This window comes from Chenopodium album, chromosome 15, assembly GCF_948465745.1.
Source record: "Chenopodium album chromosome 15, dcCheAlbu1.1, whole genome shotgun sequence".
NCBI lineage: Eukaryota > Viridiplantae > Streptophyta > Magnoliopsida > Caryophyllales > Amaranthaceae > Chenopodium > Chenopodium album.
The window spans coordinates 25,468,908-25,540,996 of record NC_137848.1 but is presented as its reverse complement, the minus strand read 5'-3'; positions in this window follow the sequence as shown (position 1 = coordinate 25,540,996).

Here is a 72,089-nt window from a genome sequence, read left to right as displayed (position 1 = left end):
GATGTTCAATTTCAACCGGGAGATGGCATGACTTGCCGTAGACTAGGCGGTATGGAGTGGTACCTATGGGGGTCTTAAAAGCCGTTCGATAGGCCCAAAGAGCATCATCCAACTTATCCGACCAATCCTTTCGATTTCTCGCAATCGTCTTTTTAAGGATAAGTTTGATTTGACGGGTAGAGACTTCCACTTGGCTGCTCGATTGGGGATGATATGGGAGGCCGAATCTTTGATGGACCCCATGCTTTCTCAACATCTTTTGAAAGGCATGGTGAATAAAATGAGAACCGTTGTCGCTTATCACCGCCTTTGGTACCCCAAATCTTAGAAAGATTATCTTCTTAAACAACTTCATAACCACCTTAGGGTCATTAGTTGGGGAGGCAATGGCCTCAACCCACTTAGACACGTAATCGACCGCCACAAGAATATATTGATTTCCGAAAGATGAGGGGAATGGTCCCATAAAATCAATACCCAACACATCAAACACTTCCAACTCAAGTATGTCTTGTTGAGGCAGTTCATTTCTCTTGGAGATGTTCCCAACTCTTTGACATCGGTCACATGTCTTGACAAAGCTCCATGAATCCTTAAAGAGATGTGGCCACCATAATCCGCATTGAAGGACCTTAGTGGCGGTGTTAGAGACACCCATATGGCCCCCGCTTGGATCCGAACGGCACATTTTCAAAACACTAGGCACTTCTTTGTTTGGCACACAACGTCTAAGTAAGCCATCGACCCCACGCTTGTATAAGATGGTATCATCCCACACATAATGCCTTGCCTCTCTCTTGAGCTTCTTTCTTTGATTCTTAGAAAAGGAAGGAGGAGACTCCCCACATGCAAGAAAGTTCACTAAATCGACAAACCATGGGAGCTCCTTTTCTTCAATAGCATACAAGAAATCATCAAGCATCCTATCCTCAATTGGAGAACCATCATCATGAGTTTGAGAATCTTCCAAATGAGAACGATGATCCGCCACAACATTTTCCGCTCCTCTTTTATCCCTAATCTCAATGTCAAAGGTTTGGAGATCAAGAAACCACCGAATCAACCTTGGCTTGGACTCTTTCTTGGCAAAAAGATACTTGAGAGCCGCATGATCCGTGAAGACAATGGTTTTGGAACCCAATAGATAACAACAGAACTTCTCAAAAGCATGAACTGTAGCCAAGAATTCCTTATCCTTTGTAATGTAATTTCGTTGAGCTCCATTTAGAGTCTTAGACATATAATAGATTACATGAAGTTTCTTGTCCACTCTTTGACCCAAGACACCTCCTATTGCCGAATCACTTGCATCACACATCAACTTAAATTGTAAATCCCATCTTGGAGCTTGAACAATAGGAGTAGAGATTAGAGCTTTCTTCAACTTAATGAATGCCTCCAAACACTTATCATCAAACACAAACTCGGCATCTTTTTGAAGAAGATCATTAAGGGGCTTTGAAATGAGCGAGAAATCCTTGATGAATCTTCTATAAAACCCGGCATGCCCTAAGAAAGATCTCACTCCCTTTACGTTCACTAGAGGTGGAAGCTTTTCCTCCACCATGAAGTGACATTTCTCCCAATTCAAGACCAAATTCACCTTCTCACACCTTCCAAGACATTTTTCAAGGTTTTCAAGGCATGCCTCAAATGAAATAAAGAGTCCAATCTAGCCACCTTTCGGGGTCAATTGGCTTCTCGGAGCATAGCCTCTATGCTTCCACATTAGAATCATATATTGGGAGGTGTACTCAAGTAACAATCGATACAAATGAACTTAGTTAAGTCAACTTTTGTTTCATTTAGGAAAGATTCACTTTCAATCAACTAACAACGTGCACTTTGCAAGAAGATTAAAGAACAATCAAGCATGTAAAGACTTTAATCACAATCAACTTGAATCCCAACACTAAAAACATGAACAAATTCCAAATACATCATCCCCACACCCTTGGCCAAATAACTACTCACTATCCATGGCAATCATCAAGTCAATCATGAAATTAACAAGCAAAAGCATGATTAATGAGTAATTAACAAAGTAAAAGCAATCTAAAACAAAATCATATAGAAAGTAAAGAGAAATGAGTAAGGAAATGTTCATTCATTAAAGTTGAAGTTCGAAAAAGAGATTGATTAAGCTTCTTCATCAAAATTCTAGCTCAACAATGGAGGAATCCACACTTTCTCTCTCTAAAATGCCAAAACTAATGGTGTTTCTCTCTCTACTAAGTTCTAAGATTAATTGGAAATTAAGAGATAAATTACAAAATTCAAGATGAAGTCTATTTATAGTGCATTACATGTCCAGAAATAAAGACTCAAGGAGAGCCCTCTCCTCACATGTCACGCCCTCTCATGGCCGCGTACGGAAATGCTTAACACAGCAAGCCGCGCCCGCGGGTGGAAGGTGAATAGGCCTCTCCAGCTGAGGAGAGGCCGCGGCCTGGGAACAGGGGAAAATGGGCCTTGAAATGCTGCACCCGCGTCTGTTGAGGAGGAGTGACCTCCCTCCTAGATACACTAGCATCATAAAGGCCGTTAGTTTGAAAGACATTATGTTGGTGAGAGGCAAACATACCTTGCATGCTAAGTTGCATGCTCTCCATTTGACCTCTCATCGTCGCTATCTCTTGTTGAAAATTGGGTTGTTGTTGTTGTTGTTGTTGTTGTCTTCTTCTTCTTATTCCTTCTTAATGTTGTTGCTTTTGAATCGGAGGCACCTCCTCCACCTCATCCTCTTCTTCACCATCAATCTTAATCTCCTCATCCAACTCATTTACCTCATCCATATCCACCTCCATCCCGTCAATGGGGAGAACACCGGAGTCTTTTTTCACCCACTAAGGGTGATTAACAATGATGCTTGCAGACGACTAGTAAACTCCAAATCCTCTCTACTTTATTCCCTTTGATGAATTGCATTGTTTTGATTTGCTTATCGTCAAACCAAATGTCACTTCCATTAGCTTTTCCTACTATGGTGCAAGAATGCAACTTGTCCTCATGACCCAACTTCTCTGCCAACCTAGAGACCATAGCTCCACAATGGATTTCCCCCGTCTTTGTTCCCGAAATAACAGCATCTATGCACTTAGTGAAGATATACCCCAAGTTAACTCTATGTCTAAAATCCGGCCTAGAGGCATGCCACAAGATTAAGATCTTTTCTAGTGTTATCTTCCCCAAATCTTGCTTGTTAAAGACCATATACCCAAGAATACGGTGAAGTAGTCTAAGAGCCGGGTGCATGATCTCACTAGCCAATGACCACTTAGCATCAAAGCTATTTTTCCGGGATATACACTTCCACCAATGAACGGGGTAGTAATCGGGTAATTGCTTATATTTCGGGAGGAAAATGTTGGCATCGGGATTGAGGTCAAGGTATTCATTGAATTGTCGGAGGGACATGGTTTCTTTTTTATTGAAGAGTTGAAATGAGATGGAGATGTTGTTTCCGGTGGCATAGGTTTCGAAGGAGGCGAAAAACTCCAAGGTTGGCTCATGGTAGGTTTGATAGGCTTTCGTTACAAAGGAGTTTAGCCTTAGATTGTTGAAGAAGAACTAACAATCTTCATCAATGCCCGATTTTGTTGTTGTGGGTTGATGATAGTGTTTGGTGGGGAGGATTTTTCGTTATTGTAATGCGTTGTATTTGGTTTTGTGATATTTGTTGGTGAATTTAGTTAGAGGCAAAGGTCTTGGTGGTTGTTCAACATTTTGGGGGGTTTGTGAGGATGAAGCTTGGGGCTCTTTTCCACCCTTTCTCTTCTTTGAACCCATACCGAGCACCATTTTCACCTTTTCAAACAATCAAGAACACTACTCCAAATTCACCCAATAATCCACTACAACACAAACTTCCACAATCCAAATACTTCTCAAACACCAAAAAACACAAATTAACCACAAATATCCACAAGAAATTCCAAATATCAACTCACAAACAACAAACAATCAAGAGTTAATCAATAAAACCAACAAAAATCACCAATTCATGCATCAAATATCACCAATGAAAATTACAAGAACAACCATGTAGATCATCAAATATATGCTAAAAAATTCAATAAAAACAAGGGAGGAGATGATTATACCAAGTATGTGAGCCAAAAATCAACTCCAACTAGCCCAAAGAACCAAATTTTCAAGCAAGCTTCAAGCACCTTCAATGGAGTTTTGCGAGAAATTCGGACTAATGTGTGTGGGAAATGGTGAAGATGATGAATGTTTTGGGTAAAATTACCCAAGACAGGTGGCCCTATCATAAGCTGACACGTGTCAGCCTCTTGGAGGCCCAAATGGATCTCTCACCTAATGACACGTGTCACGCCAAACAAATGTGAGAAAAGGCTGCCTTTTTGGCCCAAATCCCGAGAAAGCCGTATTACGGCGCAACCCACCAAATTAGGTCAAGATGACCTAAGAAAGGTCACTTTTTCCAATAACCCTATAAATAGGAGATTTCCCCCATTTATGGGGTAGGTACATTTATTACAACAACCCTACATTCTCTTACATCAGAGAAAACACCTGATCTTGGAATCCGAGAAGATCTCACTCTACTTTTCCGCACCTTTTCGTATTCTCCAACACATTCTAACTTGACTGTCGGAGGCAGAGCTCTAACCACCCGGAGTCTCCGTTATTTTGCAGGTACAGGCGTCACCAGACTAGTCTTCGAGTTGTAACTCTCCCGAGGGACAAAAAAACCCAAAACATTTGGCGCCGTCCGTGGGGAGATCACCTCAAATATGGTTTAAGAGTCTGTACCGCCACAAGACCCCAGCCGTTTTCTAGTCAATGGGGAGGTCTTTTATGGACCATGAAGACTACCATAATGTGGACATCAAAACATATGTGGCCACAGATGGGTCACTCATTGCTAAACACATCCGTTCCAGAGACAAGCTGGAAATAGTAAACAATGAAGCCGGTCCCAGCAAGTCAGCTGGACCACCGCCTGATAATAACAAGGCAGCAAGAGGCCAGGCTCTAGTAACCCAAGACGAACTCGTGAAATTCATGACAAGTTTCAAGGGTGAGATCAAGGACCTGATTGAAAAAAGGATGGCTAGCAAGGGTCAGTTGGCTAAAAAATCTCCTGAAGTTGCAAGGAGGAAATCAGTTAGAGACAGGCATCCTACTCCACATCCAAAGTACAATGATGCTTCTTCCCCAGACGAGCACAAGGAAGGTCATCCGAGCTGTTCAGCCAGATGGCAGCAATAAAACCTCCATTGATGCTCGACATGTCATTGAGCAAAATCGGAATCAGCAGCTATCCGAGTCAGCTTCTACGTCAAGCTTTCAAGACAGCTTCAAGAATACATCCGCAAGGAATACTCAGTCCTTACAGAAGAGCCATACAGGCGATAAGTCCGTCCATTCTGGCCCTCGGATGATTTGAAGCGTCCCGTATGTGCCTCAAATGGCATACGGGCCATATACCCCTCATTTCATGCAGCCAGCCCTCTTTAGAGGACAGGCAGCATATAATGTCCAACCTTTGGACTAACAGCTCCGTCTACTCAAACATGGTGAGTAAACTTTTGCGTTCACCAAGGAGATAACTGAGGCGGCACGATCGGCCAAGGTTAAGAATATGTTGGTTGGTGCTTATGATGGTACCTCCAACCTTGAGGACTACCTCATGGCTTACTCCAACCTTCTGCACATGCAGGGGTTGGAGGATGCTATGTGGTGCAGATGTTTCCTGGCTACCTTGAAGGGGATAGCCCAACAATGGTTCGGCAACCTACCAGCCGGATGTATAGATAGCTTCAAGAGGCTTGCCTTCCTGTTTGCCTCCAACTTCTCGATGAATATCCCTGCCAAGAAAACAAGTCTCGACTTGAGCACTATTCGGCAGGGGGAGAGAGAGGGACTCCGCTCCTACGTCAGGCGGTTCAATCTGGTGAGAATCCAGATTCAAGGACTATCTGACGAAGTTGCCTATACATAATTCTTTAAGGGTCTAAAGGACGGGTAAACTTTTAAGTGTGACCTTGTCAGAAAGAGGGTTTTCACCCTTCAAGAGGCGTTGATAGAGGCGGAGAGCTTCATACAACCAACCGACCTCTACACGTCCAGCAATTAGTCATAACCCAAGAAGTCTAACAAACAAAAGGAGAGTCGGTCAGCTTAGTCGGCTCCCAAGGCTGATCAGAGCAAAAAGAGAAAAGAAGTCTGGGTGGTTGAAGATTCTAATCAAGCGTCCCAGAAGAAAAAGAAGGAATTCAAGCCGTACGCCCTAAGGTACGAGTTTAATAAAGACTGCTACTCCATCCTCATGGAGATACGGGACCGGGTGACTATTGAGATGCCCGCAACCATGAAAGGTTCTCCCAAAAATCGGAACAAGAATCACTAGTAGAAAAATCTAATAGGGAAGCCCTAAATTGGAAGCGGTTATTCAATTCCCCTTCCAAAAACCCTCCCAAAAAAAACAACTTAAGATTTGAAAAAGGAAGCGGTTTGAACCGAACCGCTTCCATAAATCAAAAGGGCAAACCGCTTCTTCTTTAAAAAAAAAATTGGCGTCGTATCTTAAAACACAAAAACCCTTGAATTTTTTCGGCTCCTTCCTCTCATTTCATTCCAATTTCTCATTTCACTCCACTCAAGCTCTCATACTTTCGTTCCCCTGTCATTTCACTCTACTCAAGACGTAGGGGCGAAGTCCTTCTCTCTGTCCTTGTCGTGTGGTGCTCAAGTAGAGACTTGTTTTCTTGGTAGGGACGTTCATCGAGAAGTTGGAAACAAGCAGGAAGGCAAGCCTCCTAAAGCTATCAATGCATCCGACTGGAAGGTTGCCAAACCATTGTTCGGCTATGCCCTTCAAGGTAGCCGGGAAGAATCGACACCACATATAATCTTCTAATCCCTGCATATTCATAAGGTTGGTGTAGGCCATGAGGTGATCCTTAGGATTAACATCAAACGCATCAAGAAAAGCGCGTTAATCGGATAAACCACCTAAATTAGTTACTAGCTTACACGTGTTTGTGCATTGTTACTTGTTTATCATTGTAAAATGCATGGGCCATTCACAAATAGTGAATGGATGAATGGAGTATATATTCTCTCACAGATTTTATAAAATGGCAACTAGTGGTGCCCGATTAGGATAGAAAATACGGACTGTGTTCCGTCATGTATTTTTGTAAATTTAAATACGGTCCGCGAAACATTGAGTATTTTTGTACCTTATTATTTAGACTAGTCCTAATCGTAGATACTAGTATTCACATTATTTTGGTCATGTCTTGAAGACGGAGGTTCTTGGAAGACGAAGCCATTGTTTGGGGTATTTTCACCCATGATAAGTGGACCAATGAGGTGGTGCCACTTGTCAGAGGCTGGCAGGTCACCCTTGACCAATCTCCAGCTGACACGTGGCCTCTCCAGATACTCCCTTAGAATTGCGGCCTTCAAGGGCCCAATTCCCCAAAAATCCGCTATTTGGCGGCGCAGCCCATCAGTCCTAGGTTAAAATAACCTAGGAATGGGCACTTTTCCCAAAGACCCTATAAATAGGGAGATATTCCCCTAAAATGGGGGACATGGATAAATTCACAATCATTTATTACACCCTACTTTCTCTCTCATCAGAGAACTCCTGAGCTTGGAATCCAAGTAGATCCCCACCTTAAATTCCGCGCTTTTTACTCTCCTTCAAGTTACTAACTTGAGCGTTGGAGGCGGAGCACCACCCAACCGGTGTCTTCGTTGATTTTGCAGGTACAGAAGCCAGCAGGACCAGTCTTCGAGTTGTAACTCTCCCAAGGGACAAAAACACCCAAAACATTTGGCGCCGTTTGTGGGGAGAGTACCTCAAGATGGTTCAAAATTCTATACCAATTCTCAATTCTACCTCTCTACGTCCAGGTACTCAGACGGGTAACCCGAAAGACCTGCAACCGGTTATTCAGCCGGTAGGGTTTGAAATCCCTCAGCCTCCACCTCAGCCTCAGCCAGAGGTATTCACAGAGGAGGAGGAAGAAGAAGAAGACAATGATGTGAAGACCTATATGACTAAAGATGGTTCTCTCATCTCTAAATCCATCCGTTCCAGAGACCAGCTGGAACGAAATCTGGATCAGGTGGGCCCAAGCAGCCGGCCCACTGGGAGGTCAGACGGGGAAACCCAGAAGACTAGAGGAGAAGCTCCAGTCACCCGGAACGAGCTCATGAAATTCATGAACTCCTTCAAGGGTGAAATCAAGGAGATGATAAAAAACATGGAGGCTCTTCCAAGAGTCAGCCGGCTAAAAAGACTCCCAATGATGGGTAGAAGAAGAAGCCGGTCAAGGACAGGCAGCCAACTCCCCATCCAAAGGAGAAGGCAGCCGCAACACTTGACTGGTCTAAGATTCTGATGCCTTGGCGACCCCAGCCGGAGGCTAAAAAGACGTCCACCTTCGATGCTAGAGAAGTCATCAATCGAAGGAGGCAGCAGCAGTCTGAGTCAACTTCTACCTCAAGCTTTCCAGACAGCTTTAAGGAAGCTTCTTCAAGGAACTCTATGTCCTTGCATGAGAGTCGGGCAGGCGGTAAATCCGTCAACACCGAACCTCAGCTGATGATATGGTCTATGCCATACGCACCCCAGGCGCAGTATGGGCTATATGGCCTCCAGTTCATGCAGCCACCTCCATTCGGAGGTTAGGCGACATATACTAATGTCCAGCCACTGGACTGGCAGCTCCGGCTGATGAGGCTAGGCGAACAACCGTCTGCCTTTGCAGCCAATATAACCGAGGCGGCTCAGCCGGCCAAGGTTAAAAACATTTTTGTTGGTGCTTATCACGGCACCACCAACCCTGAAGATCACCTGATGGCATACACCAACCTAATGTGTTTACAAGGTTGAGACGATGCCACCTGGTGCCGTTGTTTTCCGGCTACATTGAAGGGCATTGCCCAGCAATGGTTTGGCAACTTGCCAGCCGGATCTGTTGACTGCTTCAAGAAGCTAGCCTTCTTGTTTGCCACCAACTTCTCAATGAACATCCTTGCTAAGAAAACAAGTTTAGACTTGAGCACCATTAAGCAGGGAGAGAGAGAAGGGCTACGCTCATATGTCAGACGGTTCAACCTGGTCAGAATTCAGATCCAGGGGCTGTCTGACGAGGTAGCATTCACAGACTTTTTCAAGGGTCTGAGAGACGTGTCGACTTTTAAGTTCGACCTTGTCAGAAAAGGGGCATTTACGCTACAGGCGGCCCTGAGGGAGGCGGAAAGCTATGTAAAAGAAACCGACCTCTGTACGCCTGATAGCCACTCAGACTCCAAGAAGTCTGACAAGCAAAAAGAGCCGGTCTGCTCAGCCGGCGAAGAAAAAAAAAGAGAGCAAGAAAAGAAAAGAAGTTTGGGCGGTCAGTGATTCTGAGCAGCCGTCCTAGATGAAGAAGAACGAGTTTAAACCGCACGTTCCCCAGTACGAGTTTAACAAAGATTGTAACTCCATCCTCATGGAGGTACAGGACCGGCTGTCCATTGGGAAGCCGAATCCAATGAAGAGTTACGTCCAGTCTCGGAACAAAAACAAATATTGCCAATTCCATGAGGAGGTTGGCCATGACACCAACGATTGCTTCAGTTTACAGCGGACGTTGGACCGTCTGGCTGACAAAGGGCATCTGAAGTCCTATATTTCTAAGTCCCCAACCGGGACGAAGAAGAAGAACAAGGGTCAGTCCTCTAAGGCTACCCCCCAGCCTGCTAGTAGTTCGGATTTTCTTGTGGTGGCCCTACCATCCAGGGCACCAAAAGCCATCTTCGAAAGATGGATAAGGATGATGAGGAGCAGGCGTCTGCCAGCTCCACTTTTCCAGATGTCCTCATTACTAAGAAGGACAGGGGCAGCGTCCGCCGCCCGCATGACGACCCGGTTGTTATTGAATGCAAGGTCGCCAACCAGTTAGTTGGGCGCATCCTTATTGACACCGGCAGCTCGTCAGACATCATCAGCCTCCGATGCTTGCAGAAGCTGAAATACAACTCCAGCAGCATGCATCCGGTCACCCACCCTTTGGTTGGTTTTGGGGGTGGGATGGTCTATCCAGCCGGAAGAATTGACTTACCCATCCGGTTGGGTGAGAAGGGCCAGGGACGACATATTGTCGTCAGATTCTTGGTCGTTGAGGAGTTGACTGCCTACAACATCATTCTTGGGAGGCCAACCCTCAACGAAGCTAAGGCTGTAATCATCCCTTCTCTAATGCTCATCAAGTATGAGAGGGATGATGGTTTTGTTGGTTCCCTGAACGGGGATCAGAAGACGGCCAGGGAGTGTTACCTCTCAGCCGTCAAAGATATTGTGGCCGCGGACGGCCAATGGAAGGAACCAATAGACCTTGACAACGTCAAGGATGCTCCTTCACCTCCACCAGCAGCCGGAAAAAAGAGAAAAGCTGCAGAGCTGGTGGTGGTGAAGAAAGAAAGGAAATAGCAATCACTGACCGGTGAACGGTCAGAGGAGCTCCGTCCCCAACCGGCTGGTGAAAGTATTGATCTTGTTCTGGACGACAGCTGTCCAGAGCGAACTATTAAGGTTGGGACGGTTGCTAATGCTGTTCTGGGTGCAGACTTGCACCTTCTGCTGAAAGAATTCAAAGATGTGTTTGCCTTTGAAGTGGAAGAGATGCTAGGAATCAGCCCGGATCTCGCTGTGACCACGGTGAGGAAAGAAGTCAGGCGGCAGCTGCCAAAGTAAAAAAGCTGTTAGATGCCTGGTTCATTCGGCCTTGTAATTTCCCCGACTGGGTGGCAAACGTTGTGCTTGTAAAGAAGCCGAATGGTACTTTGCGGATGTGTGTAGATTACACAGATCTCAACAAGGCATGCCCAAAGGATAGTTATCCACTTCCAAAAATTGACAGCCTGATCGATTCAACAGCCGGCCATGCCTTGATGAGTTTTATGGATGCCTACTCCGGCTTCCATCAGATACCTCTGTGAAAAGATCAAGAAAAGACGGCCTTCGTCACTGATCAGGGGTTATTCTGTTATACTGTGATGCCGTTTGGCTTGAAGAATGCGCCGGCTACGTTCCAACGAATGATTAATACAGTCTTCATTAATCAAATTGGGAGGAATGTAGAGGCGTACATTGATGACATGATAGTGAAATCCAAGCAGCAGGCGGATCACCTTGCTGATCTCCGAGAAACCTTCACCACACTCAGGCGGTATAAGGTTATGTTAAATCCTAAGAAATGCGTCTTTGGTGTTGAGTCTGGGAAGTTTCTCGGATTCCTGATTGATCAAAGGGGGATAGAGGCCAACCGTGAGAAGATACAAGCGGTAATTGACATGAAGTCACCCCGCACTGTCAAGGAAGTTCAGGGACTCACCGATTGCCTGGCCGCCTTGGGGAGGTTCCTCAGCCGGTCAGGTGACAAATGCCTTTACTTCTTCCAAGCAATCAGGAAGAAGACTAGATTTGAATGGGGGGATGATGCTGAGGCGGCATTCCAAAAATTGAAAGAACACTTGCACTCTTTGCCAAGGCTTGTCAGTCCTTTTCCAAGAGAGAAGTTGTACATGTACCTAGCCGTCTCAGACCATGCTCTCAGTGTCGTTCTCCTTGCTGAACGAGACGGTACACAGCTCCCGGTATATTTCATAAGCCATGTGTTAAAAAATGCTGAACTCCGGCAGAATGTTGAAATGGGCTATTGAAATGCAAAGTCTTGAAATCTCTTACGAACCAAGGAAAGCAGTGAAAGGTCAGGCGTTTGCCGACTTCATTGTTGAAATGACCCGTCCGGTCCTCTCGGATAATGTTGATCAGGTTTGGAAGGTGTATGTAGATGGGAGCTCTACAAAGAACGGCTGTGGTGCAAGCATTGTTTGTGAATCTCCAGAAGGAGATAGATATGAGTATGCACTACGGTTCAAGTTTCAGGCCTCGAATAATGAGGCGGAGTATGAAGTCCTGCTAGCCGGAATCCGCATGTGTAAGGCAGCAGGGGCAACAAAGATTGACGCCCATTCTGATTCTCAGTTGGTTGTTAGCCAGTTTGAGGGCACTTATGAAGCGACCCATCCGGCAATGATCAAATATCTTCAGGCTGTCAAAGATGAGGTCGGGACCCTTGAGGAATTCTGATTGAATCAAGTGCCCCGGTCAGATAACCACCCGGCGGATGCACTGTCAAAATTGACATCATCCGCCTGCCATGATACGCCTCGGTCAGTCTTTTGGGAAGTTCTTGAAAAAAGAATTATTTATGAAGAGCCCACTGGAATTCTGGATCGATGTTCTACTTGGATGGATGTCATCCGGGCGTATCTTGCAGACGGCACGCTCCCTGATTCACCTCAGGAAGCAGCCGTCATGAAAAAGAGAGCAGCAAACTTCGAGTTGAGTTACGGAGAACTCTTCAAGGCTGGATTTCTCAAGCCCTTGTTGAAATGTGTTACCCCAAAAAAGGGGAAAGAGGTACTCGAAGAGCTGCATGCAGGATTTTACGCCTCCCACATAGGCGGCAAGTCCCTAGCCGTCAGAGCCAGGCGGCATTATTTTTGGCCTACCCTTGAGGCAGACGCCAAGGAATTTGTGAAGAAATGTGATAAATGCCAGAGGTTTGGCAAGCTAATACATCACCCGGCTACTGATCTGACGGCAATCCACAGCCCAGTCCCGTTTGCTAAGTGGGGCATGGACATATTGGGTCCTTATACGCCTGCTCCAGGCGGAAGCGCTATATTTTGGTGGCTGTGGATTACTTCAGCAAATGGGTGGAGGCAGAGGCAGTCCAGAATATCAAGACAAAGGATGTCATCTCTTTCATATGGAAGAATATTATCACCCGGTTTGGGGTACCTATGTCTATGGTATTTGACAACGGCCCTCAGTTTGAGACGCCTAAGCTCAAGATTTGGTTAGGAGATCAGGGTATCTCAAGTGACTTTACCTCAGTCGGCCGTCCTCAAGCAAATGGTCAGGTTGAGGCATTCAACAAACTCATCTCAGACGACATTAAAAAGAAAATTGAAAGAGCCGGTGGTCTTTGGGCTGAAGAGTTAATTCATGTTCTTTGGGTCATCCGGACAACTGCCAAGGGGTCAACCGGAGAAACCCCGTTTCTCATGGTATACGGGGCTGAAGCCGTTTTACCCATTGAACACTATGAGCCTACGCTCAGATTGATGCTCTATGATGAAGAGGCAAATTGGGAGGCCATGCGGCTGGCATTGGACTCCCTCCCGGAACGCAGGGGCAATGCTGCCCTGCGACATGAGATATACCGTCTGAGAATGATGCGAGCCTACAACAAAAGAGTGCACAAACTTCCTTTGAAAGTGGACGATTTTGTGTTACGGAAAATGGAGGCAACCGGTAGGGCCAATGAGCTTGGAAAGCTAACTCCTAATTGGGAAGGCCCCTACCGGATCTATGAAGAAGTTAGGGATGGCACATACCGCCTGGAAACCCTAGACGGTAGACGCCTTCCTAGAACTTGGAATGTAGACAACTTAAAAAAGTACTACTTCTGAGTATTGTAAAATTTTTTGTAACAAGAAGTATTAATGAGAAATGCTTTTGTTCCATTTATTGTCTGTTTTATCCGACTGGGCTTACCCATACTGATGTTGAAAAGTTCAGTAGCAAATTTAATATGTGAATAACTTGAGGCTAATGGCCAGATAACTAAGTTTGATACTTAGTGTATGAAATCAAAAGTCCATAAAGACAAGAGGCTAACAGCCGGATTCTTAAGCTAAGCACAAAACCGTTTAGTGGCTATCAGCCGGTCTACAACAAGACCTGAGGCCAAGGGCCAGATGGTTGTCCATTTTCACAAATTCGTCTATTCCAATATGGATATAGGCGTCCGGCGACACCCCTCCGGGTGCAATCGTCGCAGAGAACAGCCACCTTGCTTGTTCTACATACCCATGCAGGCGGCAAAGATTGAGTGGTTAAAACAACCAACTCATAGCTGTCTGACTGTGTTATTTCTACTAAGTAATATTTGGTTGTAAATGCTCCGGCTGCCTACCAGTATCAGCCGGAGTTGAAAGGAATGGTGTCCTTCGAACAAGTGTACTATTCCGTTAGCGGGTTCAGAATAATTAGAAAGCTAATATATTCAGTAAGGTCAAGTGATCGGAATGCCTGGGTGGAGGCCGCTTCCGATCAGTAATATTAATGGATAATTAATGTTACAGCTTAATCTTGACTGAACCCTTCGGGTCACACCCAAGCATTCAACAAACCGAAACGACGAATTAATTCTGAAGGAATTAATGAGTCAACCGATTAATATTTATTTAGACGTCGGAAATTCGAGCTTAGAGCGTCGAAACCGAGCGTCGAAAGTCGAGTCGAAAAATAGTGAAAGACGAGACGAGAAATAGTAATAAATCAACAAAAGACCAAAATACCCCTAGCATCGGAATGCCCTAGCAAACCGAGTGCTAAGGGCGTATGGCCTAGCATGGTGGCTAGCATGCGCACCAAGCCGAGCCTAGGCTGGCTGGTGCGTGCTAGCGCACTCATGCTAGCATCGCAAGGCTAGGCGCTGCCTAGTGCGTGCTAGCATGCTAGGCGCTGCCTTGTGCGCGCAATGGCTAACAAGCCATGCCGCAACAAGCTGCTGGAGCTAGCACGCTAGGCGCGCCAGCTCGCAACAGCTAGCAGCAGCATGGCTAGGCCATTGCTTGCTGCCTAGCAGCGCTGGCCAAGGCACAAGGCCAGCAGCAGCAGCCCGCACAAGCATGCTGGGTGTGCTGGCCAGCAGCAGTAGCAGCCCGCATGCAAGTGCTGGGCTTGCTGGGCTTGCTGGGCGTGGCTGCCACGGGCAACAGCACATGGCAGCCCACCTTGGCTGCCGTGGTGCCCAAGGGTGGGTGCCATGTGGCTTGTAGTCCTTGAGTGTGTGGGGAGTGAGGTGGCCGGTTATGGGAGAGGGAGTGGGGAGCAAGTTTGGTCCCCCCCTTCTCCTAATGGTCCTCACCTAACCACTCACATGAGCTTGCCACTTGTTGATTTATTACTAGCTTGATTATTGATTTTATTTTAGCTTTAAAATAAAATGGAAAAATCATACTATCCCACATTGATGGGAGAGTAAATGATACTCCCATCATTTCCTATAAATACCCAAGTATGGGCATTGGGAAAGATGCTTGAGTAAGAGTTGGAAAAGGCATCACAATTAGTGAAAACCTTTGAACTCAATATTATTACTCGGGTTTTGTTGGTTGGGTCTTGCTAACCCCAAGACATTGGACCTAGTCGGTTTTGTTGGTGCGGGTGGACTTCGTTGGAGGTCTCCGTGCGAGCGGGACTTGAAGCTTTCAAGTAAGAGCTCATTTGGAGCGAAGCACACATCAAAGGTAATTAGCTTATCTTAATCTTGTGATTAATTTAATTATGTTTATGGTTTTATTTATTGCGAGTGCGGTCTTGGTTTTGGGTTTGTTTCCGCGGTGAGTCGGACTCACCAAACCCCAACAGCGGTATCGGAGCCTCGCTCGTTTATTTTAAAATCATAATATTTTCAAGGTGTCATTATGCCTTATTTTTTCTAGTTTTAAGTTGCTAATTATATTAGTAACTCGTTTTTCAAATTTTACCTCGTATTAGAGCTATCTTCAGATCCCGAACCCAGATTTCGACCCAAAAATAGTGAATTTTGGGTGGAAAAGGTGTTCTGGAAATGGTTTTACCCATGTAGGGCTCGGTTTTTAGCCAGAAAACGAACAGAAATGCATTTTTCGAGGGATTTTTCGTTTTGACGAAAAATTTTAAGTCTTTCTAACCTTGAAAATTGATTGCATATTTATGGTGGTTATGTAAATGGTTCTTTCCTTATTTTATATGCATTTTTAGACCACTTTAAGCATGATTACTTGGTAGTAATTGGTGCTTGAAAGTTTGGTTTTATTTTTCACATAATTGCAAATTAATTGCATTGAGAGTGAAATAGTTGTTCTTTGATGCTTCCAAGTATTAAAGATTCAATATTTACTTATGATAAGTGATTGAAACTTTGAGTTACTAAATTCCATGAATTTTGGTTAAACTTTGTTGATTTAATCATTTTTTAGTTGATTGGAATCATAAAGTTTAAAACTTGTGATAGAAATTGGTTTATCTTCATATTGGAAGATATAATTTTTCATGGAGTCACAAGTATTAAAGTTGGAGTCTTTATTGAACTTATGTTCATTTTTCCAACTCCCTTTTATTTTGTCAAAATCTCAAGATTAATTTAAAGTGATTAAATTAATAGTGAGAAAAGCCCTAATTTATTTTGGTACACCAAGTTAAACCAATTTTATTAAAGAATGATTCTTGGTAATAAATTTGGTTAATTGCTTTGGATGAATTATTTAAGTTCGACTTGTTATTTTTCATTTTTCCTCAAAATTGATTCTAAAATTAATTTAGAATTGATTTATAATGCCACACACAAAATTCGATAATTTTCGAAGCATTAGCACGCAACACGAGGCCTAAGAGCCCCGAGCTAGCTCTCGGCCAGCTGGGCTGCTCACGCAACCCATATGTGGCTGCCGAGGCTGCTGGGTGCTTCGTTCTTAGGTGCGTGGTGCTGTGCGTCTGTGTGTGCGAGGAAGGGCGTGGGCTGCTGCTCGCTGCCAGCCACATAGCGCGCCAGCCAGCAGCAAGCAGCAGCATGGCGCAGCAGCAGCATAGTGCTGTGCGCGCTGTGCGTGCTGCTACGCTTGGCTTGGCTGGGCGTGGCGTGTGCGAGCACAAGCAGCCCATGGGGCATGCTTGGTGTTGCGGGGGTGCGAATGGGTGTGTTACGAGCTTGTTGTACGGTACGTACGATCCCATAATTGGCACAATAACCCCGGGTTGTTAAGGCGATGTTATTTTAAAGTTAATTTTAGCATTGCTTAATATGTAAACAAGGGTAATTTTGGGTTCCAAGTCTTAGTGCTAGGCACTTAGACATTATGGAATACGTAATTTTGCTTATCTTGTCGTTTTAATTATTTTAATTATTTTGTTTATTTAATTAAAATTTTAGAGGCTAGGCCTCGGGTTTTTGAGCGACATTTGCAAAATTAATTTTGACAATTATTTGGGTTCACCGGCTTAATTAATTGGATTAGTTAAGATTGGATGCGGAATTTAGTGGGAGCGTCTCTTAGTCATTACCATAACCGGTTAAAACAACTTTGACTAGTTTAATTAGGCGTGTTAATTGAATTAACCACCTAGATTAATTACTGGTTCTCGCGTGGTTTTATGCATTGTTACTTGTTTGATCGTTGTAAAATGCATGGGCCATTCACAGATAGTGAATGGATGAATGGAATGTAAAATTCTCTCACAGGTTTTATGAAATGGCAACTAGTGGGGCCCGATTAGGATAGAAAATACGGACTGTGATCCGTGATGTATTTTTGTAAATCTAAATACGGTCTGCGAACCGTTGAGTATTTTTGTACCTTAATATTTAGATTAGTCCTAATCGTAGATACTAGCAATTATATTATTTGGTCAAGTCTTGAAGACGGGGTTCTTAGAAGACGAAGCCATAAAGTTGCAAAAGAAGACCTTTTGAAGACTTGAAGATCTCAAGGGGTCATGCTAATTGCCAAGTGCATCTCTATTTATGTTTTCGATATATATTTATGTTTATATATTTGAATTATATGTTAGATGCATGGTTAGGATTTCGAATGTTGAGATGATTAATTAAGTTCACTTAAATCAACCAACATAGAAACCCTAGGTCCCTTAAAATTGAGTAAAACTTGCCATTCCAAAACACACTTACCAACCGAACGAGGGTAGTGATGGGCTACGCCAAAGCGAGGCATCACTACTTCTCCAAGGAACGTAAGGCATACTAGGTATGCAAGTGGTTTTGGTTATACTCAACGATATGAGTGATGGAGTCCTAACATGTCGTGGCAAAGTGAATAAATTGTTTAGAGAGCATTGGATGCGACGATTTATTCAACCAAGAGTGGCTTGGAGCCATTAGCAAAGCGTTGCTTACCTTAGGAGATTGAGTGTTAAGACAAGCCAAAGCATGCTTAACCACTCTTTGTTTCTTTGGATCTTGGAATCGACTTATTCTCACCAAAATTGGGGACAATCTTTAATGTGTGAATAAGACGTTTTAAATAAGTTTGATTAAAATGCATGATTTCAATCTTATTTAAGTATAATGAATGGTTTTTCATTTTAAATTCTTTCAATTGTAGAATCATGTCTTCAAATAACTTGAACAACCAATTCTCGTTACGCTCAATTCTCGACAAGGAGAAACTGAGTGGGCCAAATTTTCTTGATTGGCAAAGGAATTTGCGAATTGTTCTCATGCAAGAGCAAAAGGAATATGTCCTTGATGAGGAAATGCCCGAGACTCCCAATGAGGAGGTAACTCAAGCTGCCCTAAATCGATGGCAAAGTGCCAATCGAGATGTCAAATGTATCATGTTGGCCACAATGTCTCCTGAGCTTCAAAAGACTTTCTTTGAAAAGGAGACGGCTTTTGAGATCATTTCTGAATTGCAGAATATGTTCCAAGAGCAGGCCCGAACTGAAAGGTTTGAAACCCACAGGAAGATCCTTGAGAGCAAGCTCAAGAAAGGAGAGCCAGTCAGCCCACATGTACTCAAAATGATTGGATTGTTTGAAAACATGGGAAGGCTTGATGCGGGGTATTCAACCAAGATGGCAATTGACATCATTCTCCACTCGCTGCACAAAGGCTATGATCAGTTCAAGATGAACTATAATATGCACAGCATGGAGAAAACCCTCACCGAGCTTCATGGTATGTTGAAGCAAGCTGAGCAAACGCTCAAGGATGAAGGAAAGCATGATATGCTCATGATTAAAAAGGGCAAGCCGTTTAAATTTTCGGGCAAGAAGAAGAAAGGCTTTAAGGGGAAAGGTAAGAAGAAAACTTTTCCGCCTAAGTCTAAAGCTACCAAGGATAAGAGGGTAGCGTCTTCTAAATCTGATTCCGAATGTTTCTACTGTAAGAAGAAGGGACATTGGAAGAGAGATTGCCTCAAGTTCAAGGAAGATAAGAAGAACGGAACCGTTGCTTCTGAATCAGGTATATTCGTTATAGACTTTAACTTCACTAGCTTAACATCATGGGTATTAGATACCGGATGTGGCTCACACCTTTGTTCCAATTCTCAGGGACTAAGGAACGCTAGAAGGCTAGAGAAGGGAGAGATTGAACTCCGGGTCGGCAATGGAGCCAGAATTGGTGCCGTATCCGTAGGAACTCTCAGTTTGTCTTTGCCCACCGGGCTAGTTTTGGAACTCAATAATGTTTATTATGTTCCTAACATTACCAAAAACATTATTTCAATTTCGGCGTTGGACGCCAAAGGTTTTGAATTTCGAGTAAAGAACAAAGAATGTTCATTTTATCTCGATAATGTTTTATATGGTATTGCACATTCTGAAAATGGTCTTTATGTGCTTTCATTAGACAAACAAATTTATAATGTGAATAATGATACCAAAAGAGCTAAGACCATGGAGTCAAATCAGACTTACTTGTGGCATTGTCGTCTTGGCCACATTAACATCAAACGCATCAAGAAACTTCTACAAGAAGGTGTTCTTGACTCTTTCGATTTAGAATCGTTTGAGAATTGCGAAGGATGTCTATTAGGCAAGATGATTAAACAGCCATTCTCCAAGTTGGGAGAAAGGGCAAGTGACTTATTGGGTCTTATACATACCGATGTATGTGGACCAATGAGCTCAACCACAAGAAATGGACATCGATATTTCATCACTTTCACAAACGACTATAGTAGATATGGCTATGTCTACCTCATGTCGCACAAATCTGAATCATTTGAAAAGTTCAAAGAATTTCAGAGTGAAGTTGAAAATCAGCTTGGCAAGAAAATCAAAGCCCTTCGATCGGATCGAGGTGGTGAATACTTGAGCCAAGAATTCGATGACCATCTGAAAGAAAAGGGTATACTTTCAGAATTGACACCTCCAGGAACTCCACAATGGAACGGAGTATCCGAAAGGAGAAATCGGACCTTGTTAGACATGGTACGATCAACAATGGGTCTTAGTGATCTTCCTATCTCTTTCTGGGGACACGCACTTCTAACTGCGGCACTAACACTGAACCGTGCTCCATCAAAAGCTGTAGAAAAGACTCCATATGAATTATGGACGAAGAAACCTCCTAGGTTATCTTTTCTAAAGATATGGGGATGCGAAGCATATGTCAAGAAATTGATCTCTGACAAACTTCATCCCAAATCTGACAAGGTTTACTTTGTGGGCTACCCAAAAGAAACCAAAGGGTATTACTTCTACAACAAATCGGAGAACAAAGTGTTTGTTGCTCGCGATGGTGTCTTTTTGGAGAAGGAGCACCTTTCCAAAATGACAAGTGGGAGGAAAATCGAACTCGACGAAGTTCGTGAGGATGAGCAACAAAATCATAATGACAGTCAAAGTGCTCAAACAGCATCTGTTGACGCAGGTCAAAATGATCAAAATGTGCAAAGTCAAACCGGCAATGCAAATGCTCAATCCATTACCCTACGTAGGTCTCTGAGGCCGAGATCTCAACCTGATAGATATCTTGGTTTAGTATTAACCGAGAATCAGGACATCCTGATTATGGATGGAGATGAACCAGCAACCTACAAGCAAGCGATGGCAAGCACCGACTCTGCTAAATGGCAAGAGGCCATGAGATCTGAAATGGATTCCATGTTTGAAAATCAAGTCTGGGACTTGGTTGACTTACCCGAAGGTTATACACCGATCGGATGTAAGTGGATTTTCAAGTTGAAAACCGACAAAGATGGAAATGTATTCATTTACAAAGCTAGATTGGTGGCAAAAGGTTACAGACAAGTTCATGGTATTGATTACGATGAAACCTTTTCACCAGTTGCAATGCTTAAATCCGTTCGGATCCTCCTAGCGATTGCTGCATATTACGACTATGAAATATGGCAGATGGACGTCAAAACCGCCTTCCTTAACGGTTATTTGGAAGAAACTGTGTATATGACACAGCCTGAAGGTTTTGTCGACCAAAACAATGCTGGGAAAGTTTGTAAGCTTAAGAAGTCCATTTATGGATTAAAGCAAGCAAGCAGAAGTTGGAATCTGCGTTTCGATGAAGCCATCAGTAAGTTTGGTTTTATCAAGAATCCAGATGAATCTTGTGTTTACAAGAAGGTCAGTGGGAGTGACATCGCCTTCCTAGTCTTATATGTCGATGACATATTGCTCATTGGAAACAGCATTCCGTTGTTAGAGTCTGTAAAGGCCTGGCTTGGAAAGTGCTTCTCAATGAAAGACTTGGGAGAGGCTCAGTACATACTAGGCATCAAGATCTATAGGGATAGATCGAAAAGGATGATTGGATTGAGTCAAAGTACTTATATTGATAAGGTACTTGCTCGATTTGGCATGGAGGAGGCCAAAAGAGGTCACCTGCCAATGTCACATGGCATAACCCTAAGCAAGAAGCAGTGTCCACAGACACTTGATGAGCGATTAAGAATGAATCAGATTCCATATGCTTCGCTTATTGGATCTATCATGTATGCCATGATATGTACTAGGCCAGATGTGTCGTATGCCTTGAGTGCTACGAGCCGTTACCAATCAGACCCAGGAGAGGCGCATTGGACTGCGGCCAAAAATATCCTAAAGTACCTGAAAAGGAACAAGGATAAATTCCTGGTGTATGGTGGTGCAAAGGATTTAGTTGTGGAAGGTTATACCGACGCAAGCTTCCAGACAGACAGAGACGATTTCAAATCGCAATCTGGATATGTGTTCTGTCTAAATGGAGGGGCGTTTAGTTGGAAGAGCGCAAAGCAGAGTACAACTGCAGATTCTACAACTGAAGCCGAATACTTGGCAGCTGCTGAAGCAGCTAAGGAGGCTGTTTGGATTCGTAAGTTCGTTGGCGAACTTGATGTTGTACCCTCTATAAAGGGTCCAATAGCCCTCTATTGTGACAACAATGGAGCTATTGCTCAGGCCAGAGAGCCTAGAGAACATCAGAAGGTCAAACATGTCAAGCGGCGATTTCACATGATTCGAGAATGGAAATCAGAGGGTGAAATCAGAATTTGCAAAGTTGGAACGGATGATAATGTAGCCGATCCACTTACTAAACCTTTGCCTCAAGTGAAGCACAACAAGCACGTTGAGGCAATGGGAATCAAGCATGTAGGAGACTAGCTTTGATTTCCTTGTTTAGTGTTTTAGTTAATTTTGAGAAAAGTTAATGTAAGACACTAAGGAAAACCATTCATGTTTTGGAGTAATATAAAATTTCATGCAACATTTTATTACTCCGTTATGCTATTTAATTGTGGTTTAGGATTAAATAATGAGTCCATTCGATTCTGAGAATATTCAAAATAGGGTATCAAGACCAGTCTTGGTAAGGAAACACATATTAAGTGAACATTGAATATTATAATCGAAAATTATCCCTAATCAAGGATGGACGATTAATGACCAATTGAGATTAGTGTGTAGTCTGATTTATAGCACCGTTTCATGTGCTACGAGGACATGATTGTCATAAATCATTTGCACAGGTATTGGTTTAGAACCATACTGGATCGACCTATGAGAATACTTTAAGAAATTAAAAATTTGTCATAAGTATACTTCTCATTATGGCTATCGGAACCTATTTCCTCGACCATGAGTATTGTGAGTTCTCTTGTTTGAGTACTAGTTCGCTTTGATGTTGTCAAACGTCTGCCGTAATAGGGGATTATAACGGCAACACTCGGGCGGCTAGGTCCTCTCAGTAAGAGGAGCTACATTACAAGACTGGGAATGTCCCCCTAGTAAAATAGGGAAAATGTCTTTGTTGTACACAAGGCCTCTCGTAGAGCGAGACTGTAAAATGCATGGCCGTGCTCGGATGGATTTTAGAAATCATCTGTTTATTGACAGTCGGACTCGGAATCGGGAAACACTTCTGGACGTAATAAGGATGACAAAAATCTTACCTTATAGTTCATGAAGAGACATTAAGCGACATAGGAAAGGGCTGTACACAAAATGAGCACTTGTCCGGAAGGACAAGTGGGAGATTGAAAGGAATGGTGTCCTTCGAACAAGTGTACTATTCCGTTAGCGGGTTAAGAATTATTAGAAAGCTAATATATTCAGTAAGGTCAAGTGATCGGAATGCCTGGGTGGAGGCCGCTTCCGATCAGTAATATTAATGGATAATTAATGTTACAGCTTAATCTTGACTGAACCCTTCGGGTCACACCCAAGCATTCAACAAACCGAAACGACGAATTAATTCTGAAGGAATTAATGAGTCAACCGAGTAATATTTATTTAGACGTCGGAAATTCGAGCTTAGAGCGTCGAAACCGAGCGTCGGAAGTCGAGTCGAAAAATAGTGAAAGACGAGACGAGAAATAGTAATAAATCAACAAAAGACGAAAATACCCCTAGCATCGGAATGCCCTAGCAAACCGAGTGCTAAGGGCGTATGGCCTAGCATGGTGGCTAGCATGCGCACCAAGCCGAGCCTAGGCTGGCTGGTGCGTGCTAGCGCACTCATGCTAGCATTGCAAGGCTAGGCGCTGCCTAGTGCGTGCTAGCATGCTAGGCGCAGCCTTGTAGGCGCAATGGCTAACAAGCCATGCCGCAACAAGCTGCTGGAGCTAGCACGCTAGGCGCGCCAGCTCGCAACAGCTAGCAGCAGCATGGCTAGGCCATTGCTTGCTGCCTAGCAGCGCTGGCCAAGGCACAAGGCCAGCAGCAGCAGCCCGCACAAGCATGCTGGGCGTGCTGGCCAGCAGCAGCAGCAGCCCGCATGCAAGTGCTGGGCTTGCTGGGCTTGCTGGGCGTGGCTGCCACGGACAGCAGCACATGGCAGCCCACCTTGGCTGCCTTGGTGCCCAAGGGTGGGTGCCATGTGGCTTGTGGTCCTTGAGTGTGTGGGGAGTGAGGTGGCCGGTTATGGGAGAGGGAGTGGGGAGCAAGTTTGGTCCCCCCCTTCTCCAAATGGTCCTCACCTAACCACTCACATGAGCTTGCCACTTGTTGATTTATTACTAGCTTGATTATTGATTTTATTTTAGCTTTAAAATAAAATGGAAAAATCATACTATCCCACATTGATGGGAGAGTAAATGATACTCCCATCATTTCCTATAAATACCCAAATATGGGCATTGGGAAAGATGCTTGAGTAAGAGTTGGAAAAGGCATCACAATTAGTGAAAACCTTTGAACTCAATATTATTACTCGGGTTTTGTTGGTCGGGTCTTGCTAACTCCAAGACATTGGACCTAGTCGGTTTTGTTGGTGCGGGTGGACTTCGTTGGAGGTCTCCGTGCGAGCGGGACTTGAAGCTTTCAAGTAAGAGCTCATTTGGAGCGAAGCACGCATCAAAGGTAATTAGCTTATCTTAATCTTGTGATTAATTTAATTATGTTTATGGTTTTATTTATTGCGAGTGCGGTCTTGGTTTTGGGTTTGTTTTCGCGGTGAGTCGGACTCACCAAACCCCAACAGGAGTACCATCATAAGTTTTTACTTAGTTAAATCTTCTCCAAGTTGCGCACTTTTAGGGCAAACCCTTTTTTGCGTAATGGCTATAAAAAATACCTAGGCGGTTTGATACCGACTGGGGCAGAGGTTGTATGTCTGTCATTTGTCCGGCTGTGTACTTGGTTTGGGGCAATCACTATTGTGATTGATTGCCTTACAAACATCCCATACTCTTTAACAGTATGAGAAGTTTCCGAGGCAATCAATCCTTTCTTAGATTAAACCAACCACACAACCGCCCAGGGGCAAGGACAGCCGGATTCGAATACAGCCGCCCAGGGGCAAATCCACAAGTATATATATTGAGTATATATGCAAAAGTGAAAAAATTAAAAAATTGAAGAATTGAAAAATTATGCAAGTATAAGAAAACCGACTGGGTTGGTGTACTCCATTAAATAAACTGGCTCAAGGCCAGGAATAATTGTTAACCGGATCCATATCCGGAATACAGAGGTAGAAAAAATAAAGTTACAAAATTACTCGGCGCACAGGCCGGAAAAGCAAAAGGTTGGCATACTGCCGCAGAGAAGGGGGGGAGCTACGCTTCTGGCTGTTCCGGCTGGGCTGGAGTCGTTGAAGGAACATCATCCGGAACCACAGCCTCTTCAGGCTGGCTGTCCTTGTTCACTTCCTTTATAATCTCGTCCAGTTCCGGCTCCTCTGTGTCCGAAACCTCAGCACCGTTTTCCAGGGCCCATTCCTAGAAGCTAGCCAGAGCAGGATCCTGGAGAACCTTGGCATCGTACACCTCAGTGGCGTAGTTGTTCCTCATCTTGTAGACTTTAAAGTCTACTTCAGGATAGAGAAGCCCCCAAGCGTATCGGACGCGGATCTCATTGTCCCGCTCATTCTCTTTGATGAGCCGGGCCTGCTCAGCTTTGAGCTCCTCAGCATGCTTGCCCTTCAGAGTGGCAAGCTCAGCAGTCAGCCCGGACTTGTGGTTGGAGCCGGCAGTTTTCAGCTGAAGCTCCAAGTCGATGATCTTGTTGTTGGCTTCATCATTAGCAGTCGTTAAAGTCCTGACCAGCTCCTCCTGTTTCAACTCCAGGGCTTTAATCTCAACATCAAAATTTATATAGGCATATTAAGCAGAGTTGAGATTGGCTTGAGCCCTTCTCTTGGCATCAGTTACCTCTTCCTGCTTCTTCCGGAAAGGCAACTGACAAGGGAATAAACGCGTCGTCAATTGTCTATCCCTAGATCAAATACAATTTATACAACCTAAACAAACCTAATACGAGTATAAGGCAAGCATAGGGGTCGGACCACAGAGAACGGTTAAACACCACCAAATGTTATCAACAATTAAGCTAGTCCGGAATAGGAGATAAATAAACTAAAGTCTAAATATGCTAAAACAAGAAATAAAACATTAAGGGAAATGGTTTAGGTATAGCATTCACTTGAACATAAACAAAAGCATAGAAGTTGAATTAATTATGAACTAAACATGCTCAAACATCGAAATAAAATATCCAATCTAGCCGCCTTCCGCGGTCAATTGGCTTCTCCTAACATAGCCTCTATGCTTCCACATTAGAACCATATACTAGGAGGTACTATCAAATAACAATCGATAATAATGAACCTTAACTAAGTCAACTTCCGTTCCTTGTTAGCAAAGATTCACCTTTAATCAACCAACAATGTGCACTTGCAAGAAGACTAAAGAATATCAAGCATATAAAGACTTTAATCACAAATAAATCAACTCTAAACCTAGAACATGCTCAAAATCCAACTACACCACAACCATCCCCTTAATGGGGAAATTACTCACTAATCATGATAATAACAAGATTAATTAACAAATAACCAAGAATCAACATGATTAACAAGTAATACCAACAACTAAAACAATAATAAAAATAAAGCAATAAAAATAGAGGAGAGAGAGTTAGAGATTCTCATTGATTGAAGATGTAAATCTATAGAAAAGATGATCAATTTCTTCTTCAAAACCCAAGATCAACAATGGTGAAACCCTCACTTTCTCTCTCTAAACTACCCTAATCCTAAGTAAACCTAGAGAGAGAAGCTCTCCTAAAACTAATTAGAGAGTAGAATAATGGATAATAATTTTTCTCTAATTACCCCAAAAATGGGTATTTATACTAACTTCATAAAACTAGGAAAAATAGAAAAATAAAAGAAGAAAATAAATAAACAAAGAAAAGGAAATAAAAAGAAAATAAAAGAGAAAAGAAATAAAAGAGAAAAGAAAATAAGAAAAGGAAAAGGAAAAGAAAAAAGAAAATAAAAATAAAAGAAAAAGAAATAAAAATAAAACCCACAAATTCCCCCAAAAACACTCAGACCCCCCCGAATTCCCCTTCCTCTTCAATCTTGGCTGCTATGAACCTTCATCCTCACCATTCACGCATATCACCACCATCAATACTCCATCATCAACGGCCTATGTTGCTCAATCACCACCGTTCATCAACTACAATCATCTAGCATCAAATCGTGGCCCTTCGATTTTCATTAAAAACACGTGAGAAGCTCGTGATTGAACCCACATTTGCGCGCCCGCGAAGACATCGCGCAGAGGTCGCGCAAATGCTACTGCCTCCAATCTGTTTTGGACTCCAATTTGTGCGCCTTCTGACAGAGCTGCGCGACCGCGGAGGTCTGGGTAGCTTGGGGAATGCAATTGTTGCGGATTTGGGTTTGATTGATGCGCTGATGGTTGTTGGTGCAGTGGGAGATGCGAATTGGTGGTGGTTGCGGAGTTGCGCTGCTGATTGGAGGTGGTTATTGTTGGCGGTTTGGTTGGAGTTGGTGCGTGGTTGCTGCTGTAATTGGGGTTGTTGATGGTGATTTGTGAGTGGAAAGCAGGGAGCAGGGCAGTGTGGTGGAGCTGGTGGTGTTGCGTGGTGTTGTTGGGATTGGGTTTGTTGCGGGGTGAAGGTTGGTGTTGGTGTGTGTGATGTTGGTTAAAATGGTGGCAGAGGTGGTGGTTGCAGGTGGTTTGCGTGGGTTGCGAACAGAGGTGCTAGAATAGGGGGATAACTGGTGGTTTCGGTGATGACTGGAGGTGGAAGCTGCGGCTGGTGGTTGGGCAGAAATGGAGGAGCAGGGCAGACGCTGTAGTGTGTTGTCGCTGCAGTTGTTGTTGGTGTGTGTTGGTGTTGTTGAGTAGAGCAGGGGAGCAGGGGAATGTGGCGTTTTGGTGTGGTGGAGGATAAGGAAGGGTGTGGTGTAGGTTAGGCTGGCAGCAGAATTAGGGAAGAGCAGCAGCTTATGCATTTGCCTCGAACCTCGAACCTCCGACCTCCGAGCACGATCCTACACAACCAAATAAACATAAGGGAGAATCGGGACATAAAATAAGATAAATAAAAATAGAAATAAATAAATAAAAAATTAAAATAAATAAAGGACGAAATAAAATAAAACCAAGACAAATAAAATAAAAATAAATAAAATAGAAATAAATAAAATAAAATAGGAAAATAGACTAAAACTAATAAAATAAAGAAAATAAACTAAAACACACCAAAATTACCAAAATAAAGTAGAAACTTTATTAAAGAGAAAACAAGAGAATAAAAGGAAAAATAAGGGAAAAATAAACACGAAAATAACCTAAATACTACCCCTACGAGTGACATAAATATCACTTATCAAATTCCCCCAAGCTAAACCTTTGCTCGTCCTCGAGCAAAGCTAAGGCAAAAGAGAACAGGATGGAATTATTGAAACCAAAAGAAACAAAAATAGAAACAAAGAGAAAGAATGTACACTAACTCACTGTCGTAGGAATCACGGTTGTTTTTAGCTACAACAAGCCCTTAAAACCCCAGAGTCGCCTATGAGGACAAGTGAGGTCTCGTGAGGGTTTCCCAAGAGCTTAACCCACAACTCTTGACAAAAACCAAGGCAAGGCAACAAAAGGAAAAAGAAAAGAAACACGAAGAAAAAAGCAAAACACAAGCTCATATATGGACAAGAGATAAGGACAAGTACTAATGAATGCAAACCTTTCTAAATGGACAAATGTATGCACGTTCCAAGATGTCAATGGTTGATTGAAACATAACACATGCTAAGCATAGAGAACTACTTAGGACTCAATCCACCCTAGCCCCAACCAATCGGGCCACGTTCTCTCCACTAGCTTCAAATCAACCCTTAAGCTAGCTTCTCAAGATTCCACGAAGGAACCGGAAAAAGATAAAGAAATGAAAAACTTTGAGAAGGTAATCCCGACGTCTCAACTATGCATACTCTTTCCATAGGTTTGAAGTCTATCTCTCTCCACCGTTCTTTTGACCTAACCCACTAGAGTCTAAGGGTCTTTTTATTGGTTGTAACGTAAGGCTAAGGGTTAAGGCGAGGTAAAAATTTAAAATTTGGTGAAATTTCCTAAGTGAAGCAAAAAGTGCGGCCGACACTCAAAAATAACTCAAGAATTCACTAAATATCAAGCAAAAATACCACTAATGCCATTCCCCAAAGCATATTCATCACAAACACACAATATTCCCCCCAAGCTTGAACAAAGCATTGTCCTCAATGCTTAACTAAGGAAGAAAATGAAACCAACTAAAAATATTTTTGTTGTTTTTTTTTTTACTTTTTTTTTCACTTTTTTTTTCTTTTTTTTTTAACTTTATTCAATGTCCTTGCCTTTTTAACTTTGGACGGCTTTTTCCTAAAACTTCATTTGATTTCCATAAATTTGCATATTACTTTACAAGCTCAACTCTAACCAAATCTCAAAATGCATCCTGTCTATGATCAACAACTCAAAACTCAAACCTCACATGCCAATGCTTCACTAACTAAAAGGTTGGTAAACATAGGCCATTAGGTTTGTAATGTGGTTTAAACAAGAGCGGGAAACATAAGGCTCAAATTGGTTAGCAAGTAGGTTTATGCAAAATAGAAAATCAAATTTGTAACAAAATAAAAAGAAGATAAAGAAAAATGAGAAAGAAGTGCCTTTTTCCTCCCCTAGAGTGCTTCGGTCACGATCTTGGGAGCTATAAGTCAAAACAAGGATCAAGACATGCATAGCTAAGGATCCAAATGTGCCACACAACAAAGTGATGAAGGCTAGAACAATGTTACCTCACACGGGATTATAACTAAGCAAATACCAACCAAGGGTGCCAAATCCACTATAGAGAGCAACACCATCTTACCACATACCCGTGAACTAAGGCTTCATGGCGCCCTAAAAGTTCTTAACCCGGCTACCTTAGCATGTAATATCCTAGAGTCAACCAATGACACTCTCAAACCGTGCACACATTAACCACTTAGGAAGAAAGGCATTCAAGAGTAAACAAATCCAAAAGATATAATGTCTAAAATAAGTACAAACAAAGCACATTTTGCTAAACTTGCCTTGAAGTAAACAAAAATCTTTTTGGATTTTCCAAAAGCATGAAAAACATGGAAATGCATATACTCAAGTGCATGACATATATGAATCAACATCCCACTAAACATGATAGAATACCCTCCCCCAAGCTTGAATGAAACCAAGCTCTCAAATCATGAACGATGAAACCAAGGAGGGGAAAACAAGGAAAAATTAATCCAACATTACCAACACATGATCTTTAAGTCACAATAAGTAAGAGAGAGAGGGAAAAGAAGGATATTACCGGATATGGGATAAATGCAAAATCACACAAAAAACCCGAAATAACCTCATGTGAGCCACAATCTCTACAAACAAGGCTTGAATTCCACATGATAGGTAAGTTGAGGCACATTTCCTTGATTCTTGATCATCACCAATGCGCAAGAGTATATCAAGTTGTGTACCTAGAAAGGAACACAAACACGTCCATGAGAGAAAATCTAATCTAAAAACAAAAGAAAATGAAAGCAATAAAACACGGGTTACTTCCCGCAAAGGCTTGTTTAACGTCTAAGCGAGACCGCTCTAGGAAATAATAATTCAACGCACGCAAGAGCTTGTCAAATGCACTACTACACATTTCATGGGGATGTAAATAGGCAAATGACGGAATAAGGACGTGCAACAAAATTATTGCACGTAAGTGAAGAGGGAGATGCCAAAAGAAAGAAGAAGAAGGATCGAAAGGAAACTCAAGAAAGTAAGAAGTAGAAGAAGGAAAAGAAGAATGGAAAGAAAAGGAAAAAGGCAAATCCTCATCACAAAATTTTTTGTTGGCAAAATTCCTCTTATCCTCAACAATGATGGAAGGAGGGACATGAAAATCATCCATAGAGGGCGGCTCCCCAATAGGCTCTTTGAGATAGGAAGGGAGAGAAATAGGGTAAGAAAGGATGTGGTCAAACCTTAGAGAAAAAGGGGTATGAGAAACGGGAAAATGGGTAGCTACTCCCTCACCACAAGGCCTCACATCGCCAATGAGGGCATGAAAATCAATCATAGAGTCCTCAAACGAAGGGCACTCACGATCTACACCTCCCTCAAGCTCAAAAACTCCAAGGGAATCAACCTTATCCTCCTTTTCACCACAATAGACAACTTTTCCTTCAACTATCTCAAAACCCAAGGTCCCAAAATCATGCATGAATGGAGGTAGATTCATCTCAAACTCATCTAAGTCCCAAGAAGCGTTCTCGATGAAATCATCCAATAATCTATAAGTCCTCATATGACTCTCGAAAAATATGTGGGACATTACCTCAAAAGAGTCTATATACTCGTAGATTGAAGGGTCACAAACATACACTTGAGACTTATCAAGATGGGAAAGAGAATTGGGATTTTCAAAATCAACACTCTCTTCATTCTCTACTCCTTCACCATCACTCGAATGCTCTCTAATGGGATCCTCACTCATATGGGGGAGAGAAGAAGAAGGAAGGGCATTTTCTTGAGAGTTGGCTAATTGGAGAATTTGGCTCTCAAGCATCTTCATTCTAGCTTCCACCTCCCTATTCTCAACTTCCCTCTCCCTATTCTCAACTTCCCTCATCTCCATTATCTTCATTATCTTCTCTTCCTTCAAATTTTCCATAGAATTACCCTCATGAAAGGATTCATCAGGAGCATAAGGGAAATCATTTGGAGCCATGTAAGAACAAGAAGACGAGGAGGGAGGATCATTCACATTATATACATGAGCATCATCATATTGGGGAAAGGGGGCATAATCAAGCAAATGAGATTCATCATCAACAATAGGAGAAAAAGAGTTGAAATCACTTGTACTAGGTTCACATATAGGATCACAAGACAAATCATGGGGTATCATGCCACCAATAAAACTATTATCACATTGAGAATCAAAATTAGCAACATTACATGCCCTATTGCGTACATCCTTAGCGAACCGTACAAAAAAGCTCCAAGCATTATGAACCGTTAATGCTTGAAATTCACCATTAAACCTACTTTCAACTTCATATCTCGTTTGTTCATTCATGCCACAATAACAAATCTCACAAGCTTCACAAGGATTACAACCATTATAGTTCAAAAACTCTACAAGTCTATGGAAATAGACATAAAAAGGCTCACCATCATAATGAGGAAAAGAAAAACGTGCCATTTTTCATCAACAAAAACAAAACAAAGAGAACAAAAATAAATCAAAGGAATAATATATACAATGGACTAGTCTCAATAAGATAACACAACGGTAATGGAAGCCGTTCCCCGGCAACGGCGCCAATTTGACAAGGGAATAAACGCGTCGTCAATTGTCTATCCCTAGATCAAATACAATTTATACAACCTAAACAAACCTAATACGAGTATAAGGCAAGCATAGGGGTCGAACCACAGAGAACGGTTAAACACCACCAAATGTTATCAACAATTAAGCTAGTCCGGAATAGGAGATAAATAAACTAAAGTCTAAATATGCTAAAACAAGAAATAAAACATTAAGGGAAATGGTTTAGGTATAGCATTCACTTGAACATAAACAAAAGCATAGAAGTTGAATTAATTATGAACTAAACATGCTCAAACATCGAAATAAAAGATCCAATCTAGCCGCCTTCCGCGGTCAATTGGCTTCTCCTAACATAGCCTCTATGCTTCCACATTAGAACCATATACTAGGAGGTACTATCATATAACAATCGATAATAATGAACCTTAACTAAGTCAACTTCCATTCCTTGTTAGCAAAGATTCACCTTTAATCAACCAACAATGTGCACTTGCAAGAAGACTAAAGAATATCAAGCATATAAAGACTTTAATCACAAATAAATCAACTCTAAACCTAGAACATGCTCAAAATCCAACTACACCACAACCATCCCCTTAATGGGGAAATTACTCACTAATCATGATAATAACAAGATTAATTAACAAATAACCAAGAATCAACATGATTAATAAGTAATACCAACAACTAAAACAATAATAAAAATAAAGCAATAAAAATAGAGGAGAGAGAGTTAGAGATTCTCATTGATTGAAGATGTAAATCTATAGAAAAGATGATCAATTTCTTCTTCAAAACCCAAGTTCAACAATGGTGAAACCCTCACTTTCTCTCTCTAAACTACCCTAATCCTAAGTAAACCTAGAGAGAGAAGCTCTCCTAAAACTAATTAGAGAGTAGAATAATGGATAATAATTTTTCTCTAATTACCCCAAAAATGGGTATTTATACTAACTTCATAAAACTAGGAAAAATAGAAAAATAAAAGAAGAAAATAAATAAAGAAAGAAAAGGAAATAAAAAGAAAATAAAAGAGAAAAGAAAATAAGAATAGGAAAAGGAAAAGAAAAAAGAAAATAAAAATAAAAGAAAAAGAAATAAAAATAAAACCCACAAATTCCCCCAAAAACACTCAGACCCCCCCGAATTCCCCTTCCTCTTCAATCTTGGCTGCTATGAACCTTCATCCTCACCATTCACGCATATCACCACCATCAATACTCCATCATCAACGGCCTATGTTGCTCAATCACCACCGTTCATCAACTACAATCATCTAGCATCAAATCGTGGCCCTTCGATTTTCATTAAAAACAAGTGACAAGCTCGTGATTGAACCCACATTTGCGCGCCCGCGAAGACATCGCGCAGAGGTCGCGCAAATGCTACTGCCTCCAATCTGTTTTGGACTCCAATTTGTGCGCCTTCTGACAGAGCTGCGCGACCGCGGAGGTCTGGGTAGCTTGGGGAATGCAATTGTTGCGGATTTGGGTTTGATTGATGCGCTGATGGTTGTTGGTGCAGTGGGAGATGCGAATTGGTGGTGGTTGCGGAGTTGCGCTGCTGATTGGAGGTGGTTATTGTTGGCGGTTTGGTTGGAGTTGGTGCGTGGTTGCTGCTGTAATTGGGGTTGTTGATGGTGATTTGTGAGTGGAAAGCAGGGAGCAGGGCAGTGTGGTGGAGCTGGTGGTGTTGCGTGGTGTTGTTGGGATTGGGTTTGTTGCGGGGTGAAGGTTGGTGTTGGTGTGTGTGATGTGGGTTAAAATGGTGGCAGAGGTGGTGGTTGCAGGTGGTTTGCGTGGGTTGCGAACAGAGGTGCTAGAATAGGGGGATAACTGGTGGTTTCGGTGATGACTGGAGGTGGAAGCTGCGGCTGGTGGTTGGGCAGAAATGGAGGAGCAGGGCAGACGCTGTAGTGTGTTGTCGCTGCAGTTGCTGTTGGTGTGTGTTGGTGTTGTTGAGTAGAGCAGGGGAGCAGGGGAATGTGGCGTTTTTGTGTGGTGGAGGATAAGGAAGGGTGTGGTGTAGGTTAGGCTGGCAGCAGAATTAGGGAAGAGCAGCAGCTTATGCATTTGCCTCGAACCTCGGACCTCGAACCTCCGACCTCCGAGCACGATCCTACACAACCAAATAAACATAAGGGAGAATCGGGACATAAAATAAGATAAATAAAAATAGAAATAAATAAATAAAAAATGAAAATAAATAAAGGACGAAATAAAATAAAACCAAGACAAATAAAATAAAAATAAATAAAATAGAAATAAATAAAATAAAATAGGAAAATAGACTAAAACTAATAAAATAAAGAAAATAAACTAAAACACACCAAAATTACCAAAATAAACTAGAAACTTTATTAAAGAGAAAACAAGAGAATAAAAGGAAAAATAAGGGAAAAATAAACACGAAAATAACCTAAATACTACCCCTACGAGTGACATAAATATCACTTATCAGCAACCGGAGCCCATCCACCCGGATCATAACCTGAGCAAGGTCATCCGGGAAACTAAACACTTAGCAAAATTGAAAGACAAAATGAAATAAAAAGAAATGAAAAAGATAAGGGGCAAGTTTCACTTACCTCTGCCAGTTGCCCCAGAATCTGGTCGAAGTCGACCTCGTGGCGGTTGGGTATGGAGTTCTTCTCCGACTGGGTGAGAGTTCTCACCATCCGTTTGCCAAACCCCGCCAGGTCCGGGGCAGAAGTAGCATCTGCAGCATAAGAAGGACTTGGTGAGAGACTAGCAGCATATTTGGCATTCATTCTTTGCCGGCTACTCACAGAACCCCCGGAAGGGTCAGTCATAATCTTGACGCGCATAAAGTCAAGCGGCCAAGGAATTTCAATCTTACCTCTGGAGTCGACCCTCGCCGGCTCCTCCCCTACGGCTGCAGCACCACCTGCAGCCTTGGATGGCTCGCCATCCTTTGATGCTTCATGAGCATCCGGCTTTTTCTTTGACTTCTCTGAGTTTTCACTCAGAGTTGCCATGGCTTTGGGGCCTTTTCCCCCGGTTGTAGGGAAACCTTTGGCGTTAACGCCAGAGCTTGTTGAGGGTGCCTTCCTCCCGGTTTTAGCAGCCGGTTTCTGAAGGTTCTCATCCCCAGGTCTCTTCAAGATCTTTGTCATAGAGCGGGGGAGGATGCCAGTTGAAGCCTGCAAAAACGCAAGGAAACTATAAGTGATCCGGTATCAAAAAGACTTGAAATAATTTGAGAGAAGTTTGAAGTTATCTTACCCCGCCTTTTTTGGCCTCCTTGGCCTCAATGTTGGCCTTCTTGGCCATAATATTCTCTTTGCGGAGTAGAGCCGCAGACTTAGCCGGTGTTTTGGCTGGGTCAACCATTTTCCTTACTTCCTTTACAGAAAAACATAAAAGAGTTAGAACAAGAAAAAGTTCAAAGCAATGAAATTTAAATTGCAGACGGAAAGACCGCCGGGTGGGTGAGTGTATCTACCCTTTGGAAACATAGGGCTCAATCCGCAGGCGGACAAGAATCTCTCATCCGCAAAGAAATCCGGGTGGGGGATCCAGTTTCTTGGAACAACTATGTGAGTCCCATCCCCCAAGGGCTCAATTGTTGTCTTAAAAAGCTCCGGCTCTATTATTTGCTCCCGGGCTTTGACAGTAAGGGCTGGGCATACGCACTTCTGTCCCACCAAAGCCCGCTCCTTGTTGTAGCGCCGTAGAATCTTGTTTATCATCACTTGAGGGGAGGAGACCAAGTACCATTTATCTTTCCAACCTCCCCACTTGGACACTTTGTCCAAGGTCATCAAATATTCCGGGAGCGTGGAAAAAGTGTACCACGCTCCATATCCGCCTGGGGCACTCTTGAGGTAGTGCATATGGGCGAAGGCAGTGAAGCTGGGCTCAATGTCCTGGAGCTCACAGGCGGCGATATAGCTCAGGATATTGACCCAAGAGTTAGGCGTTAATTGCCACACTCCTAAGTCATATCCCTTCAGGATCTTCCGGATGCCTCTGTGAAGGGGAAAGCGGAGGCCGACTTCTATTACCGCCTCATAGCAGACAAAGTAATTGTCTGCATTGTCAATGTCATCTCCCCAGGCTAAAACAGCATCAGCCGGAGGGACAATGAACCCAGTCTTCCCCAAAGGGGTGTTGTTGTTTGAAAGCCTCAAAGCCACTTTCAAGAAGGGCCCTGTCCCCAGGCTTCATCCGGGTCTTAGCAGGATCCGGGTTTGCTTCTTTCTTTGCTGTTTGGCGATAAGCCTCAGCAAGGTTCTCTCCCTCCGCCCCGGATCCTTCCTGCTCCTCAGCCGCTTCTTCAGCTGAGTTATTTTGGTCTGGAGAGGAGGCGGTTTCCTCACCGTTTCCCCTTGAGTCGCTGTTGCTGGAAGTAGACGGGGTGTCCTCAGCTGAGTTACTTTGCTCAGCCGCCTCGTAGTCTTCCTCCCTCACAACTTCACTTGCGGGCACTTCCCTAGTGCGCCGCCTGCTGGGCTTGGTAGCCGTCTGCTTAGTTCTAGCCATTTTTTCCTGCACAGACACAGAGAGGGAAGAAGCCGGAGATGAGCAAAGCACTCCAGAAACTCCAGACAAGGCACCCCCGGTTCTAGACTCAGCCGTCCCTGGTGACCGGCTGAGTGTCCTAGGCAGTGCCGTGTGTGCAAATGGAGAGTTCATTTTGTTTTTGAAAAATTAATGTATACAGCCGGAATTCGATGTATACAGGCTTAAGAAAAAGAAAAAGAAGGAAACTTAAAGAAGGAAACGGATAGTTACCTTGCTTTGGGTTCTGAAAATCTGAAAACAGCAAAAGCAACCGGTGACCGGGTGACCTCGAAAGAGCACACGGAAATCTTGAGTTGGCTTAAACGCAACCGGGATCAGAGCACCTCTCTCTAAAAAACTCTCTTTCTCTCTCTAGAAAAGTCAAGATTTGTAAAAGTGAAGAGGAGAGGGGGGGGGGGGGTAAATCCCTATTTATAGGGGGTGAAACGGCACGAATCCTCGTCATCACTGTCAAAAAATAGCCGTTTTCACTGTTCACCCTTCATGGGTTGACACGTGTCACAGGCACCACGTGGCCTGCCACGTGCCACCTGTGAGGGGCAAATGTTTGGGGTATTTTCACCCATGACAAGTGGACCAATGAGGAGGTGCCACGTGTCAGAGGTTGGCAGGTCACCCTGGACCAATCTCCAGCTGACACATGGCCTCTCCAGATACTCCCTTAGAATTACGGCATTCAAGGGCCCAATTCCCCAAAAATCCGCTATTTGGCGGCGCAGCCCATCAGTCCTAGGTTAAAATAACCTAGGAAGGGGCACTTTTCCCAAAGACCCTATAAATAGGGAGATATTCCCCTAAAATGGGGGACATGGAGAAATTCACAATCATTTATTACACCCTACTTTCTCTCTCATCAGAGAACTCCTGAGCTTGGAATCCAAGTAGATCCCCACCTTAAATTCCGCGCTTTTTACTCTCCTTCAAGTTACTAACTTGAGCGTTGGAGGCGGAGCACCACCCAACCGGTGTCTTCGTTGATTTTGCAGGTATAGAAGCCAGCAGGACCAGTCTTCGAGTTGTAACTCTCCCAAGGGACAAAAACACCCAAAACAGCCATGAAGTTGCAAATGACGACCCTTGAAGACTTGAAGACTCAAGGGGTCATGCTAGTTGTCAAATGCATGATTTATTTATGTTTTTGATATATATTTATATTTATAAATTATATATGTTAGATGCATGTTTAGTATTTCGAATATTGCGATGATTAATTAAGTTCACTTAAATCAACCAACACAGAAACCCTAGGTCCCTAAAATATTGAGTAAAAATTTGCCATTCCAAAACAACACTTACCGACCTATTGAGAGTAGTGATGGGCTACGCCAAAGCGAGGCATCACTATTTCTCCCTAGGATACATAAGGCATAAGGCATACCAGGTATGCATGTTAGTTTTGGTTATACTCAACGATATGAGTGATGGAGTCCTAACATGTCATGGCAAAGTGGATAAGTTGTTGAGAGAGCATTAGATGCGGCGATTTATATAACCAAGAGTGGTTTGGAGTCATTAGCAAAGAGTTGCTTACCTTAAAATATTGAGTGTTAAGACAAGCCAAAGCATGCTTAATTACTCATTGATTATTTAGATCTTGGGATCGACTTATTCTCACCAAATGGGGACAATTTAATGTGTGAATACGTTTAAATAAGTTTGATTAATATGCATGATTTCAATCTTATTTAAGTATAAATGTCTATAAATAACTCAAACAACCAATACTCGTTGCGCTCAATTTTCGACAAAGAGAAGTTGAGTGGGCCAGATTTTCTTGATTGGCAAAGGAACTTGCGTATAGTTCTCATGCAAGAGCAAAAGCAATATGTCCTTGATGAGGAAATTCCTGAAAATCCTAATGAGGAGGTGACTCAAGTTGCCCTAAACTGATAGCAAATTGCCAATCGGGATGTCAAATGCATCATGTTGGCCACAATGTCTCCCGACCTTCAAAAGACTTTCTTTAAGAAGGAGGCTTTTGAGATCATTTTTGAGCTACAGAACATGTTCTAAGAGTAGGCCTGAACTGAAAGGTTTGAAACCCACAGGCAGATCCTTGAGAGCAAGCTCAAGAAAGGAGAGTCGGTCAGCCCACATGTGCTCAAAATGATAGGATTATTTGAGAACATGGGAAGGCTTGACGCAGGGTATTCAACTAAGATGGCAATTGACATCATTCTCCACTCGCTGCACAAAGGCTATGACCAATTCAAGATGAACTATAACATGCACAGCATGGAGAAAACCCTCACCGAGCTTCATGGTATGTTGATGTAAATCGAGCAAACGCTCAAGGATGAGGGGAAGCTGTTAAAACACTCAGGTAAGAAGAAGAAAGGCTCTAAGGGGAAGGGTAAGAAGACCTTTCCGCCTAAGTCAAAAGCTACCAAGGATAACAAGGAGAAGAAGGTAGCAAGGCTCACACCTTTGTTCCAATTCTCAGGGACTAAAGAAAACTAGGAAGCTAGAGAAGGGAGAGGTTGAAATCCGGGTCGGCAGTGGAGCTAGAATTGCAGCCGTATCCGAAGGAACTCTCAGTTTATCTTTGCCCTCGGGGCTAGTTTTGGAACTTGAAAACTGTTATTATGTTCCCAACATTACTAAAACATTTTTTCAATTTCGGCGTTGGACGCCAAAGGTTTTGAATTCCGAGTAACAGACAATGAATGTTCGTTTTATCTCGATAATGTTTTATATGGTATTGCACATTCTGAAAATGGTCTTTATGTGCTTTCATTAGACAAACAAGTTTATAATGTTAATAATACGACCAAGAAAGCTAAGACCATTGAGTCAAATCAGATGTACTTGTGGCATTGTCGTCTTGGCCACATTAACTTCAAACGCATCAAGAAAATTGTACAGGAAGGTGTTCTTGACTCATTCGATTTACAATCGTTTGAGAATTGCAAAGGATGTTTATTAGGCAAGATTATAAAGAAGCTGTTCTCCAAATTGGGAGAAAGGGCAGGTGAATTGTTTGGCCCAATACACACCGATGTATGTGGACCAATAAGCCCCACCACAAGAAACGGCCATCGATATTTCATCACCTTCACAGATGACTATAGTAGATATGGATGTGTCTACCTCATGTCGCATAAACCTGAATCATTTGAAAAGTTCAAAGAATTTCATAGTGAAGTTTAAAATCAGCTTGGCAAGAGAATCAAAGCCCTTCAATTGGATCGAGGTGGTGAATACTTGAGCCAAGAATTCGATGATCATCTAAAAGAAAAGGGTACACTTTTAGAATTGACACCTCCAGGAACTCCACAATGGAACGGAGTATCCAAAAGGAGAAATGGAAACTTGTTGGACATGGTGCGATCAACAATGGGTCTTAGTGATCTTCCTATCTCTTTTTGGGGACACGCACTTCTAACTGCGGCACTAACTTTGAATTGTGCTCCATCAAAAGCGGTAGAAAAGACTCCATATGAGCTATGGACGAAGAAACCACCTAGGTTGTCTTTTCTAAAGATATGGGGATGCGAAGCATATGTCAAGAAATTAATTTCTGACAAACTTCACCCCAAATCTGAAAAGGTTTTCTCTGTGGGCTACCTAAAAGAAACTAAAGGGTATTACATCTACCATAAATCCGAGAACAAAGTTTTTGTTGCTTGAGATTGTGTCTTTTTGGAGAAGGAACACCTTTCCAAAATGACAAGTGGGAGGAAAATCGAACTCGACGAAGTTCGAGAGGACGAGCGACAAAATTAGATTGACAGTCAAAGTGCCCTAACAGCATCTGTTGAAGCTGGTTAAAATGTGCAAAGTCAAACCGACAATGCAAATGCTCAGTCTGTTACCCTACGTAGGTCGTCGAGGCTGAGATCTCAACTTGATAGGTATCATGGTATTGTATTAACCGAGAATCAAGATATCTTGGTAATGAATGGAGACAAACCGGAAACCTACAAGCAAGCGATGGTGAGCACCGACTCTACTAAATGGAATGAGGCCATGAGATCTGAAATGGATTCCATGTTTGAAAATCAAGTCTGGGACTTGGTTGACTTACCCGAGGGTTACACACCTATCTGATGTAAGTGAATTTTCAAATTGAAAACCGACAAAGGTGGAAATGTATTTAATTAAAAAGCTAGATTGGTAGCAAAAGGTTACAGGAAAATTCATGGTATTGATTACGACGAAACCTTTTCTCCAGTCGCAATGCTTAAATCCGTTCGGATTCTTCTAGCGGTTGCTGCATATTACAATTATGAAATATGGCAGATGGACGTCAAAACCGCCTTCCTAAATGGTATTTTGGAAGAAACTGTGTATATGACACAACTTGAAGGTTTTGTCGACCAAAACAACACTGGAAAGGTATGCAAGCTTAAGAAGTCCATTTATGGATTAAAGCAACCAAGTAGAAGTTGGAATCTGCGATTCGATGAAGCCATCAGTAAGTTTGATTTTATCAAGAATCCAGATGAGTCTTGTGTTTACAAAACGGTCAGTGGGAGTGACATCGCCTTCCTAGTCTTATATATCGATGACATATTGCTCATTGGAAATAGCATTCCGGTGTAAGAGTCTATAAAGGCCTGGCTTGGAAAATGCTTTTTAATGAAAGACTTGGGATAGGCTGAGTACATATTGGATATTAAGATCTACAGGGATAATTGGATTAAGCTAGAGTACTTATATTGATAAGGTAATGGCACAATTCAGGATGGAAGGGGCCCAGAGAGGTCACTTACCCATGTCACATCAGAATGGAAGCAGTGTCCAAAGACACCTGATGAGCGAGAAAGGATGAATGAGATCCCGTATGCTTCGCTAATTGGATCGATCATGTATGCTAGGATATGTACCGGGACAGATGTGTCGTAGATGTGCCGTATGCCTTGAGTGCTACGAACCAATACCTATCAGACCCAGGAGAAGCGCATTGGATTGCGGCCAAGAATATCATAAAGTACCTGAAAAGGAACAAGGATAATTTCCTGGTATATATGGTGGCTAAGAAGAATTAGTTATTAAAGGTTATACCGACGTAAGCTTCCAAACAGACAAAGACGATTTCAAATCACAGTCTGTGTATATGTTCTATCTAAATGGAGGAACGTTTAGTTGGAAGAGTGCCAAGTAGAACACAACTGTAGATTCTACAACTGACGCCGAATACTTGGCAGCTGCTGAAACGGCTAAGGAGCAGTTTGGATTCGTAAGTTCGTTGGTGAACTTGATGTTGTACCCTCTATCAAGGGTCCAATAGCCCTCTATTGTAACAATAATGGAGTTATTGCTTAGGCTAGAGAGCAAAGGGAACATTAGAAGGTCTAACATGTTAAGCGGCTATTTCACATGATAAGAGAATGGAAATCAGAGGGTGAAATTAGAATTTGTAAGGTAGGAACGGATGACAATGTAGCCGATCCACTAACTAAACCTCTACCTCAAGTGAAGCACAACAAGCACGTTGAGGCAACGGGAATTAGGCACATTGGAGATTGGCTTTGATTTCCCTGTTTAGTGTTTGATTAAATTTTGAACATTTTAATGTAAGACACTAAGATGAACCATTCAGTTTTGGAGTAATTTAATTAAATGCAATTTTATCACTCCGTTTCTATTTAATTTTGGTTTAGGATTAAATATTGAGTCCATTCGATTCGGAGAATATTCAAAATAGGGTATCAAGACAATTCTTGGATAAAGAAACAGCTATTAAGTGAACATTGAATATTATAAACGAAAATTATCCCTAATCGAGGTCATTTAAATGAAGAACGATTAATGACCTCATGAGATTAGTGTGTATTTTGATTTATAGCACCGTTTCTTAGGGGTACAAGGACATGATTGTCATAAATCATTTGCACAAGTATTGGTTTAGAACTGTAGTGGATCTACCTATGAGAATACTTTAAGAGATCATCAAAAGTATACTTCTCATTATGACTATCAGAACCTCTTTCTCGACCATGAGTATTGTAAGTTCTCTTGTTTGAGTACTAGTCCGTTTTGATGTTAGTCAAATGTCTGCCATACATGGAGATTATAACGGCAACACTCGGACGGCTAGGTCCTCTTAGTAAGAGAAGCTTACATTACAAGACTGGGAATGTCCCCTTACTAACAATAGGGAACATGACTTTGTTGTTTACAAGGCCTCTCGAAAAGCGAGATTGTGAAAATGCATGGCTGTGCTCGGATAGATTTAAGAAATCATCTGTTTATTGACAGTTAGACTCGGATTTCGAGAAACACTTATGGACGTAATAAGGATGATGAATAATCTTACCTTATAGTTCATGAAGAGACATTATGTGACATACAAAAAAGGCCATACACTACAAGCGCACTTGTACGGAAGGACAAATGAGAGATTGACAGGACTGGTGTCCTTCGAACAAGTGTATTATTCCAATATAAGGTTCGGAGTTATTAGAAAGCTATTTGTTCAATAAGTTCAAATGATCGGAATGCCTAGGTGGAGGCCGCTTTCGATCAGTAATATTAATGTATAATTAATATTACAACTTAATCTTTGCCTGAGTCGCAGCATCAAGGTCTGACCCAAATTGAGCGGTTGACTGAACCCTTCAGGTCACACCCAAGCAACTAACTATCCGACACGACGAATTAATTCGGATGGAATTAATGAGTTGCTCGAATAATAAATATTTAGACGTCGAAAATCGAGCTAGGAGCGTCAAAACCGAGCGTCGCAAGTCGAGTCGAATTAATAAAAAAAACGAGACAGTAAATCACTAATTAATCAACAAATTACAAAAATACCCCTAGAATAGGAATATCCCGATCAAACTGAGTGCTAGGGAAATTTGGTATAGCCAAAGTGGCTAGCATGCGCACCAATTCGAGCCTAGCATGGCTTGCTAGGTAGTGCAGCATGCTAGTGCACTATCGCTAGCATGTGCGAGCAAGCAGCAGCGAGCTAGTAGCACTAGCTAGTTAGCAGCGCGCTAGCGCACTGGCACTGCTAGCTGTGCTTGCTGGCTGGTGTGGGGAGGGAAGGCAACAACGTACAGCAGCCCGCAGCAATGCATGGCTTGCTGGCGCATGTTGTTGAAGCTGTGCGAGCAGCTAGCGTGTCTAGCCAAGGGGCTAGGCTGCCTTGGCGCTCAAGGCTGGCAGCACCAACTGGCGCACGTTGATTGGGGCATGTAGGAGTGTTGGCCGGTTATTAGGAAGCCTTGGGATCAAGTTTTGGTCCCCCCTTCCCTTATGGTCCTTACCTAAGCCCTCCTCTTTGAATGCCACTTGTTGATTAATTATTTGTTTGCTATTTTCTTTTGTTTTTTATTTAAAAATAAAAGGAGAAAATTAATTTTACCAACTCTCTCACATTGATGGGAGAGTGGATTTCTCACTTGAGTTTCCCTATAAATATCCCACTTAGGAAATGTGAAAACGCACTTGAGTAAGAGCTCAATTAGGCATCTCCACTTGAGAGAAAACCTATAAGCTCATTAATTACTCGGGTAGTCTTTTTAGTCGGACTTGGCTAACCTCCAAGTAGTAGACCGGTCGGGTCGGTTGTGGGTGGACTTCGTCGGAGGTCTTCGCCCTTTGTAAGGCTCGGCTTTCTCAAGTAGGAGCTCTATCCGGTTAAACGAAGCACGCTACAAGGGTAATTTAGTCTTTTCTCTATTCTTGTTATTTATGCCTTTTGTTATATTAATTACGAGTTAGTTCTTAGGCTCGGGTTTTATTTCCGCGGTGAGTCGGACTCATCGAAACCCAACAGAGGCCACCCATCTGGCTATGATCAAATACCTTCAGGCGGTCAAAGATGAAGCTGGGACAATTGAAGAATTCATCTAAGTCAAGTGCTCAGATCTGTAAACAACCAGGCGGATGCCTTGTCCAAATTGGCATCCTCCACTTGTTGTGTTACGCCTTGGTCAGTCTTCTGGGAAATTATGGAAAAACGAAGTATAACTGAAGAGCCCATTGGAGTACTTGATCGAAGCTCTAACTGAAGAGCCCATCCGGGCATATTTGACATACGACAAGCTTCCTGATTCACCCCAGGAGGCAGCCGTAATGAAGAAACATGCTGCAAAATTCGAAATGAGAAACGGAGAACTCTTCACAGCAGGTTTCTTGAAACCCCTACTGAAGTGTGTTACCCTAGAAAAAGGGCAGGATATTCTCGAAGATTTGCATGCAGGGTATTGCGCCTCCTATATAGGCGGCAGATCTTTGGTCGTTAGAGCCAGGCGGCAGGGCTACTTCTAGCCCACTCTTGAGTCAGACGCCATGGAGATGGTAATAAAATGTGACAAGCGCCAAAGATTTGGCAAACTCATCAAACAAACGGCAACTGATCTGACATGGATATTTTTGGTCCTTACACTCCTACACCAGGCGGAACACGATATATTCTGGTGGATGTGGATTACTTCACCAGGTGGGTGGAGGTAGAGGCGATTAAGAACATCAAGACAAAGGATATCATCTCCTTCATTTAGAAGAACATCATCACCCGGTTTGGGGTACTTATGTCTATGGTGTTTGATAATGGCCCTCAGTTTGAGACGCCTCAACTTAAGACTTGATTGGGAGATCAAGGGATCTCACATTGTTTTGCATCAGTCGGCCGACCCCAATCAAACGGCTAAGTTCAAGCCTTCACTAAACTTATCTCAGACAGCATCAAAAAGAAAATTGTAAGATCTGGAGGCTTATGGGGAGAAGAATTGATTCATGTCCTATGGGCCATCCGGACAACTAAATAAGGGGCAACCGGTGAAACCCCATTTCTCATGTTATACGATGCTGAAGTCGTCGTTCCTATCGAACATTATGAGCTGACTCTACGAGTCATGCTATACGATGAAGAGGCAAAGTGGGAGGCCAGGCCATGCGGCTAGCATTGGACTCACTCCCGGAATGCAGGGGCAATGCCGCCTTGCTGATCGAGGTAAAGTAGGTGAAAAGTAAACCTAGACCTTCACTAAACTAGTTAGTGGAAAGTAAGGGTTGAACCCAAAAGGAAGCACACTTGTTAAACATCAAATTTACTAATGCAAGAGTAAGTGAGAGAATATTTTTATAGGTTACTTTGATTAAGGACACTAAAACAATAAAGAAAGAAAGATAAAAAGGATTAAACCAAAGGTAAACAATGCTAGGGGTACGGGGGTGTCAAACACGATTAAACAAAGGTGAACAACGATGATTATCATAAAGAACATGCCGTAGAATACTAAATTCTACCTAAACAACTCACTCTCATGTAATTGTCTAAGAAAAACGATGAATGAGGTCTTGGCGTAATTGAGATAACTTTCGTGCATCTAATTAGACACTATCAAATCAAGAGATTAAGAGTGCACAATACATAAAACTCTACGTAACAATTCATTTTCATGCAATCATTAAAGTAAAGGTGGTCTGATCCTAATTCAAATCACTCTCATGCATCTAAATTAGGTAAAATCAAACAATGTGCTACTAATAATCTTAAGCCATCAAAAATCATACATTCATCAATTTATGGCATGAACTCCATCAAATCATCATTAATCATCAATATTAATACATGCTTCTCACCCCCTTCCCCTAGCTAAAAACTTAGCTAAGGGAAGAGAAACTAACCATCATAACAAAACTAAACAAGGATTAAATAAACACAAAACTAAACATGATTAAAAACAAAGGAAAAGCAAATCAAACAAGATTAATTAAGAAATAGATGAAAACAAATCAAATCAAAGAAAATAAATCAAACAAAAGGAGAGGATTAGGGAATACTAAAGAGAAACTTGATTAAACATGGAAACTTGAAATTCTAACATTGGATTGAATAACTTGGGCCAAGTCTGAATACAATGATGAAACTTGAAGAATAAGCTACTCTCTCTCTCTTTAAAAACTAGGTTCTAATGTTGATTGAAAAATAGGATGGTTAAAAAATTCAATAAGAAGGCTATTTATATGCATCACCAAACCGGATATAAATACCCAAGGAGAGGCATCCCTTCGCATGCCGCGCCCTCTCATGAAAGGGTATGGAACCGCCTAGCCAAGAAGGCCGCGCCCGCGGCCTATGGTGCCACGCCTGCGGCTAGAAGATGGAGAGGCCTCTCTAGCTGAGGAGAAGCCGCGGCCTGGGAACATGGAGAATTCACCCTTGAAAAGCCGCCCCCGCGGCCCTAGATGTCGTGCCCACGGGTGGCTGAGGAGAGGCATCTCCCAGGGGGCGGCTGGACATCTACTGCAATAAATGAGAAAAGTCCAATGCAGCGACCCGCGCCCGCGTCTCCTTGTTTGGATGCACGCCCTCTCTTTGAGCCTCTCTTTCCCTTCCTTAGCTCCATATGCATCCATAGGTTTCAACAAAAAGGACCGAGAACCTAGAAAATATCAAAGAAAACTAAGAAAACACAAGGAAAGGGAGAATAAAGAGAAAAAACAAAACAACACAAAAACAAAGATAAAACTCTTTAAAGAAGCTCAAACAAGTGCAAATGAGGGGAAAATCCTAAGTGAAAAAGGATAAAAAAGTGGCATAAATTCTACTCATCAAAATCCCCCACACTTGCTTCTTGCTTGTCCTCAAGCAAAGAAAACTAGAAGAGATAAAGCTAATAAAGAAAAGCCGAATTTTCTTTTAGCATAAGCAACAAACCATTTGAACCTTAAGGTCGCCAATGAGGACGAGTTGTGATCTCGTGAGGGTTTCCAAAGAGTTTACCCCACAACTCTCATAAAAATACGATCAAGACAAACCAAGAAGGAGAAAAAAAAGATGAATCAATGAGCACATGCAAATCATAATCAAATCGAGCTTTTAAAGACAACAAGCATAAGTGGATGGCAAGCTTTCTAAGTAGTAAAAATGAGCATGCAAGGGGATGCTAATGGTTGATTGAAGGACAAACCATGCTAAGCATTGAGAACTCTAACATGTGCAACTCCCCCTCGCATTCCATACATTCTTATCGCGTTCCCTCATCTAGATTCAAATCCACCCTTGGAGGTATCATCTCATGACTCCTCGAAGGAGCCGCAACAAAGATTAAAATAATATAAAGTAGGGGAACCCGACATCTTACAAAATCATGCTTTTCACTATACTTGAAATCTCGATCCCTCCACCGACTAGAGACTCAACCAACCTAGGTCAAAAGAACATTGAAAGGGTTATAGCGTTGGCTAGGGGGTAAAGGTGTGGAAAAATTTGGAAATTGGTGTTTAGCCTGATCGTGAAGCAAAGGGTGATCAAGCCTCTTTTCCAAAATTAAACATCTACCAATTTTCAAACTACATTTCGACAAACTTGAATCACATTGCCAAACATTATGAACTTACATCTTTTCCTTTCATCATCATCCAATAACTCTTATTCTCTTTTTAATTTTGCAAATTTTCCATTTTACCTTTTTTTTTTGTATTTTTCTCTCTTCCTTTTTTCTTTACTTTGTTCCAATGTCCTTGCCTCTTATAACTGTAGACGGCTTTTTCTAGGATTTGCACTTGCTTTTATTGAACAAATATTCACAACATCACAATCTCACTTTCCATTAAGAACCATTACCTTCAACATTTCAAATCAAAACATCCATAAGCTTTCGAGGCTTGAATTTCACGATCCTAAGGGTGAAATTAAAATAAAAGGCCATGGGCTTTTAATGTGCTACAATCAAGGAGGGGAAGGCTCAACATGGGAAGCAAAGGGGGCAAATGCAACCAAAATTACTATAAGATAAAATTTAATCCTAGAAAACAAAATAATCACCAAATGAAAGAATGTTCTTTGTCATCCCTAAGTTAGTTCGGTCGTGATCTTGGGAGTTAAACACCATTTTTTAGATCCAAACATGCCTTGGTAAGGATCCTACGCCGCCCATACAAAGAAATGTTGGAGGCTTGAACAATGAAACTCACATTGGGTTACAAAAACTTCCTCTAGGGCTTCAAATCCCCTAATGAGAGCAACACCTTCTTACCACAAACAAGTTAAATTGGGTTCGATGGGCCTTACGAGTTCTAATTAGGCTCCCTTAGCATGGACAAATCCTAGAGTCAACCGATGGCAATCCCGAAGCATACAAATTTTTAACACTTAGTAAGAAAGACATTCAATAACACAAGTTAACTTTTATAATGCTCAAAATGAAGATGAAACAACTAAAGTTTTCGAGGTTTGCCTTGAAACAATAAAGTCAATTTTTTTTTTTTTTTTTGGTTTTTGGAAAGGAAGAAGAATAAAAGCAATAAGAGGCAAGTAAACATTTAACTCCCAATCGACAAACAAATATCGTTCGGCTCATACTAACGATCACCAGATTCCATAGAATCAAATGCATACAACCTCGAATAATCAACTTCATCGTAATCTAACTAACTATGCACACAAGAGAAAATAAAAGAGAGTAAAGGAAAGGTCTCACCCAAATGTTTCTTGAAGAAAAATAAAGCAACTAAACCATTTACCATAACTTCATATGTTGCTTCAAACGTTCTTCAAAGCTACAAAAGAGAGAGATAAAAACAAAAATAAAAACTATACAAAGAAAAAGGTTAGAGAAAAATCTACAAACTTGAACCTTGGGCACAACCAACTACCCAAATCATCAACATTATCATCATCATCATCAAAAACAATCTAAAACAACCCAACAAAAAGCTATAAAACCCAACACCCAACAATAATACCAACATAAATCCCTCAAACGTTCCCATGAGTCCTTGGTGCCTTCCCCCACACAAACCCAAAACTACACCCTCTTGACTCAAACACCCCCCACCCCCACACTAAATAAGAGCATCATCCTCGATGCTTCACATGTAAATAAACACATAAGGGAGGGACCAAAAGGGGAGGGGAAAAACATGCATACCAAAGGGGGAACTATTGGCCACTAGAGCTGACACCATCATCTTCCCCATTCCTATCATAGGAAAAACCTGAGGGGCGGCCATGAGGATCCCAACCTCCTGTGTAACCGGGGGGCCACCCATAATGACCTTTGAAAAGGTCAAGTTGGGATTGCGTCAATTGGTCGTATGGCTCGGGTTGCACCAATTGCAAAGGGTAAGAGGGATCAATGTAGGGGTAGTTTGGGTCGCCCCTATAATCGCTCACACCCGAAACCCGATAGTCATAGTGACCAAAATCTTCGGAAAACTCACGCCTTGGCTCATCGGGGTTCAAGACACCCGACCAATAAGGGTACGTAGGTTGGTTGTCACCCCTACATGATTACACGGGCCCTTGTTGGGCCGGCGTATATGAATAGATAACCAGAGGAGTGACCTCCCCCCTACGTACACTAGCATCATAAAGGGAGTTAGTTTGAAAAACATTATGTTGGTGAGAGGCGAACATACCTTGCATGCTAAGTTAAATGCTCTCCGTTTGAGCTCTCATCATCTCCATCTCTTGTTGAAAATCGGGTTGTTGTTGTTGTCTTCTTCTCTTCTTCCTTCTTGACGTTGTTGTTGTTGTTGAATTGGAGGCACCTCCTCCACCTCATCCTCTTCTTCACCATCAATCTCAATCTCCTAATTCAATTCATTTATCTCACCCATATCAACCTCCATCCTGTCAATGGGGAGGACACCCGAGTCTTTTCTCACCCACCAAGGGTGATTAACTCCTTTCTAGTATGGGAAGTGAATTCCGGCTTTGGGAGGAAACAATGATGCTTGCGGGCGACTATCAAACTCCAAATCCCGTCTACTTTAGTCCCTTTGTGAATTACATCATTTTGAGTTGCTTCTCGTCAAACAAAATGTCACTCCCTTCAGCTTTCCCTACTATGGTGCAAGAGCGTAACTTATCCTCATGACCCAACTTCTTCGCCAACCTAGAGACCATAGCTCCACAATGGATTTCCTTCGTCTTTGTTCCTGAAACAATAGCATCTATGCACTTAGTGAAGATATACCCCAAGTTCACTCTATTTTGTGTTTTTGTTCCTCGGGTGAGTTGCAGCTCGAGGACTGGTCCGACTACACCTGTAAATGCAAAACAACGGAGACTCCGGGTGGTAGGAGCTCCGCCTCTGACGGTCAAGTTAGTACTTGAATGTTGGTAGGATAAGGTGCGGAAAATGAAAAGTGAGATCTTCACGGATTCCGAGAAAGTCTGCCGTCTGTCCGCGTGCACACCAGCGTTGTTCATTTTTCGCCTGCCACAGCCGGTTTACAACCGTCTGTGTCCCAAGCACGCAAAGTCGACTTCAGCAGCATCTCAGTCGGTCATCACCGTTTGCCCCCCTTTTAGAGGCAAATGTAAGGTACCGCCTCTACTCCCTTCAGCACATTTACATTTGCTTCAATTCATTTAATAAATGGAATCATCACCAACACACACGGCACGGCCTAAGTCAGTAGTCAGTCGGTCTCCTGGTACGGCTGAGTCTAGGACTGGAGTGCCGGCTCTAGGTGCATGGAGCAATTTTATACTCCTCAACCGACCATCTATGTGTCTATGCAGGACACGGTGGCTAGAACTAAACAGACAGCCACCATACGACGTCGAAGAGACGGTACTTTAGAAGTGCCGTCTGATGAGGTAACCCCGGTTGAGGGGTCAGAGAGCAATGAAAGCACAAGGGAATATTCCCCGTCTGGGATTCCTAGAACCCCAAGTTACACAATCCTATACGATGAGGGTAGAGACGGGGAGGGAACCGTCTCCCAGATAGACCGTGATGAAGCTGGCCCCGAAGATAGAGACGGGGAAGAGTCTGCATCGGGGTCAGTTGGCGACAAGGGAGACGGTGAAAGCTCCGCCTCAAGGTCTAGCTCTGAGGATGATAGTAATGCCCCTCTTTCCCCGCTTGAGGATAGTGAGGCCGAAGAGAGGAAAAAATGGGACGCAAAGGATAATCCCTTTCAAATCCATATCTCCGCTAAAGATAGGCGGGCAATGCTAAAAGGCATTGAAAGCTTTGCACAGAAACGACCTCTAGGAAATGGATATACTATCCAGGTGCCGCCTTAGCTAGGAACCATCCCCTGGAAAGATAACCAGGAGAACGCCAATGCCTATTTTGGATGCGATGAGGTGACATTCCTGGCAGGCTTCCGGTTCCCGTTTCTCCATGCTGTGAGAGTCATACTCAGGGGTTATGGCCTAAGCGTCCCGTAGCTCTCCCCAAATTCATGGGCTAACATTCTTGGGTATGTTGCCGCCTGTGAGATGCAAGACTTGAATCCCAGCTAGGAGGCTTTTGCTCACATGCACTATCTCAGCCGCAACCTAGGCGGTTGGAGGGCGTGGTACACCTTAACCTCTCTCCCTCAGTACCAAATGAAATTGGACAAGGTGTCCAATTATGACGGTTGGAAAACTCGTTTCTACATGATGTCTGCCCCAACCCGTTGAGAGAACCGGGAGCTGTGCCGGTATAATAAAAAGCCCGACCTACTAGGTCGCAAATGTGCCATTCCCTGGATTCCAGGGGACGACTATGACGTTATCATGGAAACGAAGTTTTTTTAGCTCCATACGGAGACACTCTCAACCGGGGACGTAATAAAGGTCCCTAATAATTGGATTCCCATTTGCGCATGGTTTAGAGATGAGGCGTTCTTATCCGCCTATGGGCTTAGCACGATGTTTCCAAAGCGTATGTTTGATATACATCCGATTTAATTCCGCTTGTACTATTGTTAGCCAATTATGATTTTGCACTAATCATGTGTTCATTATTTTTGCAGAAGAAGCTTTGAACATGGTGGCTAACGAGAAGAATCCTAAGCTGTCCTCTACACAAATCCGGAGAGACCTAGCGGAGGCTAAGGCCGCCAAGCTGAAGGCTGAGGTAAAGAACCGTCTAGCTTCCGAAGTGTTTTTCCAACAGACATTGCCGATTATATATTTAATACTTCGTTAATTGGAGGGTGGAGAGGCACCTCGGTCCTTTACTAAGAACCTAGCCAAACGGGAATTGGATGAGACCGCCTCCACCCAAACTAAACCTTCAAAATCCACCAAAGCGGCTTAAGGTAAGACGGGCCTCGAAGGCTCTTCTGGGAGGAACCGCCTCCGCATCGGGGGGCGAAATGTCACCATAGAAGTCTTTTGAGTGGGCTTTGATATGGTCCCATACGGCCTCTCTACGCCTAGGGGTGGTGCAATCCCCCAAGCTCCTGAAGGTAAATACAATCCCTTCGAATCTCTGCCTGAGCTGGGATGGCTGTTGCGAGTGAAATCTTACTCTCAACAGACTTCTTCGCCCGACAACCGGCATCAAGCTGGTGCCGCCTATATAGCTCACTCACCCCCTTTCACATATTGTGCAGATCAATCCCCCTGATGGCCGGATGTCTAGGCGCATGCCCGGTCCATGCTGGTTGCCGTTCCCAAGAAGGAGAAGGATGCCATCCCGGGCATTGAGACGTTCAATGTTGAACGTGTCACTGCACTCCTATCAGAGGTATAACTAATTCCCCTTTGCTTGAACTAAGTATAATATATCCCGCATGAATGACACTGTTTGTGTCTATAGGCCATGCTAAGGGTTGATGGACTCAAACGACCATATGCCCGAATGAGGGAGGAGGTAAAGAGACCCACTAGATCAGCTAGGGATTCTCAAGATGTTCCTGAATATCAATGTACAATTAATGAAGTTGAAACTAAAGACGAATTGATGAAAAAGGCGGATCGGATCAAGGGTCTTCAAAAATCCCTGGATGAGGCTAAGGAGAAGGCCAACACAGCTGAAGCCAACCTCAAGAAGGCGGAGGAAGACCTCAAGGCCTTTCAAGGTGCCTCCCAGGAGAATGTAAAGCTCAAGGCGGACGTTGAGAGGCTGAAGAAGGATGCGGAGCGAGTCCAAATGAATATCAAGGCCACAATCGAGGCAGAGCAAGACCGCCTGATTGCTGAAAATGAAGCGGACTCCGACGCCCGGATGAAGATCGCATGGGAAGCTCTCCACCCCATAAAGGACTACGGTTTATGGTCTCTGGCTTTTCAATATGCTGAAAATGTAGTGTATTTAAGAGAGAAAGGAGAGCCGGAGCTCGAGTCCTTCGAGGCCTGAGCAAACGCAGAGCTTTAGGAGCCTGCCAAGGTGCTCCCCGAAGAAGGAGAAGATATTGAGCTCCAATTTGATAGGGAGAATCCCAAGGAGGAGAACCAGGTGGCCCAGCCTTTATTTTTCTACGGCAGTATGCCAAATTTTAGCTTTTCCGGCCTACGTGTCGAGTATGTATATCTTTCCCGACTTAGGAGTCGGGTGACAATTTTTATTTTCTGTCCCGGATGTGATCCGATTAACACTAATATCCAGTTTTTACCGGCTTAAATGAAATTTGTCGACTATGTCGGTTTGATGAATTTGCTATTATTTTTCAATTTTTTGAAATTTTTTAATTTTTGCCAACTTTTTAAAGCATGCGGCAATTCAGATAGTATACCGGCCACTCTTACCCATAGCGGTTGTGTGGTTAGTTTCAGTACTTCTTTGATTGATTGACTTTGGAATGCTTGATACTTTAGAGAGTATGGAATATTCCTAAGTCAATCAATCACAGTAGTGATTTCCCCAAACCAAGTACACAGCCGTCAACAACAGCCGGTTTACCCAACCAGGTATTCGTATATAGCTTCTTTATGAGCCAGATGGGAAATAGCCGCCTGACAGTTAATGGAGCAAGGAACATATTGTCCTCCTGTTTGATGGATCTTAGACATCTTATAGGCCGTCTAGGATACCTGCAATCCATTACACCTGGTTCGTCTACCCCATTGAGGTGACTGGTACAATTTCGTTGAACAACCTAACATAGAACTTCAGCAATTAACCGACTGATGTCACTTGACATCCGCTGTTAAACTTAATCATTCTATTAGACTGTTTTGGTCAGACAGCTATGAGTTGACCAATTTGGTCGTTCAATCTTTGCTGTCTGCATATGCTGGTAGAGCAAACGATAGAATGCCCTCTGCGACAATAACACCCATAGGGGCGTCTTTTAACTAAGCTTAGCTTTATTCATTATAGGGGTCGTTTGTGCATTGCACTGATGATGGTCCACCAATTTTAAATATTAGGTTAGCCACTAAGTTTTTAACCTAGCTTATTTATTTAATAGACCGTCTGTGTTTTCAACAAGTGGTAGCATTATTGTTGCGCATGAATATATACAAAGCATTTTATATTGAAAACAAAATGCAACTTTGTATTGATAGGCTTTTTATTTACAAAAATTTACAAGTCTTAGAAGTAGTACTTTTTTAAGTTATCTACATTCCAAGTTCTAAGCAGCCGCCTGCTGTCTGGAGTTTCCAGGCAGTAGGTGCCATTTCTTACTTCTTCATAGATCAGGTAGGGGCTTCCCAATTAGAAATTAGCTTTCCTTGCTCATTGGCCCTACCGGTTGCCTCTATTTTTCGTAACTCAAAGTCCCCCACTTTTAAGGGCCGTTTGTGCACTCTCTTGTTATAGGCACGGGTCATTCTCAGACGGTAAATCTCATGACGCAAGGTGACATTGCCCCTGCGCTCTGAGAGTGAGTCCAATGCTAGCCGCATGGCCTCCCAGTTTGCCTCTTCATCGTATAGCATGACTCGTAGAGTCGGCTCATAATGCTCGATGGGAAAGAAAGCTTTAGCACCGTAAACCATGAGATATGTGGTTTCACCGGTTGCCCTCTTTTCAGTTGTCCGGAAGGCCCATAGGACATGAATCAACTCTTCATCCCATAAACCATCGGCTCTTTCAATTTTCTTTTTGATACCGTCTGAGATGAGTTTGTTGAAGGCTTCAACTTGGTCGTTTGCTTTGAGTCGGCCGACTGATGCAAAACACTGTGAGATCCCTTGATCTCCGAACCAAGTTATAAGCTGAGGCGTCTCAAATTGAGGTCCATTATCAAATACCATAGACATAGGTGCCCCGAACAGGGTGATAATGTTCTTCAAGATGAAGGAGACGAAATCTTTTGTCTTGATACCTTTTACCGCCTCTACTTCCACCCACTTGGTGAAATAATCCACAGCCACAAGAATGTAGCGCTTTCCGCCTAGTGCAGGCGTATAAGGACCTAGAATGTCCATGCCCCATTTAGCAAACGGGAATGGGTTGTGGATTGCCGTCAGGTCAGCAGCCGGGCGATGGATTAGCTTGCCAAATCTCTGACACTTATCACATTTTTTAACAAACTCCATGGTATCTGACTTTAGAGTGGGCCAGAAATAGTGCCACTTGGCTCTGACGACTAAGGACCTACCGCCTGCATGAGAGGCGCAGTATCCCGCATGCAATTCTTCGAGAATTCTTTCCCCTTTTCTGGGGTAACACACTTCAATAGAGGCTTTAGAAACCCCACCTTGAAGAGTTCTCCTTTTCTCATCTCGAAGTTTGCTGCATGCTTCTTCAGCACAACTGCCTCCTGAGGTGACTTAGGGAGCGTGTCGTCTGTCAGATACTTTCGGATGCCATCCATCCAAGTAGAACTTCGGTCCAACACTCTAATGGGTTCATCATCAGATATGCTTCGTTTTTGCATTACTTCCCAAAAGACTGACCGAGGCGTATCACAAGAGGCGGAGGATGCCAACTTAGACAGAGCATCGGCTGGTTGTTTTCTGACCGAGGCATTTGACTTAGATGAAATTGTTCAAGTGTCCTAGCTTCAGCCTTGACCGCCTACAATTATTTGATCATAGCCGGATGGGTGGCTTCATACTCACCATGGTATTGGCTAACGACCACCTGAGAATCAGAGCAGACGTCAATTTTTGTTGCCCCTGCCGCCTTACACATGCGGATGCCGGCTAGCAGGGCTTCATATTCCGTCTCATTGTTTGAGGCCTGAAATTTAAACCGTAGTGCATACTCATATTTATCTCCTTCTGGAGATTGATAGATTATGCCTGCACCACAACCGTTCATAGTAGAGCTCTCGTCTACATGCACCTTCCAAACCTGATCAAGGTTATCTAGAACAACCGGCCTTGTCATTTCAACAATGAAGTCGGCAAACACCTGGCCCTTCACTGCCTTTCTTGGTTCATGTATGATTTCAAGACATTGCATTTCAATAGCCCATTTGAGCATTTTGCTGGATGAGTCCAGTGATGTCATTGGCCGCTTGAGGGGTTTATCTGTGTAGATCACCACCGGATGTGCCAAGAAGTATGGTTTTAACTTCTTAACGGCCATGTAGAGAGCAAGGCCAAATTTTTCAACCATGGGGTACCGGAGTTCAGTATTTATGAGCACATGGCTAATGAAATAGACCGGGAGCTGATTGTCGTCTCTCTCAGCAAGGAGAACAACACTAAGGGAATGATCTGAGACAACTAGGTACATATTGAGCGTCTCTTTTGGCAGAGGGCTAACAAGCCTTGTCAAAGGGTGCAGATGTTTTTTCAATTTTTGAAAGGACGCCTCAGCATCATCTCCCCATTCAAATCTAGTCTTCTTCCTGATTGCTTGGAAGAAGTAAAGCCATTTGTCACCTGATCGGCTGAGGAATCTCCCAAGCGCAGCCAGACAACCGGTAAGCCTCTAAGCTTCCTTCACAGAGCGGGGTGACTTCATGTCAATCACCGCCTGTATCTTCTCAGGGTTAGCCTCTATCCCCCTTTGGTCAATCAGGAATCCAAGAAACTTCCCAGACTCAACACCAAAAACACACTTTTTGGGATTTAACAAGACCTTATGCCGCCTTAGTGTGGTGAAGGTTTCTCGGAGATCAGCAAGGTGATCCGTCTGCAGCTTGGATTTGACTATCATGTCATCAATGTACGCCTCTACATTCCTTCCAATCTGATTAATGAAGACTGTATTAATCATATGTTAGAAAGTAGTCGGCGCGTTCTTCAAGCCAAACGGCATCACCATATAACAGAATAACCCTTGATATGTGACGAAGGCCGTCTTCTCTTGATCTTTTTTTCACAGGGGTATCTGATGGAAGCCGGAGTAGGCATCCATAAAACTCATCAAGGCATGCCCGACTGTAGAGTCGACACGGCTGTCGATCTTTGGAAGCGGGTAACTATCCTTTGGACATGCCTTGTTTAAGTCAGTTTAGTCAACACACATGCGCCAAGTTCCATTCGACTTCTTTACAAGCACCACGTTCGCAACCCAATTAGGGAAGTTACATGGCCGAATGAAACTGGCGTCCAACAACATCTTGACCTCGGCAGCTGCCGCCTGACTCCTTTCCTCGCCGTGATTTTTTTTCTTTTGCCGGATGGGCTACTTTTTTGGATCCACGGCGAGCTTGTGGACAGCGAGATCCGGGCTAATGCATGGCATCTCTTCCACTTCAAAGGCAAAGATGTCTTTGAATTCCTTCAGCAGAAGGTGCAAGTCTGCACCAAGCCTTTCAAAGGCAGCCGTCCCCACCTTAACAGTCCGCTCTGGACGGATGTCGTCCAAAGGGATATCCATGTGCTCACCAGCCGACTAGGGACGAAGATCATATGACCGTTCCCCGATCAGTGATTGCTATTTCTTCTCCTTCTTCACCTCCACCAGCTGTTCAGTTTTTCTTTTCTTTGCGGCTGCTGGGGGGGGTGAATCAGGGTTCTTGACATCGTCAAGGTCTATTGGCTCCTTCGGTTGACCGGCTGCAGCAGTAGTCGGCTTGACGTCTAAGAGATAGCACCCCCTTACCGTCTTTTGATCCCCGTTGAGGGAGCCGACAAAGCCATCATCCTTTTCATACTTGAGAAGCATGAGAGCTGGGATGATGACAGCCTTGCACTCGTTTAGAGTAGGACGGCTAAGAATGATGTTGTAGGTGGTCAGGTCTTTAACCACTAGGAACCGGACGACCATTTGCCGCCCTTTCCCTTCTCCCCCAGCTGGATGGGTATGTCAATTTGTCCGACTGGGTGCATGACCTCTCTGCCAAAGTCGGGATAGACACTTGTAGCTGATGAGATTAGAGGAGCTACCCGTTTCTATGAGGATCCGACCAACGAACTAGTTGGCGACCTTGCATTTAATAAAGACTGGGTCGTCATGCGGTCAGCGAACTTTGCCGCGGTCCTTATTAGTGATGAGGACGTTTGGAAATGTTCCACTGGAGGACACTTATCCATCATCCACCGAGTGAATTATCCTCTTCAGATGATCCTTAGTGCCCCGGATGGTAGGGCCACCGCATGCGAATCCGCCTGTTATAGTGTAGACCGGATCCTTGTCGGTATCCGAACTACTAATAGGCAGGACAATTTTTGACGACTGCCCCGAATTCGTCTTAGAAGCCGCTTTGGACTTCAAGATATAGGACTTGAGCAAGCCCTTGTCAACCAGACGGTCCAACGTTCGCTTGAGGCTGGCCCACCCCCAGATGGAAGTGATAGAATTTATTCTTGTTCCGCGACTGAACGGAACTCTTCATAGGATTCGGCTTCTCAATGGTCAGCCTGTCCTTTACCTCTGTAAAGATGGTGTAACATTCTTTATTGAATTCATACCGTGAGACATACGGTTTGAATTCTTTTCTCTTTTTGCTCTCTTCAGCTTTCTAAGCCTACTAAGCAGACCGACCCTCTTTTTGCTTGTCGGACTTCTTGGAGTCCGACTGATTGCTGGACGAGCAGAGGTCAGTGGCTTGAATAAAGCTCTCCGCCTCTATCAATGCCTCTTGGAGGATCAAAACCCTCTTTCGGACAAGGTTGAACTTAAAGGTCGACCCGTCCTTTAGACCCTTGAAGAAGTCTTTATAAGCTACCTCATCAAACAGCCCCTTGATCTGAATTCTTAAATGGAATAGTGTCCTTTAAACAAGTGTATTATTCCGATAGGGGGTTCGAAATTATTAGAAAGCTAATTTTTAGTGAGGTCAAGTGATCAGAATGCCTGGGTGGAGGTCGCTTCCGATCAGTAATATTAATACATAATTAATATTACAACTTAATCTTGACAAAACCCTTCGGGTTACACCCAAGCAACTGATGAGCCGAAGAGACGAATTAATTAGGAATTAATTAATAAATCGACGGAGTAATTAATATTTAGATGTCGAAAATTCGAGCTTGGAGCGTCGAAACCGAGCGTCGAAAGTCGAGTCGAAAATAGTAAAAGACTAGACTTGAAAATAATAATAAATCAACAAAGACCAAAATACCCCTAGCATCGGAATGCCCCATGCAAACCGAGTGTTAGGGGCATATGGCCTAGCATGGTGGCTAGCATGCGCACCAAGCCGATCCTAGGCTGGCTGTTGTGTGCTAACGCACCAATGCTAGCATTGCATTGCCGGGCACTGCCTTGTGCGTGCATTGGCTAGTAGCCATGCCGCAGCAGCTAGCATGCTAGGAGCGCCAGCCCGCAGCAGCTAGCAGCAGCATGGCAGGGCCATTGCGTGCTAACTAGCAAGCTAGGCCTCGGCCTAGCAGCCCGCAAGCAATGCATGGCTTGCTCGACGAAGCATGGACATCAGCGCAAGGCAGCCCACCTTCGGTGCCTTGATGCCCAAGTGTGGGTGCCATGTGGCGCAAGGTGAGAGGGTAGTGAGGTGTTATGTTGGCCGATTTTGGGAGAGGGAGTAGGGAGCAAGTTTGGTCCCCCTTCTAAATGGTCCTTACCTAACCTCTCATATGAGCTTGTCACTTGTTGATTTATTACTAGTTTGATTATTAATTTTATTTTAGCTTCAAAATAAAATGGGAAAATCAAATTCTCTCACATTGATGGGAGAGCTTTTCACATTCAAGTTGGGGTATTGGAAAAATCACGTGAGTAAGAGTTGAAAAAGGCATCAGTAGTAGTGAAAACCTTTGAACTCAAGACTTGAAAAAGGCATCACCATTGTGAAAACCTTTGAACTCAATTACTCGGGTTTTGGTCGGGCCTTGCTAACTCCAAGACATTGGACCTAGTCGGTGTTCGAGTTGTGGGTGGACTTCCGTTGGAGGTCGTCGTATATTCGATGCTAGCTTTCGAAGTAAGAGCCCCTCGAGGTCGAGCGAAGCACGCGTCAAAGGTATAATTATTATCTTGATCTTGTAATTAAGTTAATTATGTTTATGGTTTTATTTATTACGAGTGCGGTCTTGATTTTGGGCTTGTTTCCGCGGTGAGTCGGACTCACCAAACCCTAACAGCGGTATCAGAGCCTCGCTCATTCATTTTTAAAATCATATTATTTTTCAAGGTGTTTTATAGCTTGATTTTCTAGTTTTAAGTTGCTAATTAGATTAGTAGCTCGTTTTATCCATTTTATCCACGTATTAGAGCTGACTTCAGATGCCGAACCTAGATTTCAACCCAAAAATAGTGAATTTTGGGTGGAAAGGCGATCTTGAAATGGTTTTATCCTTTTAGGTCTCTGTTTTTAGCCAAAAAACGACCATAAATGCACTTTTCGAGGGATTTTTCGTTTTGACGAAAAATTTTAAGTCTTTCTAACCTTCAAAATTAATTGCATATTTATGGTGGTTATGTAATTGGTTCAATACATATTTTATATGCCATTTTAAACCTCTTAAGGCATGATTACTTGGTAGTAATTTGTGTTTGAAAGCTTGGTTTTATTTTTCACATAATTGCAAATTAATTACATTAAGTGTGAAATTGTTGTTCTTTGAGGCTTCTAAGTACTAAAGATTCAATCTTTAATTATGTTAAGTGATTGAAACATTAAAGTTACTAAATTCCATGAACTTTGTTGAACTTTGTTGATTTAATCATTTTAAGTTGATTGGAATCATAAAGTTTGAATCTTGTGATAGAAATTTGTTTATCTTCATATTAGAAGATATAATTTTTCAAGGATTCACAGGTATTAAAGTTGGAATCTTTATTGAACTTATGTTCTTTTTTTTTCCAAACTCTCTTTTATTTTGTCAAAATCTCAAGATTAATTTAAATCAATTAAATTAATAGTGAGAAATTGTCTTATTTTGTTGCACCAAGTTAAACCAATTTTATTAAAGAATGGTTCTTGGAAAGAATATTAGTTATATGCACTTGGATGAATTTATTTGAGTGAGACTTGCTTAATTTTCAATTGTTTGCTTATTAAAATTAGTTCTAAAATTAATTAAGAATTTATAAATTGTCACGCGAAATTTGGGATTGAAATCCTGAGGCTATGGCATGTAAATCGAGGCAAAGCCTCCCTTGGCTAGTCGGGCTACATAGTAGCCCGCATGTGGCTGCCAAAGGGACTGCTCGATTGTTGCGTGCAGCCTTGTGCGTGGCATGCTACTGACTAAGACATCTACTGACTTCTCCTGCGCTTGATGATTTGCCGGGCATCAGGGGTAGATTTTTTGTTACCCACCGGTTGATTCTCCCGGCGGGGACTTCTTGCACCCTTCTGGGGCAGAAGGATCTTGGACCAGTCAAGGGTTGCGGCTGCCTTGTCCTTTGGATGTGGAGTGGGCTGCCTGTCCTTGACTGGCTTCTTCCTCGTAGTTCGAGGAAAATTATTGGCTGGGTGACTCTTGATAGTGCCAGCCGTTTTCTTTTTGATCAGATCCTTGATCTCACCCTTGAAACTCGTCATGAATTTCATGAGCTCGTCTCTAGTGACTGGAGCCTAACCTCTTTCGGACTGGGTTTCCCTTTCCGGTTGATCAGGGGGCCTACTGGTACCCGCCTGGCTTTCACCTCGGCGCAAAGTGTCTCTATGACGGATGCGCTTAGTGATGAGAGAGCCATCCTTGGCAATGTAGGTTTCGACTTGAGGATCATCATCCTCATTGTCTATAAAGACCTCCGGCTGGTTAGCCTTGGGGTCAGGAGACGGCACAGACTCTTGAACCATCCTTGTGGTACTCTCCCCACAGACGGCGCCAAATGTTTTTTGTTTTTGTCCCTCGGTAGAGTTACAGCTCGAGGACTAGTCCGACTGTGCCTGTACCTGCAAAAAAACGGAGACTCCGAGTGGTAGGAGATCTGCCTCCGACGCTCAAGTTAGTACTTGAATGTGGGTAGGATAAGGTGCGAAAAATGAAAGGTGAGATCTTCTCGGATTCCGAGATCAGGTGCTTCTCTAACGTAAGAGAATGTAGGGTCCGCTGAAATAATTAATTCTTGTCCCGAAAATGGGGGAATCTCCCTATTTATAGGGTCATGGGGAAACGTGCCCTTGATTAGTTCACTCTGACCTAGCTCTGCTGGTCTGCGCCATATTAAGGCTTTCTCGGGATTTAGGCTTTTTATGGCCGCTTTTTTCTCCCAAGCTCTAGGAGGGGCACGTGTCAAATGGAGACTGGTGCAATTCGGACCACCAGAGTATGACACGTGTCAGGACTTGATTGGCCCACGTGGCATTGGTAAAATCACCCAAAACACACTTTATGTCCGAAATTCGGCCTAGAGGGAAGCCACAAGATTCGGATCTCTTCTAGTGTTATCTTCCCCAAATCTTGCGTGTTGAAAACCACATACCCAAGAATGCGGTGATGTAGTCTAAGAGCCGAGTGCATGATCTGACGAGCCAATGACCACTTATCATCAAAGCTATTTTTCTAGGACATACACTTCCACCAATGAACGGGGTTATAATCGAGTAATTGCTCATATTCAGGGAGGAAAATGTTAGCATCGGGATTGAGGTCAAGGTATTCATTGAATTGTCGGAGGGACATGGTTTCTTTTTTGTTGAAGAATTGAAATGAGATGGAGATGTTGTTTTTTCCGGTGGCATGTGTTTTAAAGGAGGCTAAGAACTCTAAGTTAGGCTCATGGTAGGTTTGATAAGCCTTTGTTACAAAGGAGTTTAGCCTTAGATTGTTGAAGAAGAACCAACAATCTTCATCAATGCCCAAATTTTGTTTTTATGGGTTGATGATAGTGTTTGGTGGGGTGGATTTTTCGTGATTGTAGGGCGTCAAATTTGGTTTTGTGATATTTGTTGGTAAATTTAGTTGGAGGCAAAGGTGGTGGTGGTTGTTCAACATTTTGAGGGGTTTGTGAGGATAAAGCTTGGGGTTCTTTTCCACCCTTTCTTTTCTTTGAACCCAAACCGAGCACCATTTTCACCTTTTCAAACAAACAAGGCACACTACTCCAAATTCACCCAACAATCACAATACAACACAAACCTCCACAATCCAAATGCTTCTCAAACACCAATTAACACAAATTAACAACAAATATCCACAATAATTTCAAAAAAATCAACTCACAAACAACAAACAATCAGGAGTTAATCAACAAAAACCACCAACAATCAATAAATCATGCACCAATATTCACCAATGAAAATCACAAGAACAACCATGAAACTCATCAAATATATGCTAAAAAATTCAATAAAAACTAAGGAGGAGAAGATTATACCCAATATGAGAGCTAAAAATCAACTCCAACTAGCCCAAAAAACCAAATTTTCGAACAAGCTTCAAGAACCTTCAATGGAGTTCCGCGCAAAAAATTGGACCAAAGTGTGTGGGAAATGGTGAAGATTATGAATTTGAAGGAACTTGGTGGAAATTTGAAAACTCAAGTAAAGATAAATGCAAAATTCAAACGCAAACGCAAAAACTGACACAATTTGAATCAAAACTCAAGTAATGAAATTTGATTTATATGGACATACCTCAGACAGAAGGGCCAAGATCCGATCAAGGTTGAACGTCTCAATTCCCAGGATGGTGTCCTTCTTTTTCTTGGGGATGGCCCCAAGCACAGACATGGCGTACTGCTGCACATCCGGCCATTAGGAGGTATCTACATCACAACCAAGATTGGGTGAGTAAGTTACGTAGGCGGCACCTATCTGCAGACGGCTCCCTGATGAACCCTCTGAAGTGTGCTGTGAGTGATACTTCACCTGCATGGGCAAGGGAAGCTCAAACGATGATCTAAGAGGACTAGACATACCTTGCTCAATAATTTGCAGGCTGCCATCACCCATTGTCGTGGCAAAACTGCGAGCTGCCTTAGGGTTTTCGTCCCCATTAGGCACCACCGCTGCGCCAAGCTTCTTACCTAGGAGTATTCCTAAGCCAAAGCCTTGTAAGCTGCTGCTCTTCCTCCCGATGTTGAGACGGGTCTTCCCAACCATTAGTTTAGAAGCCGTTTGGTTCGACGACACCTTTTGAGATTTGGTGGAACTGTTGGCATTTTCATCCGGCTTCCGCTTGATGAGCTTTTGGAAGGATCAAGAAACATCCTGCAAGGAAATGGTACAATGAGTATACAGCTGGCAATGAGTCGCCTCTACTAAAAGATTAAAATGAAATTCAAGTAAACATATTAGACAGTGAATACCTGACCCTTGCCGGCTATTTCCGCCCTTTCCTTCTATGCCTTATCTTTGAAGATCTGTGGGGCCGACCTCCTGGGGGTCTTATCGTCTGACAACATTCTCAAAGCTTCTTCTGCAAAAGATAAACAGTCAATTTAATAGAATGATAAGATGGTCAAGCAACAATAGAGACGGTAAAGTTGCCGGATGAGTAAAAAAAATAAAAAAGAAAAACCTACGCTTTGTAAACATCGTGCTTAGTACACAGGCGGACAAGAACGCCTATTCCCTCAACCACTTATGTTTCGGGATCTAGTTTTTTGGGACACTTATTAATTCCCCGGTTGAGAGGGTGTCTGTTGTGAGTTCGAAGAACCCCGCCTCTATGATATTTTCATAGTCCTCATCCGAGATGGCGGGGAACTTACACTTTTGACCTAGAAGGTTAGGTTTTTTATTATATCAACGAAGCTCGTAGTTCTCACGCCGTGTGAGGGCAGAAACCAGATAGAACCGGTGCTTCTAGTTGTCCCACTTAGACGGTTTGCCTAAGGTCATCTGATATTGGGGATAGGTGGTCAAAGTGTACCGCGGCCTCCAGTTGCCTGAGTTGCGGCTAAGATATTGCATGTGAGCGAATGCCTCCCAGCGGGGGTGCAGACTATGCATCTCAAAGGAGGCGACGTACCTCAAAATGTTAACCCAGTAATTTGGGGACAACTTCCAGACACCCATGTCATACCCCTACAAGATAACCTTCACAGCATCATGCAAGGGGAATCGGAGACCAGCCAAGAATGCCGCCTCATAGCAGCCAAATTAACTGTTGGCATTTTCTTTGCCATCCTTCCAGGCAATGATGCCAAACTCAGGCGACACCCGGATCCTATACCCTTCCCCAAGGGGCCGTTTGAGCGTAAAGTTTTCAAGTCCCTTCTCCATACTCACTCTTTCCTTAGCGAAGACGTGAATTTTAAAGGGATATGCCTTCTCACTCAATCTCATATAAGATCCCGTCACTTGGGGTCTTGGGGATCCAAGACGGGGGGTATTCACCCGAGTCAACTTGCTTGTCTTCCCCCTCAACTGGGCTCACTTCATCAGACGGTACTTCCAAAGTACCGTCCCTCCTTCGCCGTTTGGTGGCTGTTTGTTTGGTTCTAGCCATTGTGTTCTGCACAGACACAGAGACGGTCTGTTTGGGTAATGTAAAAAATTTCTCCATACAGCTAAAGCCGGCACCCCCAGTCCTAAACTTAGCCGTACCAAGAGAGACCAGCTGACTACTGACCTGGGTCGTGTCATGTGTGTTGGTGATGAGTCCATTTATTGAATGAAAGTATACAAACGGAAAAAGCAAGAATGAGCTGAAGGGGGTAGAGACAGTACCTTTAGATTTGACTCTGGAAAGGGTCAAGTGTTAACTGGCTGTAGCAGGCAGGTTAAAGGTGATTTTGCTTATATATAGCACAAGCGGTTTCTGACCGGCTGAGCAGACAGGTGGAATGCGAGAACTGTTTGTTTAACACAGACGGTGGTCAGAGTATCTCTCTCTAAAACTTTTTGACTTTCTCTCTCTAAAAACTTTTTGGAAGCTTCCAAAAATGAGAAGGGTAAAACCTGTCTTTAAAGAGGGGTAAATACAGGCGCATTCCCGTAATTTCTCCAGAAGGTGAAAAGTTAAATTTCACAGTTAAAATTCAACCCGTGGAAGAGTGACATGTGTCGCAGATGCCACGTGGCATGCCATATCACATCTGTGAGGGGAAAATGTTTTGGGTAATTTATACCCAAGCCACGTGGGCCAATCAGATGGCGACACGTGTCAACCCCGGACCTATCCCAATCTAACACGTGGGGTTCCCAGATTTCTTGAGAAAAGGCGGCCTTCAGGTCCTAAATCTCTAGAAAGTCGTAATTCGGCGTAGCCCATCAGAATTAGGTCAGAGTGGCATGCCACTCGATGCCGCAACCGGTAATGGAGTGGCTGGGGAAGGGGGAACTTCCCAACCTAGAGACCAAGGTAAGACTAATTATTTTGAACTTCCTTTTCCCTTAACTTTATGCGAGTGAAAAGTCCAGCCAGCCCATTTGGAGATTCATTTAGTAGCCGGCACAACATAGGTGTCGCCTATCCTGGCTTCTCACCACGTACTTCTTATGGTGCAGTTGCCTCCACCAGCGGGCCTCATGTCCAGCAGTTTGCCAAGCGAATGCTGAGGAACCTCACCAGGTCAAAGAAGGACAAGGTGCCTGGGCTGTAGGTGGTCAATTTTAATAAAATACTGGCGTTGCTAGCTAAAGTAACTTAGAGTTTATCTCTTTTTTTTTTTTTTTAATTTCCCGATTATATCCTACAGGCAATGCTGAGGGTAGACGGGCTCAAGACTCCGTTTAGGAGGAAGTAGGAGGAGGTAAATGACACTAAACAGAGGGACTAAGATGCTCTCAACTCTGCTCAATACCGAAATACAATGAGTAAAATTGAAATTAAAGCTCAAGAGTTAAAAACAGGAAGAGCTAATCAAGACTCTGACGACTGCAGTGGAGGAGGCCAACAACATAGCCGCCAACCTAGAGTTGGCGCTTAAATATGCATAGTCTGATCTAAAGGCTTTGGAAGGGACAAACAAGGAGAACACCTAGCTCAGGGACTAGAACAGCCAGCTCAAGAATGAAATCGTTCAGATGAAGAGCGAACATCAAGAACAGATTTCTAAGGAGCAACATCGGCTGGTAGCGGAGAATGAGAGAGATATTGAGGCCCGCCTGAAGCTCTTGGGACCTGGTCCATCCTAATGCTGACTGGGAGTACTTCAACCTAAGGTATCAGTAAGCCACCGAGGTATATGATGCCCAGCAGCTAAACTAGACGGCGGCGCCTCCGTTTAAGGAATGGGCCCTTTCTTAAGGCATTGAGATTTCCTCGGATGAAGAAGATGAGCTAAATGATCAAGCTTCGATTGACCCTAAACAGGCTCAACCTAAGCAAACTAAAGATGAACTCCCGCCCAGCCAGACACAAAAAATGCCTCCTCCCAAGCAGTCTTAGGCTTTCAGCGACAGTATGGAATATTTCTCCAGCCTGCGTGCCGTGTATCTTTGTTCTTTTTATCGATTATGGTGTCGGGTAATTTCAACAATTTACTTTTGTCTTTGTCCGGATGCATATCTGGTTAACATTATCGCCCAACCATTTAGTCGAGTTAAGTTTATGAAATGTACCACAGAGTCGATTTTGTTCTAATTTTCAATTTTTACATTTTGAATCTTTGCATGTATATATACTTGCGTTTTTGCCCAAGTTATTAACAACATTCGGCAACTGATAAACTTTAGACATCCGGTTCTCCTGGATTTTATTATTCTTTTTAGATTACTTTGGTCAGACGACTATGAGTTGGCCAATAAGGCCGTTTAATTTCGACGGTCTGCATGCGTTTATAGAGCATTGTGCCACCCAAATTGGAGATGCTCTCTGCGACGATTCAACCCAGATGGGCGTCGCCGGATGGCATACTCATGTTGGAGCAGACGAATTTATAAATTCAAATATTATCCGGCCATTAGCCTCATGTCTTCGCAAGACATTTATTTAGCCACTAAGTTTTTAGACTTAGTTTATTTTTAGTACTTAAAAGTGGGATATCTGTATATTGCACAGGCGGCACTTCAGACATTCCGCATGCATATAAAGAAAAAAATAAAAAACTTGGAAACAAAAAGCAACTTTTCATTGATAGGCTTTTCATTTACAAAATCTTATAACTCTTAGAAGTAGTACTTTGTTAAATTGTCTACATTCTAAGTTCTAGGCAGCCGCCTACCGTCTCTAATTTCTAGGTGGTATGTACCGTCTCTTACTTTTTCATAGATCCAGCAGGGACCTTTCCAATTAGGAGTTAACTTTCCCTACTCATTGGCCCTATCGATTGCCTCCATTTTTCGTAACACAAAGTCACCCACTTTCAGGGGCCGTTTGTGTACCCTCTTGTTGTAGGCACAATTCATTCTAAGACGGTAATCTCATGATGCAAGGCAGCATTGCCCCTGCGTTCCGGGAGTGAGTCCAATGCTAACCGCATAGCCTCCCACTTTTCCTTTTCATCGTATAACATGACTCGTAGAGTCGGCTCATAATGCTCGATGGGTAAGGCGACTTCAGCACCGTAAACTATAAGGAATGGGGTTTCACCGGTTGCCCCTTTTTTTATTTTCCAAATGGCCCATAGGACGTAAATTAATTCTTCAGCCCATAAAGCATCGGCACATTCTGTTTTGGGGTTTTTTTATGTCCCTTGGGAGAGTTACAACTCACAGACTTGATCCAAGCCGCCTGTACCTGCAACACTATGGAACTCCGCATGTTCGGAGGTCCGCCTCCGACAATTAAGTTAGTACGGGATCGAAGCAAAAACGTGTGAAAAGTAAATATCTTCTCAGATTATGAGATTAGGTGTTTTCTCTATTTTTGGAAATAATTAATGATGTAAAGATTGTAAGGGTGCCCCAATAGTTGGGTGAATTTTCCTATTTATAGGGTCCTAGAAATGTGAGCCTTATCCTAGGGTTTGATGACCTAGGATCCTGGGCTGCACCGTTTTTGCGGCTACCTCAGGAATTGGGCCTTGAAGGCGCCAATTCCTGAAGGCTAATCTGATTGACATGTGTCCGCCTTTGGGAGGTCCACTTGGAGGCCATTTTAGGTGACACGTGTCACGCTCTCGTTGGGCCATGTGGTGGGGTAGAAATACCCAAAGCATTGCCCCTCATGGGGATGACGTGGCATGGCACATGACGCCTGTAACATGTGTCAGCTAGGCATTGGTCCGGCTTTTTACCGTTTACCATGGGTAAAAGTTAGGGTTTTTACCCTAAAATTTTCACCCTTTCTATACATAGCAGTTGACTCGCCTTCATTTTCACACGTTTACGAAAAAACTTTGTGAGAGAATCTTTTACTTTGAGAACTTAACCTTTTCTGGGAAAGCATCAGCCACGCGTGACCTAGTCCGCCTATTTCAGCAGTTGTCAAAGACTTTCAAGCGGCTCTTCGTACCTTCACTCATAAGGTAACCGTCTGTTTTCCCGTCTTTTTGTTTTTATTTTTGTCTCTTTTCTTTTGAAAACTGGTTTCCCAAACACTGCGGCACCGCCTAGGTTAGCGATTAGCCGGTCACCGGGGACGGCTGAATCTAGAACTAGGAGTGTCGGCTGCTCATTCTTGGACTCCCCTTTGCGAACTTCTCTAAATTCAACTGTATCTATGTCTGTGTAGGACACCATGGCCAGAGAAAAGTAGACAAGTAGGAAGTATAATCCAGATGGTTCTTGGTACCATTTGAAAAGTTTTACAGTCTATTCAGATGGCTCCATTAGGGCGCATGTTGATGAAATATCTAACCCTTTCCCCAGTCCTCCTAGTACCCCAAGCTTATCGATTTTGACGGAGTCTGAGAATGAGCTGCAATAAAATGTCTCCGAGCCGATTGATTTGGCTTCGGATGAGGAGATGGGGGAGGACACAATTGGCCCTAGCTATTAGGCCCCCAATTCGGACTCGGAGTCCGAAAGCTCCAACGGCGACTCTGACTCATCTAATTCTGATACGCCTCCATAGATTCATAGGAGGCGTACTCTAAGCTGGATGCAGCAAGAGAGTCCCTATTAATTGAAAAGGGCAAAGGCTAAGTCGAGCCTTCTGCCTCGCATCAAATGGAGTTTGCCGCTTACTATCAGCATGTTACCTAAGGTAGACGGATGGCAATGAAAGATAAACTTGGGAAATTTATCTCTGACCATGACATGGCTTTCTTCTCAACGTCCCGGACGCTATGAGGCAGCCATCCCAGCAGGTCTCAGATTCCCTCCCCATTTGGCCGTGGAGAGGATATTAGATGGATACCAACTGGGTGTCTGGCAACTTGCTCCAAACTCCTGGGTTAATATCTTGGGGTATGTTGCCGCCTGCGAAATGCTTCTGGTAGAGCCAAGCTTTGTGGCGTTCGCCCATATGCACTACCTCAGACGAACACCAAAATCAAGTGGGACCAGATGGTTCACCCTTACCAGCCATAAGGGTTACATGATGACTGTCGGGAAAGAGTCTAAATGGAAGGACTAGAGGGGGAACTTTTACATAATTACTTCCCCCGACCGATAGTGAAATAAAAGGTACAACCGGTGGAACCGGAACCCTCCCCTCCTAGCCGGTAAGGAGGCTTTGTCGCCTATCCCTAGGAAGGCGAGAAAGAAAATATTGGATCGAGGCCTATTCTCGGTGGCCATACGACCGAATGTAAGAACGTGGGATAAGGAGGTCACCCCACAAAGCTATATTCCCCGCCATGAGTAGCTATCAAACGGGATGTATTTGGCCGCTTGCGGTCTTAGCACTGATAGGCCGAGAGGTAGCTGACTGATTGTTCTTTAATACTTGCTGAATTTTGTCCTTTACTTTTTTGTTTCTAACAAAGCCATGGAAAAGTTCTCGGCCTCCAAGAAGCCGGCTATCCTCTCAGCAGCGCACTACCGTTCGTCCCTTCTGGGAAAACGGAAGAACGAGGAGTCTGAGTAAGGCAGAACTCCTAAGGTAAAAGGTTTTTTCAACTTCACTTGAATAGAAGTTCTTATTGACACCTGCTTTCTAACTTTGCATGTTTTATACAGGGCCGTTTGTCCAAAGCTTCCCCTTCTACGCAGCCGAACCCAAAGCTTCAAAGGAAATGGGGGGTAATGTGTCTAGAAAGTCTAGAAAACACGTCGCCCACAAGCCTTGGAAGAAGGCAGGAGACGACTCCTTCCCTACAATTGGTAGGACCCCAACAAAGCCAGATGCCCATGCGGTATCGAAGAGTGGCAAGCCACTCAACACTGCTGTCGGCCTAGTAGGGGGTGGGAGCAAGGCTCCCCTTGAGGAAGAGGCGGAAGGTATAACCGCTTTTGACCCTTTACCTTATCTTTGTAGTGCAAAGTTCAATAAACAATTGTCTAGCACGTACCTCAGAAGACACTCGATCATTCGGCCGGATTTACAACATCTACGTACAAAATGTTGATTGTGCAGATGCCCCTCCGAGGCCGGATGTCCAAGAGCTGGCCAAGAAGATGCTGAGGGCGCTTGACCATGAGGACAAGGCATCCGTCATGGGAGTCAGCTCCCTCAACCTTGACGCCATCCTTGCGCTTCCCTGCGAGGTGTAATACTT